Raw genomic sequence first — 69799 nt, 5'->3', positions numbered from 1 at the left:
ACTTTCCTCTTGCAGTCCGTGCAATCACAAGGGGCCATTTGTGTTTGAACTCCTACTTCATTTCATTTTGTGTCATTCTGCAGAAAAAATTTGGTCTAAAAATGTGTGTTTGAACGCCTCTTTCATTTCATTTTGTGTCATTCTGTAGAACAGAACATTTGATGATAGGTTTTTGTTTTTTATAACTTTTTGTGTGAAAATTTTTTTTCTGAAAAAATTGCAAATTGCGTTTTAAACCAACATGTGTAGTTTTAAAAGTTAAATGTCCAGACGATTAAATTTGGGTCGGCGAACGCGAAATTCGTTTCAAGACTATGAAATTTTGTAGTGAACACGTTTTAATTCCGAGAATTCCGATGATTCCGACTGACATGCCATTTGATTTCAAACGACTACAATTTCCGATTCGTCTTTCTTTTGCTATGACTATTAATAAATCACACTTTTGCTCGTTTACGTGTGCGCGCCAGTCTGCTAGCCATTTTTCTTAGGCCACGAGATGAAATGATAAGTGTTCCGTTGCTCTTGTTGGGCACTTGGAGCGGCTTGGTATGGCAATATCATCAGCAAATGTCGAAGTTGTTGTTTCGCTGTTTGCCGGTAGAGCTGCTGTGAAGATGATGTACTGTGTCGGTCTAAGCACGCTGCCTTGGGGTACAGAAAACCTTTGCATCGTACTGCGAAACTTCTTTGCTGTAGGTATCACGCCAATATTCCATGGATGGCCTGTGGAAGTAATATTTTGATTTTGTGGATTGAGCCATCTAACCAAACGCGGTCGAAAGCCTGGGCGACATCTTTCAAATGCATTTCGTATCTCAGTAGTTATTCGGTTTACTGGTTCAATGGTTCCAAGTTTTTCGCTGAATCCAAATTGATGCATCGGGATGGCACCGTTGATGTGCAGGCAGTTTTTTGATTCGATTCAGGACCAGCTTTTCAAATATCTTTGTTAGGCAAGGCAGTAGACTGGAGGGTCTATATGATGATGGCTTTGACTTGTCTTTTCCGACATTATGGATCATTGTGATGACTTTCTTTGAGATTTGGTCTTTAATGATCCTTGTGACTTCTCCTGATTGGAATATGGTGGGAGCACAAAACTATTTGTTGCTGGGTTTGAAGACTTTTTTAGATGGACTGAAAATGTTTTAGGATTCTCTTTGTTGCTACGAGCCCCCTCTCCTGTTTGTGTATGCAAAGGCAATTCAGTCTCGATTGGTGGTCATACTCCTAAATTAAGCTTTCCACAGTGGGAATCGTTTGCTAGTTGGGGAGAGTTGCTCCATATAGGATATTTGAGCTCGAATTTTTTCATCTTGTGGGGCTCTGAGTAGTAGGTGGTTGGCTATTTTTAGCCGCTCTTACGAGACAGGTGATCTGTGTGCTTGCCTTCTCGCAAAAGCCTTCTTTTATCGCGTTGCAGCACTTTAATGTTCCTAGAAATACGACTGTTGTTGGAAAGTTTATTGGCTGCTAATATTGGTGTTGAGCCTTTTGCCGCCAGTGAAATTGAGGATACTAATGCTTCGACTGACCTATCAATGTCATCTTTACAATAAATGTTTGGGCTATCAATATGAGAACTTATGTACTTCCTGTATTTAAGCCAATCTGTTTTGCTAGATGTTAGAAAATGTGGGCATTCCCAAAGCTGTGGAAGGTCGTAAAGGTGAATTAGAATAGGCGAGTGAACCGATGATAAATCTGTTAAGTGATTTATATGAATCTTAACTTGAAGCACTCATCCTGTAACTGCGAAATCAATCAAGTCAGGTTGCTTATTTGGATCTGTGGGCGAATATGTAGGCTTGCCCGTAGAGATAAAGTTAAGCTTGTTTCGTGGCGTTATTATAGCGTTATATAGTTGTCTTCCTTTCGGGTTGGTAAGTCGAGATCCCCAATGGGTGTGATTGGCATTGTAGTCACCAGCTGCTATAAATAAGTCACCTAGTAGGTCGAAGAACTTTACAAATTCTGTTTTGGAAATGCAGAAGTGCGATGCTTGATCAGAACGCCAGTACCTCCATGTGCCTTACCATCGGGATGATTTGTCGGATAGAAGTTAAAGCCATCGAGGTGAAAATAGTTTTTATTTGTTAGGTGAGTCTCTGATCTGAGCATGGCATCAAAGTCGTGTTCAGCGAGGATCTGTAAGATATCACATTTGTGCTGCGAAATGTCATTTGCATTCCAGAAACATATATTTAGAAAATCCATTTAAACAGATTTCGGTTTGAGTAGGACCTCCAAGAGGAGATTTTGATTGCGCATAAGCTCCTGCATCGTTTGTTGTATTGCTACCATTGTGTTTGTTATAGTTACCAGCATTGATTCAATTCCACTAGGCAATTGGGATGGATTTGCAGGGGTATGTTGGGCAGTAATTTCTGGGATCAGATTTGATGCCTGATGCTGCATTATTCCTGCAGTGGTTGGTTGAAGCCTAGAGACTGAGGCGCTGGTTCGATTCCTTTGATAACCACTTGTAATCCTTTGCTACTTTTAAGTTGGAAGGTGTAGTAATTCATTTTTATACCCGTACTCAAAAAAGAGTTAAGGGGTATACTAGATTTGTGGTAAAAGTGGATGTGTGTAAAGCAGAGAAGGAAACGTTTCCGACCCCATAAAGTATATATATTCTTGATCAGCATCAATAGCCGAGACGATATAGCCATGTCTCTCTGTCCGTCTGTCTGTCTGTCTTGTTGAGCGCCTAGATCTCAGAGACTATAAGAGCTAGGGCAACCAAATTTGGTTTCCAGGCTCATGTGATATCACACTGCTACATCGCGCCCCCTTCCGCTTCCACAAAGGACGAAAATCTGTGGCAGGCACATTTTTAAAGATACGATAAAACTAAAAACGCAGTAACGTAGAGAATGCCCATATCTACCAGATTGCCGAATCTGAATTAGATCGTATCATAATTATAGCCAGAATGAAGAAATGAATTTACTGTTGGTTCTTCCGCCCCCTCCTGCTAGCTATCTCTTTCTCGCTCGCACACTCTGCCGCGTTCAGTGCGCGAGCAACCCCTAGCGAAGGAGATGTATAATCTAAATGGAACATGTACAATCTACACGTTAGATTTAGAATATACATTGTAGATGTAGATAGCAGATGCAGCAAAAAAAATGTAAAATGTAAAATTTGTTTATTCTGAAAAATCATATGCTCAAAAATGTATATACTGACTGAGTACGGGTATAAGTAGAGTCGCGTCCCCGTCGCGTATTTTCGTTTCATTCATTTTACCCCTTTTTATGGACGTGACATTGAATGTGTTTGCGCCAATTTTATCAGTTATTTTTTGACCAGTTCAGCACAATTGGGTGTTTGGGCGATCTCATCTTCATTTGGGACACTTAGTATCGCAAATATATTGTTTTCTAGTGCCACTGTGCCGTGTTCTCGGTTATTTTTGTTATTTTGGCTGCATTATTATTCTTCGTAGGTTATGGGCTCAATTTTCGTTTGATTTGCACATAGCGGTCGAGCCCAGTCTGAATTAACGCTCCCTTATCGTTTTTCGAACCTATCGGTTGGGCTTGTCGCAAAGGGTCGACAGTACCGGGCGCTGAGCAATTGCAGTGGTTGTTGTTGTGATTGCAGACACAGCTTTGAGCGAGGGCATTGTACTAGTTGTTGTCGATATTAACAAATCGTAGGTTATTTCGAGTCGGGGGATGGGCACTGAGCACTCCATGACCCACTTTGCAATACAGGGGAGAGAGAGCGTGCTCTCTCCTCGTTCACTTGCAGTGATGCAGTTTTTGTTGGTACTGCTATCGTTGGCGTACGCGTTGCGAGAGCCGATGCTCGTCTTGTTGCTGTTGACGGGCTTGGCTCATTTTGACTTTTGTTACAGTGCTTGTGCTTTTTACAGAGCTTGTGCTCTTATACGTTGACATTTGTTTTTTTTTCTATTATTTCTATTATTCTTTATATTATATTATTTATATTGGATATTGTTTGTAGATAGAACGATAGAGAGATAGAGAGAGAGAGAGAGTGCGAGAGAATAGCATAGATGCTGAAGCTGCAGTAGCATAACGAAAAAGGCGATGTAAAGAGGCGAAAGAACGGCCGTTGCCGTGTGTAAGCATAAGCGGTTAACAATATGTATGCCAAAATTTGACCAAGAAATTTATTTTCTGTTTTTTCAAGTGGACACCTCCCAATTCTGTTCTTTGTTATCCAATAAAATTATACAATTTTTTAAAATTTTTATTTTAATGTTTTGGGGTTGCTAGCACGAAAAGAAAATAAAAATTTTTGGGTAAATATACATTAAAAAAAATTTAATTCGTCGGTTTTTTCAAATAATATTGAAGCTTAGAAAATAGTTCAAATTGATAATAAGGTATTTTTATTTTTTTTTTGAGGTTGATATATTTAGTTAACTAGTTCGCAAAAATTTGTGCAGGTTTTTTACTGCCAATAACTGATTAATGACGATATGAGTGTTATCAATATATATGCAATAGATTTCACCAATTATCCAACTCATTCAGCAAAAAATTTTTTTTTAATTTTCTTAATTAAAACTTTTTGGTAAATTTGGTAGCAACCTATAAAAATAAAAAAAATAAAATAAAAACATGTAAGCTACTATTAAATCCAAGGTAACAAGACTAGGGGGTGTCCCGTTTTAATTTCGAAAAAAAAGTTTTTTGGCCCAGCCTAGTGGACAGTGCAAATAATGAACAATAATTAGATTTATATTAGGCTGCACCACTATGATTGAGCTGATGATGTTTGTAGAATATATAGGGGAATATAAGGCTGGGAACGCTACAATAGAACTAAAAACGCAGAATCGTAGAGAATGACCACATCTACCAGATTGCCGAATCTAAATCACACCGGATCATTATTATAGCCAGAATAAAGAAATTAATTTTGAATTGCTTGCCCCACCTCCTCCAGCACGAGACCACGCTTCTCATTCTCTTTCTCGCTCGCTCACACTCTGCCCTGAGCATGCCATGGCCTGTGTATGTAGAATCTACATTTTAGATATGTTCTTACCATTGCCACTGTCTTCTGCCAGCCCCACTTTACAATCACTGAAGATCAGTTCATGAACTTATTCAATACTCTAGGGGCGCAAGCACATAGAAGCCAAGAAGACGCATCTAACAAATAAAGCAAGTAACCTCCGCTGGCTAATAAATACTCGCTCTCCCCTTAGCTTGGACTATACAGTCCTCCTGTAAAACTCCTTGCTGAAGCCAATCTGGACCTATGGCTCCGAGTTATGGGGCAACGCAAGCAGAAGCAACATCGACAATATCCAGTGAGCACAATCCAGAATCCTCGGGCACCATGGTAACACCGGTACGAAAATATCCACAGAGACTTGAACATGAAACTCGTAAAAGAGGAGATACTGGAACAAAAATCAAAACATCAAGCAAAGCTCTTCCCATCCAAATCCCCTTGCAAGATTTCTGCTCGGAGTTTGCAGTCACAGCCGATTACAGCGAAACGATCAGCCAGCCCAGCGACAAACATTCTTATAGGGCCGTTTAACACTTATACAAATAATTAACTAATTGTAAAAGAAATTCAAATAAGATATGATTACCTTTTTTTAGCCCCCCATACTTACAAGTGAATATACAAAAATAAAATTTTTTTAATAAAAAAAAAACGTAACATTTGTCCTTTTGCTAATGCGGGATCCTAAAACTTTCCGTTTTCAAAAGAAAATAAAAATTTTTTTGCGAAAGTGAAAACCGAGCCTGCCTGTGCATCTAGCTATTTTCGCTATTTGCATAGCTCACTGTACATAAAAATTGCTTTCGCATATGCATTCGCACGGCAGCGGCCCGTTTCGTTCCCGCACTTTTTTTGCGCTCTAGTTAACGTTCGTGCTCAGCTTAGCAAAAGCCCCGAGCTGCTCTTACGCTCTATTTCTATCACACTTGCAATTTGGCCCGTCAGCCCTGCAGTTAGTCTAGAGCTGATCGTCATAACCATCAATGGTTAAATCATTCTTGCAATTTGTTATACAAATTTCATTGAACCTGCCCGACTTTTTATAAAATTTCAACAAATTGTAAAATAAATTCAAATAAGATATGATTACCTTTTTTTAGCTCAACCCCCCCATTGAACGGCTGGATGAGTGTGTAGAATCCTATGGAGCGAGCCCCGAGCAGCCATGTCCAGATTACTAACCAACACGACGGAAGAATGGTTAAGAACGTTCCAGATGCAAAGGAAGCCCTGGAACGAATTCCGGAAGGAGTTCTTAAATTTCTTTTTGCCCCCTAGGTATTTTCAGCGACTAGAAGATACGATCCGAAGCCGGTACCAACGACCCAATGAGGCATTTCAGGATTACCTGATCGACCTCCGACTCATGATGCAACGAGCCTAATATACTCCGGACAGAAAGCTAGACATGATATACGAAAACCTTATGCCCGTATATCAACTGTTCACCCGGAGACACGAGTTCGAGACATTGACATTGATACTGGCATATGAGACGACTCGGAACCGCGGACAAACCCACCCAACTAGCAACCACACGGATACCAAACCCAGAGTGCCACCGTACCTAGGGCAACTAGGACAATGCTTACGACACGATTCGACCATGCCAGACCCAGCAATGCCCACGTTACAACGCATTCAAACATCGACCAAGCCAGACTTCAAAGCACAGACACCACAAGGATGACATCAGGATTGGATCATGCCAGACCCAGTAACGGAATTTCGACGTAGACGACTGCGACACCGCTGGATGCACCCAGGGCCAGTCCGGCTGCTGACAACTCAACGCCACGAGCACACAGGATCAACGGGACTACGGCGAAGAGAACTGCGACACCGCTGGGCACTTCCAGGGCCATCCACCCGACAATAATCTGTGAGAGGTATTCCGGAGGCTGCGAGAAGCGAATCTGAGACTGAACCAGAACAAATGAATGTTCTTCCAAAAGAGCATTGTCTATCTGGGACATGTCATTTGCGAACAAGGAACCCCAAACGACCCAGAGAAGAGTGTGGCAGTCCGGAAGTTAACACCCCCGGGGTACAATTAAAAAGCTGAGACGCTGTATGGAAATTTCGCTACGATCGTGCAACTAATGACCAGCCTCCTTAGACAAACCGTGGATCTGGGAAGAGAAGCAATAGAAAGCATTTGAAGACCTGAAAGAGAAATTGACACAAGCAACCGTCTTAGCATGCCCAGACTTCACAGAAAGGTTTACGCTACAATTCGACACCAGTTCCTACGGTTTAGGTACGGTCTTAACACCGGACTATCAGAAAGTTAAGGTGCTACTTAGTAGTCGTAGTTATTTATTTTTGTATACACAAATAACATTATATAAAAGCTTGGTTCATACCGTCGCTTTTCTATCCTAATATATATAAATATGTCGGATAATAATAATATTCCCAGTGTAGTTTGGTCTGTCGGGTGCCTACAAATCCCCTTTGTGATTGTTCTCAGTGTATTATCACTTTTTCCTTTTTACTTCGCTCTTTGTCGTATGTTTCATCTCCTTGCCCGAGTTGCAGTTATTTCTATGTCGGGCCAGGTGTTCATTAGCGAGTTTATTCTGAGAAACTCGCTCGGAGAGGATAAAAGGAACGAGAGAAAGGGAGCGCACATCGAGCGTGTTCCACTGCGGTGGTGAGTATGAGGGAGGCAGATATAGAGACCAAAGAGAAATTGCGTTACGAGTAATAATTGTTTCGGAGCTCTGGTTTGCAATACCGAGAAAGTAGTTGCGTTGGAGAGTTTGCCCACACCACGAGCCAAGCGGAGCAATTCTCTGTTGACGTAGAACCCTTGTTAAAATGGCAGAACCAACCCAGGAAAATATTAATCCAACAAATATATATTACAATAATAGTTAAATAATAAAAATAGGACAAGACAAATGTGTTACATTTGATCGTGTTTTAAAAATCTTCGCTAATTACACTAATCGACATAACTGAACTTTTTTTCCGCTTCGAACCAAACAGACTTTATCTGATAGACTTTACATTTTTTTAATGAATTATGGTTTTTTTCAGAGGTAGCGCTTTTTTCATATGATGTGATTTTCGGAGGTTCGGTCAACCAATTTTAGATCCGCCATCTCTCCATAGATTTTAATGAGGAATACCTTAGACGACGACGCTGCATTTCTTAGCTTTTCAGAAAGGCAAAGTTTTTTTTACAGCCAAATGAAGGATACTTAAGTTATGTGAAAAAGAGAAGCGCTACCTCTGAAAACAGGTTTTAAAAAATTAACAGTTTTCAAAAATTCTTCAAAAAAAGTTCTGCCATAGAAATAAAAAATGATCACTAAGCATGTTTAAAGCCCCAAATCTATCAAAAAAAGTTGGTTTGGTTCGACAAGGCGAAATGGTGTTATTTTTCTCCTATATATCATAACCCTTTTGATGCAGTGTCCCAATCGGTCCATCCCATATAACCATTAAACGCTGCACGAACTTTCTCTTCAAGAGTCTGTAAAAGCCATTCGCAGTTTTATAGTCCAGAGTCTATAAACGCGCCAATCGCTTGACCTATCCATGTTGGTGTTCCGGTCCTGAATGTTCCTTTTAAAGATTCTGAGTAGTTTCACACTAGTGGCATTCCATTGTGAGTGAGTTGAATTGCACTCAAAAGTAACTTCTGCTCAAATGCGCGTAACTCATTGACGTCTACTTCGAGCCTCTCTCTACACTGTGTGCTCTGTACCGATTCCTGCATTGATCTCTGGCAAGGCGTCCACAGGTAATCACTATATTAGCAGTAGTCCGTCTCTCTGGTAATTTTTTGGGTCTTGTCGAGACTCCCGAGTGTCCAAACGCGGATGGTTTTCATTGTTTCTCATTCTCAGCCTGAGTTTTGTCACCATGAGACCTCTCGCCTAAAGCAACTAGAACCATATGATTTTGTGTGGCCACATTTACCCAATGTGGCTCTACTTCCGCCTTGAGTAGCTGTTGCTGGAAGTGTTTGTGGAGCGGTTTTCTGCTTTGGCTTATTTTCCTTGCTCAACGGAAAAGTTCAACTTATGATTCTCCCTCTTAAGAGCAGGCTATTGCTATCTGTTATCTGTTTAACACACGCCAGTCAGTGACTCTGAGGAACTGTGTAGAACCCAATAGTTGGGTTGGAATCTCCCTTAGCTTTGGCCATTTTACAGTGTATTCATCCTCGGTTTAAAATTATTAGCCACAACGTCCTCTAGAATGGAGACTTCGAATATCCACACGGCAAGATTACTATATTATCGGATATGATTTCGTCTCTGACCGGGTCACGTACGGTCTTCTGCTCGAGGGTTAATCCGCCAAGCTAGAAGCCCATATCTCGGTAAGGCACTGGAGGTTGCCATGCATCTGGAGTCACGCCGTTAAACTTAGTGCCATTCATTTCATAGGCACGGTAAGTGGGAACATCTATGTCCTCTAAAATTGTAGGAGTGTAGACTGTTTGCGCGGCTTTCTAATTTTATTTTCCTTAATTCATTGTGCTTTCTCCAAGTCAGTCGCTTATCGAGGTATTTGCCAAGACTAGTAAGATATTTCGTTAATGTCGGGCAGCTTCATATGTTCAGTTTGAAGTTATCTGCTTGCCTTTTGCTTAGTTATTTTGATGTGCCAATCTGGTGCTACAAAATAGTTTTCAAGTTTCACAGTAAGTTTTAGACAGCATTTGGATCGACTCAGATAGCTGGGTTTTCAGCAAAATTGCCATTGTTAGCAAAGCATCACAGAAAGACCACCACTCTACCAAATGTCTTGCCTACCGCACAAAAAACTTGCTTAGCACGTCTCTTATTTTAGATATAATCATTCTACAAACAATATTAACTGAAGAGTTAAAGTTATCTTTTACAAGTCAAAGGACTAGCTTAAAGTATATTTAACTATAAATTACGTTTTTACAAGTCGCTATAATACAGAAATTATCTAAAATTTTCTAGGTCCTTCTGCTACAGCGACAGGTAAAACATTTCCAAGACTTGTTGCGGTTTTTGATGGTTTCAAAACCATATGGTTTGATCCGTTTTTTATTGTTTCTTCTTCGGCAGACTTGTTGAAATACCAATTCTTTTTATTTGCCAAAAATAATAGCATTAACGCTGGCAAATGCAGTAGCGAAAACCTAAAAAGGCTTCTCGAGCTTTTGCTATCTGATTTTTGATTAAATTTATACGCTGTAAGAAAAATATGGAAAATAGATTAGTTTATGCGTATATTAATTATATAATCAATATATATATTATATTATTTTTATAAATATAGAACGGCTACACAGTGGTCGATTCTGCCAATCTGGCAGGCAACAATTAATAACTCAAAAAATAAATGAGTAAAATTTTTAAAAATATTTTTTGTATTTTGGAATATAAATCAGCGGAGTATTTAAATAAGATTCAACATTTTAATTTTTCATTTAATACCTGCAGAATCGACCACTGTGGGCTGTCAGGCGAACATGCTCGACGGAAAATAACCATTTCTATTGCAATCATGCCATACCCTGCGCGAGAGTAATCCGGTAGCAGGTTCCATGAAAGAGCATTTAAATGACGGAACTGCCACGCAAATTCCAGCCAGTTCCATTGCGCCTGAATCAAGATTGCCAGCGCAACCGGTCCAGCCCATTAAAGGTTGAAGTGCGCCAACGACTGATCCTATTCATGTGTTGACTATACTTATTCGCTTCATTGGTGTTTATATTGATGTGCAAAGAAATCGACGAGCATGTTCGACTGTGGATGGCCGCCTTTGAGCAAATTTTGCATGGAGATTTTATTAAGGACTGGGTATTACTGGAATCGTAAACTTTATCATTCATATGTATATGTATGCTATTTAACATCTTGTTTGACAAACGTTATTCACCCTCATAGCTTTTTTACAAATGCTAGACACGACAGAATACATACGTATGTATTTCGTTGATATAATTATGTACTATAATCTTTGGCTCCAAAAGTAGCATTAAATTTGTACACAATTACTTAAATGCTTTTACTTACCCAAATATGCGAAATACGCGTTTAAAGGAATTGTTTCCAAAGCAAACCAATAGTTTGTAACGTCTAGAACCGGCGCCATTAATGAAAGTCCGACAATGACTAGTGAATATCGCAGCGCTGTACGACGACAAAGACTCGGATTAGTAACCGCCATCATGCGATACCCTGCTCGAGAGTAATCCGGTCGCAGGTTCCATGAAAGAGCATTAAAATGAGGGAACTGCCACGCAAATAGTATTCCAGCCAGTATCATTGCGCCTGAATCAAGATTGCCAGCGCAACCGGACCAGCCCATTAAAGGTGGAATTGCGCCGACGACTGATCCTACCCATGTGTTGACTATACTTATTCGCTTCATTGGTGTATATATTGATGTGTAAAGAAAAAGATTTCCAGCTCCTAATGCCGCTGTTAGTCCATTAACACCAAAATACAACATGCATAGTCCAGTTGACGCGGACACAACGGCGAAAGAGACTGCTTTAAGTGGGGTAACTTGGCCTGTAACGAGCACACGGCTTTTGGTCCTCGACATTTGGGAATCGAAAGGAACTTCATGATATTGATTTATTGCATTAGCTGCAGCTGAAATCAGTCCTGTTCCCAATGTGCACATAGCAAATGAACTAAGATCGAACGCAGCTGGTGCCATCGCATATCCACCCATTGTGGTAACAACAACAAGAGCTGGAATATATAAATAAATATATAAACAAGTAGATCATTTAATTTTCCATTTCACGGGGAAACCTACATGTAAGCCGAAATTTTGAAAGTTTTTTGTATTGACTGATTGTTTTCCCAGTGTTAGTGCATGGACTCGGCAACCATGAAGTATAATTCTCGGGTAATATTATATTTGACTCTGGGACTATCACATTTGCATTACCAACAGGCACACAAATATCTTTCAACTGAGATACTGGTAATATTGAATTTCCACAAGACAAAACATTTCCTTTCGCTGTTATTAATCTATCATGAGATGATGTAGTTTTGGTTGTATACTGCAAATTCAAAGAGTTTTAATATGTTAAAAATTACATAACACACACAATAAGCTTACTAGAGACGATTGTAAATTAACAGGAACTACAACCTGGGTTATTAGCCTCCATTCACGTTTGACTAATACCCGTATCATTATTAGTTTTTTAAACAGAAATACCAAGATAATGGTAATACATATTTCAAACAAATCTTTAATATACAATTAATGTTTTATTTAAAGTGTTTTTTTTACTTTAAAATCACATTTGTTGAAAAATATGTGACCATTTACCAAAATAAAAAAAATACTAAAGTAATTCCTAGAACTCAACTCAGTACCACTAACCATACAGTATATAGATGTGCAAGTTCATACAACGAAAGGGGCGCAGCTGAGTTTGCAGCGTACGTTCCCAGGTCTTCGGCTCTGGGGCCGATCGCGTTCGGCTCTGGGAATGACCGCGTTCGGCTCATGACGTGACACGAGCCAACGGACAGCAAGCATGTATGTGTTTTTGGGTAATATTTTGTATATTTTTGGGTAAATATACATTAAACGAGAAGGAACGTGTGAGTCGGGGTTGCTCGCGCACTGAGCGCGGCAGAGTGTGCGAGGGAGAAGGAAAATGAGTTGCGTTGTTGTTATACCCGTACTCAAAAAAGAGTTAAGGGGTATATTAGATTTGTGGTAAAAGTGGATATGTGTAACGCAGAGAAGGAAACGTTTCCGACCCCATAAAGTATATATATTCTTGATCAGCATCAATAGCCGAGTCGATATAGCCATGTCCGTCTGTCCGTCCGTCCGTCTGTCCGTCTTGATGAGCGCCTAGATCTCAGAGACTATAAGAGCTAGAGCAACCAAATTTTGTTTCCAGACTCATGTAATATCACACTGCTACAAGTGTATTTTAAAATTTCGCCCCGCCCCCTTCCGCCACCATAAAAGACGAAAATCTGTGGCAGGCACAATTTTAAAGATACTATAAAACTAAAAACGCAGTATCGTAGAAAATGACCATATCTACCAGATTGCCGAATCTGAATCAGATCGGATCATAATTATAGCCAGAATGAAGAAATGAATTTTCTGTTGTTTCCCCCCACCCCATCCAACAAACGAGAAGGAACGTGTGAGTCGCTTCTGCCACAGATTTTCGTTCTTTGTGGGGGCGGAAGGGGGCGGGGCGAAATTTTGAAATACACTTGTAGCAGTGGGATATCACATGAGTCTGGAAACCAAATTTGGTTGCCCTAGCTCTTATAGTCTCTGAGATCTAGGCGCTCATCGAGACAGACAGACAGACAGACAGACAGACGGACAGACAGACAGACATAGCTATATCGACTCGGCTATTGATGCTGATCAAGAATATATATATACTTTATGGGGTCGGAAACGTTTCCTTCTATGCGTTGCACACATCCACTTTTACCACAAATCTAATATACCCCTTAACTCTTTTTTGAGTACGGGTATAAAAACGAGAAGGAACGTGTGAGTCGCTTCTGGGGATTCGACTCTACTTATACCCGTACTCAGTCAGTATAAGCATAAGATTTTTTAGAATTTTAGAATTAAAAAAAATTTTACATATTACATTTCTTTGCTACATCTACAATGTATATTTTACATCTAACATGTAGATTATAGATGTACCATTTATATTCTACATCTCCTCTGCCCATTCCTCAGTTATATTGCGGCAGGTCAGCTCAGGTTGCTACATCAGGCCTCAAAACAAAACGAAAAACCAATTCAAGCGGCAAAAAATTGTAGAGCCCACTCACAAGCACAGTATGTGTGAATACATGACACACACACATTTACGCAACCTGGAAACGAAACTCAAAACAAAGTCAAAACGGTTTCGGAAAATAAGAATTCATAAATATTTGGTCGTGTCTGCGTACACACATACATTTGCAATTCTCGGCTTGCTTTCGCATCTCGTCATGAATCGAACATGTCGCAGGCCCACGACCCGAACGTCTTAGCACCAAAGCCGAATGGTCCATGTCTTCGGCTAGGGTGCTGGGACAGAAACCTCAGCTGCGCCCCTTTCGTTTTATGAACTGGCACATCTATATACTGTATGGTTAGTGGTAAGGCCATAATAAGCGATGAATTTCCCTTGAAAAGTAAGGCCTTAATAAGCGATGAATTTCCCTTAAAAAGTAAGGCCCTAATAAGTGATGTATTTAAGTAAAAAATTTTGATATTTTGAGGAAAAAGGCATGGGTAAATTCTGTTTTAAAATATTAAATTTCTTTTATTTATTGTATTCTTGTAAAAATGCATACATACTCACATTTTTGTGCTGTGTGTTCGTTTTTCCACAGAACCTTTTTAGTTTTTTTGATTTGCTCATGTTCGTAAGGCCGTCGTGGTCATTCCGGGCACTTCTACTGAATCGCCTTTAAAATAGGATGGGTTAATTAAAATATTTTTCAATTTGTTAACAATGCTCTCAGTAGCAGCAGTGCATTTGCGACAAAAACAAAACACCCGCCAAGATATGTACCTGTTCGACTCAAGACTCGCAAGAACCACTCAAGAACCACTCGAGTGGTCGCGTGAATCGCGACGTCGACGTCATATTCTACTCGTCTGTCGCAGCGACAGAGAAAAAATCCTGAATGACGCGTAGGTGACATTTTTCATCGCTCACTTCTGGTACTGCAGGGAATATACCCTTCACTTTATAAGTGTAAGTTACTTTTGCAAGACGCTTACCATCCCAATATTAAAAAACTCTTATATTGTATATACATATACATATATAAAAATACATAATATATTCAATACATGACTTCACATTGGAATAATGGTCATAAGGGTATTCAGCGTGCGACGTATTCAACGCCGGTAAATAATTTCGTTTCTCAACTCATAAAAAGGTTTCCGTCTCGAAAATCGTCCGCTTAGCACAAGTACGCACACATATTTTTAGATTCGTACGCTCTCAAATTTGTGCGAGCGAGATGGCGCGAATTTCGTCGCTTGCCGAAAAATTGGCTTGCATATGGCAATTGAAATGTATGAGCGTTACGCATCTTATACTTATATTGTCTTTGGTCAGACGGACAGGCAGACATGGCTCTATCGACTCGGCTATTGATGCTGATCAAGAATATATATACTTTATGTGGTCGGAAACGTTTCCTTCTCTGCCTTAGACACATCCAATTTTACCACAAATCTAATATACCCCTTATTTCTTTTTTGAGTACGGGTATAAAAATTTAATTCGTCGGGTTTTTCAAATAATATTAAAACTTAGAAACTAGTTCATATTCATAATAAGGTATTTTTTGTTTTTTGCTAGTTACTGTTAAAAAATTAACGATTGGTGAAAATCAAGAAGTTCAGCTGAGGTTGATATATTTAGTTAACTAGTTCGCAAAAACTTGTGCAGGTTTCTTACTGCCAATAACTGATTAATGACGATATGAATGTTATCAATATATATGCAATAGATTTCACCAATTATCCAACTCATTCAGCAAAAAAATTCGGTAGCAACCTCTAAAAAATAAAATAAAATCATGTAAATTACTATTAAATCCAAGGTAACAAAACTAGGGGGTGTCCCGTTTTAATTTCGAAAAATAAGTTTTTTGGCCCAGCCTAATGTATATGTTTATATATTTACAAACATCTATAAATGTAAATGCAGTTTTCAGAAAAATATAAGTTAATTTATTGACAAAGTTGATATTACGGCAGCAACGAAGTCGAACAAAAAAACCTGTCTAAAATAGGGATATGTAAATGTGCAATATCAAATAAATCAAACAATTAATATATTTTATTTTTATATATTGTATTTATTTCCCACCCCCACTTTGCCATTTCCTCATTCATGTTGCGGCAGATCAGCTCAGGTCGCTACATCAGCCCTCAAAACAAACCGACAAACGAATTTAGTTCGGGTCGTGGACCTGAGACGTTCGGCATTTTTTCGACATGTTCAATTCATGACGAGATACGAAAGCAAGCCGAGAATTGCAAATGTATCTGTGTACATAGGCACGACAAAATATTTATCAAGTCTTATTTTCCGAAACCGTTTTGAGTTTGTGTTGAGTTTCGTTTCCAGGCGATTCGTAAATGTGTGTGTGCCATGTATTCACACATACTGTGCCTGTGTGTGGTCTCTACAATTTTTGGCCGCTTGAACTGAATTTCTGTTTTCCGTTATGTTTTGAAGGGCTGATGTTGCGTCAGGCGCCTGGGCTATTTCTTCCATTTTCCCTTAGGCTAGCCTTTGCCTCTGCTTTCGGCTTTGTCAAAGCCCGCGTCGAGTCGAGCGACAGAATACACCAGCAAAATATGAACTCTACCGACGGGAATTGGTCCATGTCCGGATTAGCAGTTGCCTAGGGACCCCTAAACGAAAAATATGTTGAAAAAACAAAACTCCAAATAATGGATAAAAATATAATAGCCACTGATAAACATACAAATTAATCAAACAAATATAAAATTTATAAGTTTTTATTTTAAATGAAAAAAGAAGGGAGCTGGCGAGAAAAAATGGAGGGCCCCAGATTGATGGTTTCCCAGGACCCGGTTGAAGATTGATCCCCTGGTCCTGAATAGGTCGATTTTGGTTTTAAACTTTAAAATTTACAGTTGTTATTTGTTTGTACTGTGTGTATTTACAGTGGCGAAAAGTGGTGGAAAAATTAAAAAATATTTTATGAACGCTTTGAATAAAATAAATGTACACATCTACTAGAACATTTTCCAGAGATATAGCGAATCTAATTTTCAAGATAATTTTAGTTTAGGAGATATGAGCAGAGATAACATCCTTTATTTTCAAATATTTTATTTATTTCCCACCCCCACCCACTCTGCCCACTCCTCATTTGTGTTGCGGCAGGTCAGCTCTGATCGCAACATCAGCCCTCAAAACAAAACGAAAAACCGAAATTCAGTTCAAGCGGCAAAAAATTGTAGAGACCACACACAAGCACAGTATGTGTGAATACATGGCACACACACATTAACGAATCCCCTGGAAACGAAACTCAACACAAACTCAAAACGTTTTCGGAAAATAAGACTTGATAAATATTTTGTCGTGCCTGTGTACACAGATACATTTGCAATTCTCGGCTTGCTTTCGTATCTCGTCATGAATCGAAAATGTCGGAAAAATGCCGAACGTCTCAGGTCCACACCCGAAAGTCTCAGGTCCGCGACCCGAACGTCTCAGTTCCAGCAGCCGAAAACCTGGGGACCTGGGACAGAAAACTCAGCTGCGACACGTTCGGTGTATGAACTGGCACATCTATATACTGTACGGTTAGTGGTTCGGTGTATGAACTCGCACATCTATATACTGTATGGTTAGTGGCAGAATCCACAAACTTTTATCGATAGTTGCCTATCGGGACACTGTTTGGAGTGGGAGAACAGCTCAGGAATATATGTTCAACCATTATTCCTGAAGTGAAAACTAAGAGTTGCCCTTTTTGGTTTTTTGGAGCAATATATGCCGCCAAAAAACATAATTACTGCATCGTCAGAGATAATTTTTTTGTCTTTATCAATTTTGAATTTGAATTTTCTCAATTGGCATTGTTTACATTGTTTACAGCTGATTCCTCAGCCTATTTTGGAAATTTTCAACACACTCACTGAATAACGAGCAAATTCCTGGCAGGAATTTTCTGCAGTGCTGGAGAAAGACCTTTAAACAATGGAAATTTTCGTTGATGTGTTTGAAGTGTAGTGGAATACAAACTTGTATTTGTTCAAGACATTAATGGCCATATGACATGAGAATTTGGTAACTGACTAGCTGGAAAAAGAGCGATAGCCTTATGTGAATGCCTGCAGTCAGAGCGCTTGAAGTATATGTTTCAAACTGACTTCCAAGTTGAGCTTGGAGCAGCGTTGCGACAGAATTAATCGATTGTTTTTTTTTTTTGCGAATACAATTGTGCTTGCTTGGTGGCTGTGTTTTTCTGGAAAACATAAACATAAAGTATCAAGTCGTGATTCAGTTGTTCGACTGAAAGCCATTAGATATGTCTAGAGACTTCTACAAACAATAATGTTGCATTTTGTCTCCCATGCTATCCCTCTCTACAAAATTTTCTAATAGCCTTTTTCTACTGGGCGCGTCTGCTATCGATATTGGAATAGACGCAATGAAGACGTGCGTCTTGAATTTTGATTTGGGTGGTTCATGACAAGGGAAGAAAAACAAATTTTGGAAAGTCAACAGAAATATGCAAGACGACAAGAAAATGGACAAAGGAGAATTGATTCTCATATTTATTTATTATTTTCAGACATTTCTTTGTAGAGTTTTTGGGAGTTCTTCTTCAAATTATGAAAACCATCGATGTACGTCTCCAGCAGTGTCTTAATGGCATCAGGGGGTCACAAATATGTCGTATGATAATAACACAATCAGTTTCAATTATTTTATTTAATGATTTTATGCATATTTTCACCTTTTTGCACAACCATAAATTTTTAGCGCCAAATTAAATTTTTTATCTACAAGTTTTTGTTGTTATTAGTGGTGATAGGTTCGCTGATAGGCAGAAAAGTGCAAAAATGTGCTGTTAAACGCACATGAAACAGAGACTGACGCAACTTTTTGCTACCACTTAGCCTATGCTTAACCTATGTAAGAAAAACTGCGTCTCCGGCAAGACACAAAGAAGCATGACGCAGCCCCAATGTAAACAGCCTATAAGTTTAATTTTATAACACTTTAACCATTTGGAGGTCATGCGATATGACTAAAAATATCGCGATATGATATCACAAGCGTGACTATCGCATAAACGTCAATCTGGTATTTTTTAAAACAGAAAATTGTCATGTCAACCCTGTTCATACTCCATTGCTAATGGCAACAATCATTCCAAACAAATTGATTGACGTAAAAATTTAGAATAGTTTTGTATTCATGTTCGTAGTTTGTACGAGCTTCGGATGTGCTAAATTTTTTGGCCAGCACTCACTGGTCATATACTAAATTTAAAAAGCAATATTTTGCGGAACAACACGGTCAATTCAATCGCAGAATGTTCAAAAATACTTTTCAATCTGGATTTTTATCAATTCTCTACAGCATTGGATCCAAGCCTCTTCAGCTTTGGGACAAGAAAGTTCGCAATGGACATATAAAACGTATAACTGACAATGACATACAGAGTCTGGTTCTGGAAATAGTTGGTACCAACGTAAGCACTACATTTATAACATGTCCAGCGGATCCAAAGAAGACGCTCGGTATAAAATTGCCATTTCTTGTAATGATTATTAAGAATATGAAGAAATACTTTACATTCGAAGTGCAGGTAATATATTTGATGCGATGCAGCTGTTTGTATGGTATTCTTTACATAGAATTTGTAGGTTCTGGATGATAAAAATGTTCGCCGCAGGTTTCGAGCCAGCAACTATCAATCAACTACTCGCGTCAAGCCATTTATTTGCACGATGCCCATGCGACTGGATGAGGGATGGAATCAAATTCAATTTAACCTGTCTGACTTTACACGGCGCGCCTATGGCACAAACTACGTGGAAACTCTACGCGTCCAAATCCACGCAAACTGCCGTATACGACGCGTGTATTTTTCTGATCGTCTTTATTCAGAAGACGAATTGCCGCCAGAATTTAAGTTGTTCCTACCAATTCAAAAACCAGTACAAAAGTCCAACGCTATTTGCGGCTAGGTTCTTTCCGACGATGAAATTGCATCCATAATCAACTACATATAACACCAAATATCCAATGTTTATAAGAGCCCCATTTGCAAAATGTAATTTCACTCATATATACATTTTAATGAACAAAATAGGCAAATATATTCAAATATTGAAAAATAAATTTAGATACATCAACTTATTAATGGACCTTTGTAAGTATTTCTGCTCCTGCCTCTGTAATAAGTATGGTGTGTTCAAATTGTGCGCTTCGTGCACCATCCAGGCTGATTGCAGTCCATCCATCTTCCAACAAAGCTATGTCCGATTCACCAAGAGTTAGAATTGGTTCAATGGTAAACGTCATACCAGGGCGCATTTTACCTCCAATGTTATTATCTAAAAATGAATGTTTTTATATTACCGTACAATTAAGAATTTAAAATGTTGCATACGGTAATGATAAATTTCTGGAGGTCCGTGGAAATAACTACCAATCCCATGTCCAATAAAAGCAACTATTGATTCAAGTTTTTTTTCTTTACAATATTGTTGTATAAACTTCCCGATTTTATTAAAAGCGACGTCTGGACCACAAAGGGAAATGCCCATATCTAAGCAGGTCCTTGTGGCCTCAACAAGGTAGCGGCCATGTTCATCTACATTGCCAACTAGGAAGGTTTCTGAACAGTCCCCATGGTAACCATTGAGGTAAACGGTAACATCAATATTTATTATATCGCCATCAATTAACTGTCGGTCATCTGGGATTCCATGGCATGCCACATTATTGATCGACGTGCAGATGGACTTTGGAAACCCTGCATACCTAAGGGGCGATGGGTATGCATTTGCTTCAAGAATAAGTTCATGTGCATGTGCGTCTATTTCATCTGTTGACTTCCCAATAATTGTTAAAGCGCCGCATTCCTGTAATATGTTAGCCGCCAGTTGTCCGCTGAGACGCATTCCTTGTATTTGATCGATATTTTTAATTTCTGGGGTCCCTATTGTGTTGCCGGGTGGCATGTTGTTGTAGTAGTACTGTGGCTTTAGTATCCGTTGAGGAACAATCCTCTCCTTGGAAACCTGTCCCGGCGCATATATCCTTTCATACTTTCCTGCATCGCTGTAAAGGTTTATTATATAAACTCGTCAATTAAAGCCATTAAGTATGTGAGCACAACAATCCTATAACATACCCCTTCCAATTGTTGGTAATAAAGTTCCTTTTTAAAGACTGTTGTGATAATAACACTTTTAAAAGTATGCGCATTTTAAGTCTAATTTGGCTATGCTATTATAAAACTAATTAAATGCTGTGTAAACAAGTCACGAGTATTTTCAGATCATTGGTCGCAACAGTGACAGACTACTGTTATCCTACCTACTACTTCACCAAGTTACATATATTTCTACCTAAGATGAAGTCCACTGCTGCTATAGCTTAGTTCTAAGTTACGCGCAATTTAAAAGTTCGCGATAACACCCTAATAACAATAATAATTTTGTTACATTTCAAACGGTATCAAAAAATTCCACATCTTTGGAAGGCATTGTTCGTATGACCATTTTCCACTGATGCGCTTTTATAATCATAGTCGGAATGGACGCAATGACGCAAAATATGAGTTTACGCTGGCAGGCGCAGGCTATTGCGTCATGACAAATCTGATCTGTGTGTTTAATGACGAGGAAAGCAATAGGTTTTTTTAAATCAAAAACATTATGGAGACTACTCATGTTTATTTATTACTAGCGAACCCGGCGAACTTCGTCTCGCCCCAATTCAACACCGTCAGATAAACTTCAAAGGGATAATAAAACACAGATAGTTTAAATTTCAATATGATTATTAAAATGGAATCGAAAACAGCTCTTCAACCTTGTTATATACTACATTTTTTTGTTTGTTTATTAGGCGCAATAACAAATAGAGCAGATGATGCCACGTTCAACTGGCCATTAGAAAAAAATGGATTTTCCAAGCTTAGACCACAAACAATCAAGGATTGGCCCTGTGATTTATTAATCGTTTAAACTCAATGGGCATATCCGCTTGGATCATTGGAATCCTCGGAATAAGGACTAACTCATTTTTAAACTTTCCTTTGAGAATCGTCTCGTGAATCACATTACTCATCAGTATTCTTATCACCAAGCGCGTTCCATTGCATAGATTTGGTGGGTTTAGATTTCGAAGCATGATGAAAACCGAACCCGCCTTCCGCCTTCCATTGTGCATTCGTTCCAGACGATTTTTGACTGTACTAAAACTTTTGCCATTGCAGAGTGTTTTGCAATGTTACAGTAGTTTTCCAGTAGTTGTCAAGTAGTTGTCCAGTAGTTTGAAGATTTAATTGCAATTTGAACGCTTAATAAGCAGCACGGAATCTTTCTAACAACGTAGCCGCTATTCCAGAAGAAGCAACTGCTACCGCACTTTCTGAACGAACAGTGGCCAAAATCAATGACATGGGGAATTTCTTTCCAGTTCCACCAAGGACATCCAGAAAAAATCAGCCACCATTTCCATCATCAATTGCATTAATTTATGATACATTTATTTTCTGTTTCTTCTGTTTTGGGTTGAAACGATATGTGTAATAATTCATCGAACTAACCTTCTTGTTTGTTTCCTCACCTAAATATTAATAAAATAAAATTAGTGTTTTCGAAAAAAAGTAGGTTCGTATTCCTTGAAGAGGTAGACAGAATTTGACCACTAAGTCCCGAAGTCACTATTGGAATTCTATTTTATTTATACTTACCATTTAATGGATTATAAATCTTGATTTTAAAGTCTTCTTACCAAAATGAATCGTGTGTTTCATATATTTTTTGTAGTTCTCCAGTATTGCGTCGGGTAAGCACAATATCGCGTTTTTCCAAGCTTTCACCAACAATTAGTAATGCAACTTCATCTATTATTGGAGCTTTAAATGTGCGTTAATGTGGTCCAACTGGTCGTTTATCCGCTCTGATCACGACTTTGTAGTCATCGTTTGGCATGCGCTCTAACGAAGCCTTGAACAGACTGACTAATGCATGATTTCCTTGAAGCAGTTGCTGTAGATGTTTAAGAATTCCTCTTTTCATTGCTGTGTGGAGCTCTTGACGCCGAGCAAGTTACTCCTCCGTATTTCGCATGCAGTATATTTGTAAGAATTTATATTGTGCATAGTCAAGAGCTTGTAATGATCCATTTCGATGATTCTGTGAGTCATAGTGGAAATAGAAATATTGGAAATTGAAATTTTACTCAACATAAATTAACTTAAATGTTGGATTAAATCCGTGTTCCATCGCCCTAACTAAAGTCATTTAAAAACAGCAATTGTTTCGCCCCAAAGCAAGGAATGCAATGGCTCTGGTGGCGGAACCAATAATGGCAATTTCACTTTGCCATTAAGGCAGCATAATCCAGGCGTTTCTTCAGTGAACTTTAATGCCCCAAAATGCACGCAAACTACTTCCATTGTACCAATGAAAACAAAAGGATGCGAGCTGTAGTCAATTGTGCAATCGTATAGAAACGCTGCTCGATTCAAATCAACACTTGAAGTATTTCTTCTTGCAGTTCGATTTGTGCGATTAGCTCTACGATTTCTTCACGGACTGCCTATCTTTGCTCTTGCGTTTGAGAAGCACGAAGAACGGACATATATCGTGCCGCACCAACGCGGCGCAATGGTCGTTCTTCACCAGTTAATTGATTCGCACTGTTCCGTAGCCTTATTGGATTACGGCTCCGTTGGGAAAGATTTGATGTTCTTCGTCGCGGCATCTATATTAATCTGTATACCCATATTAATGATGATAATACTCACACAAAACACACAAACCAAAATTTTATGTAACACTTTCCAAATATTTTTTGATTTAAGCATAGTATCCAGCACCGCGTAATCGAAAAATTCCTGTCAAACTCCATATAAAAAAACCAGCAACACGAGCGGAATCCATAGATTTGTATCGATAGTTGCCTATCGGGACCGTATGTGGAATGAGAGAACAGCTGACACCCAGCTCAGGGATATAGTTATTCCTAAAGTGAATGGTGCAAGATGTAGGCAAAAATTGTCCGCAAAACTAAAAAGAGAGATGAAAATTATTCTGTTTTGTTTTGCAACAATATATGCCGCCACCAACACAATCACTTAATCATCAGAGTGCTTTTTTTTTCTTTTTTAATACTAGCAGAATTTTACAGTTGGCACTGTTTACAAAACACAGCGGATTCATCAACCCTGTTTAGCTATCTTCCACACCCTCGCGGAATAACAAGCAAATTCATGGTAGGAATTTTCCGTGGTGCTGGAGACAGGCCTTTATGTAAAACATTCCATACAGAAAATCAAGCAAACGTTTGACAGCCATGGAAAGGCTTACTCCTATACAATAATACTAACGCTTCCCGCCGCAATTTCTCGAGTCGCGGTCCTTTTTATACCCGTACTCAGAAAGAGTTAAGTGGTATATTAGAGAAGTCGATATAGCTCTCTCGCTCGCATTAGGACACGGTCGATTCGGGCGCCTGCCCTTTGATTTAGTCTTGATCTTGCAATCATATTCTGCTATTCAATCCGACACCGTCTTTTACCACCCCCGCGTCTACAGTCTGACCCCGTCTTGAATCCAGCTAACTCTCCAACCGACTCATCGTGCTCTCGTCATCAACCTAACATAAACCTATCGCTATCCCTTCGACTCTGTATCGCCTTATATACTGTCTACAACAATAAACTATATATATACTGAACAATCGTCGTCTCTTTAATAATCTCGCAAAACAACGCTACTGAAGAAGCTCAGTAGCCTAACACTGTTTGTCATGGTCTAGGATAGAGATAGCTTGAGATAGCTCTTGCTAATAGATGGTCTACTAGCAGTAGACTATCTATAGTAGATTTCCCTTTTCTGAAACCAGTTTGACTGTTTTGGATTAGTTTGTTCGTTTAATACGAACCACCATAGTTGTTTTGCTATTATTTTGTCCAGTATTTTTGATAGGCATGAGTTAAGGAAGATAGGTAGGTATGACTTCAGCATGGTTTTATCTGTGTTTGGTTTTATAATTGGTATGACAAAACTTTTTAGTAGGCTTGTGGGATGTAGCTGTTTAGTATTGTGGTTTGAAGGTTTATAATTCGGTTTTTTGATTTTATATCCAGGTTTTTTATCATAGCGTAGTTAACTCTGTCCAGTACAGGTGTATTTCCTTTTAGTGTGTTTAGTGCAGCAGTGATTTCTATTGGTGTTATTGGTTGTTCTATGTCTATTGCTCTTTTGCCGGGAATATGAGATGTTGTCAGTATTATTCAGTGATGTTTGCTTTTGGTTAATGAAGGTAATGGAGAAGTTGGTGTTGGCTGAAGCTTCTGAAAAACTTTTGCAAAATAACTCTGCGATTTCTAATTTGTGTGTGGTATTTTGATTTGTGATTGGGTTGAATATGCAGTGTATATGTTTTTGGGTGTTGAGTCCGTAGAAGCGTCGTTCAGTGCGCGAGTGTACATGTAGAATCTACATGTTAGATGTAGAATATACATTGTAGATGCAGATAAAAGATGTAGCAAAAAATGTAAAATGTAAAGTGTTTTAAAATTCTACAAAAATCATAAGCTCAAAATTGTATATACTGACGTACGCGTATAAAAGTAAAGTCGCGTCCACAGAAGCGACTCACGTTCCTTCTCGTTTCCAATGTTTTTAATAGTTATTTTGCTATTCTGGACGGAGACAAACTAAAAGAATCAAAAACCATGAAATCTGTCCAGCCGCGATTTTCCGAGCCACGGTCGCCTTTTCCACAGTTTTTCCAAGCTATTCTGTTAATCTGGATGGAGACAAATTCAACAAATCAAATACCATGAAAATCGGTCCAGCTGTTTTCGGGTTATAAGCGGTCTATTGGACACGACTTTGTTTTATATATATAGATTTTTAGTTATCTTGGTACAGGGTGTTATTCCTTAGCAGAACTGCAATATGTCTTTATTGCCTCAGGGGTTCATAACAATGTCTTTTATAATGATATAATTGGATTAAAGTATTTATTTTATATATTATAAATATATATTTTACGCTCCAATATTCGATTTTTTATCTGAAATTTGGTTGTTGTTATTAGTGATGAGATTTGCGTTGATAGGCAGAATAGTGGAGAATTGTGCTGTAAAGAGGAAAAATAATGGGATATTCCGAAAAGACGCTCGTGCATTCGAAAAAGACACAACCTTATGCCATCTTTATGCTTTGATTTATGCTTAACTAGTTTAAAAAATATTGCATCTCCGGAAAGACGCAAAGATGTATGACACAGGCCGAATTGAAACGAAATCAAAAATATTGATGACAATGATTGGCGAACGGTAGCCCCTAAAGACGAAAAGTAACCGTTTTGGTTGAAAACGTAAAACGCAAAAGTAAGTCAAAACGTACTTAAAAAAGATTTAAGGGGTATATTAGATTTGTGGTAAAAGTGGATGAGAGAAGGAAACGTTTCAGACCCCATAAAGTATATATATTTTAGATCAGCATGAAAAGACGAGTCGATAGAGCCATGTCTGTCTGTCCGTCTGTTCGTCTGATCGTCCATCCGTCCGTCTTGTTTGTCGGCTGGATCTCAGAGACTATAAGAGCTAGGGCAAATAAATTTGGTTTCCCGCACATGTGATATCACACTGCTACAAGTGTATTTCAAAATTTCGCCCCGCCCTCACAAAGAACGAAAATCTGTGGCAGGCACATTTTTAAAGATACGATAAAACTAAAACCGCAGTATCGTAGAGAATAAAACATATCTACCAGATTGCCGAATCTGAATAAGATCGGATCATAATTATAGCCAGAATGAAGAAATTAATTTTCAGTTCGCCCTCTCCCACCAGAGACCCACTACTCATTCTCTTTCTCGCTCGCGCTCTCTGCCTCTTTCAGTGCTCGAGCAACCCCTAGCGGAGGAGATGTAGAATATAAATGGTACATGTAGAATCTACAAGCTAAATGTAGAATATACATAGTAGATGTAGATAACATGTGTAGCAAAAATATGTAATTTTTTTTTTTATTCTAGATTTCTTAAAAATTATAAGCTCAAAAATGTAAATATAAGTACAGTCGCATCCCAGAAGCGATTCACACGTTCCTTCTCGTTTTTTATGAAAGTATAGTTTTATTCTTTAAGTATGTCATATACTTTGTTAGCGCGGCAGCGCTATTTTGGCTGTTTTTATACCCGGTGCTCGAAGAGTTTAGGCATATATTAGTTTTGAGGTTTTAGTGAATTGCGTAATAACTAGTAAACGTCTCCGACTCCATAAAGCATATATATTCCTGATAAGCATCAATAGCCGGCTTAATATAGCCAGGTCTGTCTGTCCGTCCGTATGTCCCTCTTGTTTGACGCTTAGTTCTCTGTGACCAGAGCAAACCAGGTTTTGTGTGCAGACCAGAGCTCGCAAATAACTGTTGACCGTTTTTCCCTTTGCGGTCTGCGCACGAACATTACCGAAAAACCTAGGCACGCTTGCTCTCTCTCTGAGCAGAGCCCTACGTTTCTCTTCGTTTTGCCCGCAAGCGGGCTTATGCAAAAGAGAGAGGGAACGAAAGAAGCGATAGAAGCTTGGGCTGCTGCTGAGCCGAGTATGAGCGATAGATAGAGTGAGTGCGACAGAACAACATAGATGCTGCAGCTATAGTAGCGAAACGAAGAAGACGATATATGCAGTGGTCAGTGCAAATAGCAAACAAAGGTAGAATTACGTTATTTTGTACCACTGGCTATTATTTGAGGAATTTGTAGGATTCGTTTGGGAATTTCCGGCTGGCAAACCAAATAGTAAGTAAAGTCCATTAAGGATAGCTGATAATTTTTTTTTAATAAATTTTTTAATTTTGTTTGAATGCCAAACATTTGAAGTCATATTTTTTAGGGTAAAAAAAAAGTTTTATTTATTAACTACTTGCGCCGCCGACCCGACATACTCCCCCCGGTTGAAGCCTTATTTTCAACAGCATCTTTAAGGGGAAGCAGACACAGCTTGTTAACGGCTCGCTTGGTGATTTCAGATGCATTCTTCAGAACAGCGACTCGGGCGACGCCATCTCTTCCGGGTAATAGCTCGACCAACCTAGCTAGTGGCCACTTCATGGGAGGCAGATTCTCAACCTTAACAAGGACCACATCTGCGACTGCCAAACTAGGCTTCGGCGTGCGCCACTTTGAGCGCTGTTGCAGTGAAATGATGTATTCTTCCTTCCATCGGGACCAGAAGATCTGCTGCAAATATGAAACGCGCTGCCATCCGTTCAGGCGATCGAAATTTAGCTGAGTTACGTCAGGCTCGGCGAACGAAGCAAGAGGTCCGCCATTCAAGAAATAAGCTGGAGTTAAAACGTCCAGATCGGCAGGATTCTCTGAAATGGATACTAAGGGTCTTGAATTAATAACTGCCGTGATGTGGCATAACAGCGTACGCAGTTCCTCAAATTCAAGCACCGAAGTGGCTATAGCACGATAGAAGTGATACTCTGCCGTTTTCACTGCAGCTTCCCACAGGCCTCCAAAGTGAGGGGAGCGTGGTGGTAAAAAGTGCCATTGACTGGCCTCAACCTAACAAAGCCCCAGGACCGCCTTCTGATCCAACAGATCTTTCCTGGCGCCGACAAAATTGGTTGCGTTATCTGACCAAATTTGACGCGGCCTTCGTCTTGTGCATATGAACCGCTTTAGGCCGTGCAGAAAAGAGACTGTAGACAAATCCTTGATCAGCTCCAAATGAACAGCCTTAGTCGCGAAGAAAATGAAGGCGCAGACGTAGCATTTGATTGGAGCCTTGTTGCGTGCCTCTGGCTTGTAGAAAAAAGGGCCACAAAAGTCTACGCCTGTGATCTCAAAAGCAAGAGAACCGTCTAGCCGCTCCTTCGGAATATCCGCCATGATATGCTCCAGTACTCTAGGCTTCGTTCGAAAGCATCTTACGCACTTGTTTACTGCATTGGTTACCGTTTTCCTCCCACCAATAGGCCAATATTGGGATCGGATTAATCCAAGCAGAGCTCGAGGTCCAGAGTGCAGATTCCGTTCGTGAAAGTGAGAAATGATTGTAAAAGTAAGCGAATGACTGCTGGCAGGATGATGGGATGACGGCCATAAAAATCCAACGACGAGTTCTTCAGCCGGGCATCAACTCTGAGAAGTTCGAAATGATCAATGAAAGGATTCAACGATACGAGGGAACTTCATGTCATCCCCATAGTTCCGTACGCTGGACTAGCCGCACCAATAACTGAGTTCCATGTTCAATGTCAGAAACAGTGAGTCCGGGGTGCCGAATCCGGTTGAGTTCGCATACTTGGACTCAGATACGATGTCTACGTAGGGCGATTTTACCAGAGCCTTCCGACGAAGCTCCAGGGTTGGCTTAATTCGTTCGTTTTCTTTCGTAGTGACCAGACGTGTTTTTGTTTTGCGCTCCGCATTTTCCTTTTGTTTAACTTAAACAGCCGGTGTTTTTTTTATCTATAATTTTAGCTCTCTAACTAACTTACATTAAAATCATATTTTTACCGCGGGTGCATGCCTGATAATTGTGTAAAACACAACTTATTTAATAAATTTTGTGCGTCGGTTAGTCGTGTGTTTGTGTTGTTGCTTCTCATTACATTTAGCTGCGCTTTGTCGTAGTTATTGCCGTCTATCACTCTCTCTATCACCTAACTCTCAATAACTGTTCTTTCGCTCTCGCTCTTGTAACTTTTTGTGCAGTAACGCTCTCACTTATAAGCTGTTGCTGCAACCACTCTCCTCTCTCATCTTTTACCGATTTCGCTTTAAGCATTGCTCTAAGCATTTGCTCTGCACAGTGGCCTGATTGCTATTTGTTTTGAACTTTTTTTTCCCGAAATAAAAAAAAATAAAAGACATAAATATGGAATTTTCTGTCGTCTGTGCCAAAAAAACCTGCAAGAAGCAGATCACCCATGACCAGCCCAATATCCCCTCTGGCTTTGCGAAAGCGTAGTGCGCGCAAAATGTGTAGGGATCTCGGGCCGTGTAGGAGACGCCATTTCCCAAAACAACGGCCTACATTATAGTTGTGACGAATGCCGTGCTGTGGAAAACGACATGCGTTCGTTCATGAGGCAGACGCGGAGTGGCTTCAAAGAGCTGGCCTCCACGCGCCGCCGAAGATAACACAGTCGGCGTAAACCTCAATACCGAAAACCTAAATACTCGCGCATCAAATTTGAAAACATTTGTCGATTTCTTACCGAATGCAAGGAATAAAAAAGGTTGCACTTCGCACAATCAATACCCTGTTGAACAATTATTTTACTGTGAAGTCAATTATCTGTTTATTTACATATTTATATTTATATATTGTTTATTCTATGTTAAAAGTATATTAGCATATAAAGGCTATACAAAATAACAGTTATGGGGCAAGCTTCTTCAAAAAGTGTCATAATACTAAGGTAAGGGGTATGTGAACTGAAAATACAGCATCGACGCAAAATGTGCATAGAAAAACCTATAACCAACCTGTTGAGCTATTAAGCGTTTCTAATAGGCCTAATTTTAAGAAAAGAGCCGAGAAGTTTAATTACATAACTATTTATAAATATGTAGTATCGGCAGTACGCGTATTTAATATAATTGCTAAAGGTATAGAGACCGACGGTTCTGAAGATCAATAACAGATTGATCGCAGGGCAAAATGGGTCGACACCCCTATGCCTAACGAGGGCGTGCGAGCATTATGGCAAAGTTCGGCGCGACTTCTGAGCCGAGTAGAACAAGAGAGCTGCTTAAACGCAACAGGTGCAGCAGCAACACGAAAGCAGCGGGAGACATAGCTGCAGGAAAAGCTGCTGCTGTGAGTAGGCATATGCGGTTTGCTGCTTGACCCGACATACTCCCCCCGGTTGAAGCCTTATTTTCAACAGCATCTTTAAGGGGAAGCAGACACAGCTTGTTAACGGCTCGCTTGGTGATTTCAGATGCATTCTTCAGAACAGCGACTCGGGCGACGCCATCTCTTCCGGGTAATAGCTCGACCAACCTAGCTAGTGGCCACTTCATGGGAGGCAGATTCTCAACCTTAACAAGGACCACATCTGCGACTGCCAAACTAGGCTTCGGCGTGCGCCACTTTGAGCGCTGTTGCAGTGAAATGATGTATTCTTCCTTCCATCGGGACCAGAAGATCTGCTGCAAATATGAAACGCGCTGCCATCCGTTCAGGCGATCGAAATTTAGCTGAGTTACGTCAGGCTCGGCGAACGAAGCAAGAGGTCCGCCATTCAAGAAATAAGCTGGAGTTAAAACGTCCAGATCGGCAGGATTCTCTGAAATGGATACTAAGGGTCTTGAATTAATAACTGCCGTGATGTGGCATAACAGCGTACGCAGTTCCTCAAATTCAAGCACCGAAGTGGCTATAGCACGATAGAAGTGATACTCTGCCGTTTTCACTGCAGCTTCCCACAGGCCTCCAAAGTGAGGGGAGCGTGGTGGTAAAAAGTGCCATTGACTGGCCTCAACCTAACAAAGCCCCAGGACCGCCTTCTGATGGTCGTCGCTGAGAAATAGGCGCTTTAGATCCAACAGATCTTTCCTGGCGCCGACAAAATTGGTTGCGTTATCTGACCAAATTTGACGCGGCCTTCGTCTTGTGCATATGAACCGCTTTAGGCCGTGCAGAAAAGAGACTGTAGACAAATCCTTGATCAGCTCCAAATGAACAGCCTTAGTCGCGAAGAAAATGAAGGCGCAGACGTAGCATTTGATTGGAGCCTTGTTGCGTGCCTCTGGCTTGTAGAAAAAAGGGCCACAAAAGTCTACGCCTGTGATCTCAAAAGCAAGAGAACCGTCTAGCCGCTCCTTCGGAATATCCGCCATGATATGCTCCAGTACTCTAGGCTTCGTTCGAAAGCATCTTACGCACTTGTTTACTGCATTGGTTACCGTTTTCCTCCCACCAATAGGCCAATATTGGGATCGGATTAATCCAAGCAGAGCTCGAGGTCCAGAGTGCAGATTCCGTTCGTGAAAGTGAGAAATGATTGTAAAAGTAAGCGAATGACTGCTGGCAGGATGATGGGATGACGGCCATAAAAATCCAACGACGAGTTCTTCAGCCGGGCATCAACTCTGAGAAGTTCGAAATGATCAATGAAAGGATTCAACGATACGAGGGAACTTCATGTCATCCCATAGTTCCGTACGCTGGACTAGCCGCACCAATAACTGAGTTCCATGTTCAATGTCAGAAACAGTGAGTCCGGGGTGCCGAATCCGGTTGAGTTCGCATACTTGGACTCAGATACGATGTCTACGTAGGGCGATTTTACCAGAGCCTTCCGACGAAGCTCCAGGGTTGGCTTAATTCGTTCGTTTTCTTTCGTAGTGACCAGACGTGTTTTTGTTTTGCGCTCCGCATTTTCCTTTTGTTTAACTTAAACAGCCGGTGTTTTTTTTATCTATAATTTTAGCTCTCTAACTAACTTACATTAAAATCATATTTTTACCGCGGGTGCATGCCTGATAATTGTGTAAAACACAACTTATTTAATAAATTTTGTGCGTCGGTTAGTCGTGTGTTTGTGTTGTTGCTTTTCGTAAGTACGCCCTCTCATTACATTTAGCTGCGCTTTGTCGTAGTTATTGCCGTCTATCACTCTCTCTATCACCTAACTCTCAATAACTGTTCTTTCGCTCTCGCTCTTGTTACTTTTTGTGCAGTAACGCTCTCACTTATAAGCTGTTGCTGCAACCACTCTCCTCTCTCATCTTTTACCGATTTCGCTTTAAGCATTGCTCTAAGCATTTGCTCTGCACAGTGGCCTGATTGCTATTTGTTTTGAACTTTTTTTTCCCGAAATAAAAAAAAATAAAAGACATAAATATGGAATTTTCTGTCGTCTGTGCCAAAAAAACCTGCAAGAAGCAGATCACCCATGACCAGCCCAATATCCCCTGCTGGCTTTGCGAAAGCGTAGTGCGCGCAAAATGTGTAGGGATCTCGGGCCGTGTAGGAGACGCCATTTCCCAAAACAACGGCCTACATTATAGTTGTGACGAATGCCGTGCTGTGGAAAACGACATGCGTTCGTTCATGAGGCAGACGCGGAGTGGCTTCAAAGAGCTGATCGTAGGCTTTAAACAGCAATATGATTGGCTGTTGGCCATGAACACTCAGTTCAGCAGTTTACAGCTGCTGGCTGAGTCTCCGAGGCGCAAGAGGTCTACTCCACGGGACTTGCAAGAGCCGACTGCCTCATGTCCGCCGGCATCTGAAAAACTTACTCCGACCACTCCCTTAGTGCAGCAGTTGATTACGTTTGCTACTCCAAGGGCAACGATCGCTGCTGGTGATGCAGATTCGGGAGCCGAACGCGTCACTTCGGAGAGTATGCACTTAGAAATGTCTGTAGAGTCCGTGTCCATCGAGTTCGCACCCAACCCCTTAACTATCCCCTCAGTTTCGCTCCCACCAGCTAATAGATGTCCAGGACCACCGGATACTGCCATCGCAGGTACTAGGCCTGTGGTGCCAAAACCACTGGTGGGAGTCCCACCAAAACGACAAGTTTTTGTATCGCGGCTAGCCCCCGACCTCACATCCAATGATGTGACCGCTTTTATACAAAGCAAAATAAAAGCCGTCGGCTTAAAGGTGGAAAAATTTAACTTTTCTTACGCCAGGGATATATCTTCCTTCAAGATAAGCGTCTCCCCAACTCAATTTGAAACCATTTGTTCCGCCAAATTTTGGCCGGAGCATTTGGTGGTTAAAGAGTTTAAGGCTAAGAAAAAGAATAGGCCCCCCATTACTCTTCCTAGCATTCAGACCAGTGCTCCATCTCCATCCTCATCTTCCACCTCTACTTCCACCCATCCAAAAAACTAACTTCCTCTCTTGTAGTTACCTACCAGAATGCTAGAGGCTTGCGTAGTAAGCTCAGCACTCTTTTCCTTGAGAGTCTCGCATTCTCATCCCACGTTATTGTGTTCACCGAGACCTGGTTAAAGCCGGACATCCTTAGTTCCGAAGTTTTGGCAGGTCGGTACACAATTTTTAGAAATGACCGTTCGTCTCGACGTGGAGTGGGGTCCTTATTGTAGTGGACTCAAACTTCACGTCGGAACATTTCATGGTTCGGGTTCAACAAGACCTGTCTCTTTCTCTTTCTCACTATGTAATAGCTCGGTCAAATTTCTCCGTTCTATAAAAACTACCTATCTCGATGCAGGATACGATTTTCACAGGACCCTAAACAGTTTTACAGCTTCGTAAATAGTAAGCGTAGAACGTCCGCACATCCATCCTCGTTATCTTTTTTCAGTATGTCAGCAAACAATGATGAGGCAATTGCCGATCTTTTTGCCATTTTTTTTTCAAACAACCTATTCTCATGAAAGCTACTCTGGTCAGCCGTATTTATACAGTTTACCAAGTTCGAATGGCATCTTCAGCCCCTTGTTAAATGAAAGCTCACTGCTTCATGATCTTCGACTAGTTAAGCCGGTGTTTTCACCAGGTCCCGACGGAGTTCCCGGCTGTGTACTTACGTACTGTGCCGACGCTCTGTGTGAACCCTTGCTTAAACTATTCACTCTATCCATTAACTCATCATGCTTTCCCCCCTCCCCACATCTGGAAGGAATCTTTTATTATTCCGCTCCATAAGAAAGGTAGCAAGTCTAATGCAAATAATTATAGAGGTATATCTAAGTTATCCGCTATTCCTAAAATGTTTGAAAAAATTTTAACTCCGCACTTGCAAAATCTCTACAAATCACTTATATCTCCGTCTCAGCACAGATTTATAAGGCGACGATCAACAACTTATTAGAGATTACCCCTTCTATCATTAAAGGCTTCCAAGGTAACTTGCAGACGGATGTCATTTACACTGATTTTAGTAAAGCATTCGATTCTGTAAACCATTCCCTTTTAGCACAAAAACTTGACCTTTTAGGGTTTCCGCCTAATCTTTTGAGATGGATTTCTAGCTACCTTCGTTCTAGGACTCAAAGAGTCCTCTTCAAAAACTCCTTCTCTTCACCAAATAAGGTTACTTCTGGAGTACCACAGGGCAGCCATCTAGGCCCCCTACTATTCACACTCTTTTTTAATGACCTGCCTTCAGTATTAACAAACTCTCGAGTACTCATGTATGAGGATGATGTTAAACTCTGCGTTCAGTATAAAGACATTTCGCTTGCAATCCGATCTCAATAGCTTTCAGTCATAGTGTTGTGCAAACATGTTACACCTTAATGCTTCGAAATGCAAAATAATGACATTTCATCACTCCAGCTCCTTTTTGGCTCCTTATAGTAGTTAGTCGTACAAAAATGCTTGGGGTCATTTTTATGCACAACCTGATCAAGGGTGACGTAGATATCCTTGAGCCGCATAAGCTCTACGATTCCTATTAGATCTACTAGAAACTTTATTTCATTGTTCGTTCCGCTTTGTAGATCAAATTATTCCTTGCACGAACCATTCACGAACCTCTATCATATAATGTCCACCACTAATTCCCTTTCTCTTCTTAAATCAATAATACTAACATACCTTTCCCGTAATTAGTACAATTTCTTAGCTATCTTTGCTCTTTGAGTTGTGTTTAGCTCTAATTTTCCTCGAATTTTAGTCTAACACCCTTCTTTCCTACATGCTCGCGATCGATTCGGTAACACGCGTCGCGCGTCATGCAGGGCCCTGACAGTTTTACCCGTCACAAGCAAAAGTGAAAAAGTGAACGCGAAACCGAAATCAAATAAGTGAAAATAATAAATAGAACTAATTGCCCTCCATAATCATTACTTCTACAGCACCATAGCACAACACCCCACTTTCGCCTTCCCCTCACTTCGGTCGCAACGGCCAGCCCCGTACTTAAAGTTCCGGTAAATCTAAAAAAATACACACACAGAAAAGAGGTTTTGTTTCAATACATGAATCTAAAATAAAACTAAATAATAGCTAAAGAATCTAAATTAAACGAGAAGGATCGTGTTAGTCGCTTCTGGGAACGCGACTCTACTTATACCCGTACTCAGTCAGTATATACATTTTTGAGATTATGATTTTTTTTAATTAAAAAACAAAAATTTACATATTTCCTTTTTTTGCTACATCTGTTATCTACATATACTATGTATATTCTACATCTAACATGTAGGATATACATGTACAATTTAGATTCTACATCATCTCCGCTAGAGGGCGCTCGTGCACTGAACGCGGCAGAGTGTGCGGTCTCCGGCTGAAGTAGGCGGGGGAACCAACAGAAAATTAATTTTTTCATTCTGGCTATAATTATGATCCGATCTGATTCAGAATCGGCAATCTGCCTGCTACAGGTTTTCGTCCTTTGTGGTGGCGGAAGGGGGCGGGGCGAAATACACTTGTAGCAGTGTGATATCACATGAGTCTGGAAACATGGCTATATCGACTCGGCTATTGATGCTGATCAAGAATATATATACTTTACGGGGTCGGAAACGTTTCCTTCTCTGCGTTGCACACATCCACAAATACAATATACCTCTTTACTCTTTTTTGAGTACGTGTATAAAAATGTCTGAATGGACATACGGCCAAGGTCTTACTGTGCAACGCAATAAAAATTATATTTTTTAAATTTAATTTAAAAAAATCACAATGTCCGACCATTTGTAGGCTATTGGCCTTTACACTAAGTCAGTCATTCGTTCTGTGACTAAACATTTACCCTTTTCGCTTGAGCTGGTGAAAAGACAAATGAAATTTTCTTTAAAATTTCGTTTTGTTAGGCCTTATATTGAGCTTTGATTGCTTCGAGTGCATATTGTAGAAATTATGTGCACATCTTAGCTAATTTGTTTTCAAATCGGTCTTCAACATCGTAAAGCTTTTAAGAGTACAGAGTAAATGATCAAAAATTTGACTCGGAATACGGGTTTTGCCATATCTTACAAAATGAATGTCATAATTGAGTACTTTGGAAGTTAAAAGTTTGGGAAAGCTTTTGGGATTCTTATCATGGATTGTACAAATAATTTCATCGAGATAATCGTAATCAGTGCCTTCAATGCTCAGAAGAAGATAAGATAGCTCGAAATAGATAAAACACACATTTTTAACTGAGCTTGTTAGTCATATACTTTTCATTCGTCTGTAAAGAGTCATTGCATATTTAGTTTTTCCGTTTAAAGCCAATTAAAAATATTATTTTGAAAATGAAATTTAAAAATAATTATGTTATAATCTTTACATTTTATTATTTTTTTTTAATAAATGTAACCACTCACGGAGATACTGATAACAACACATTATCCAGAGAAACAACAATTACAAAGGTATAGGTAATTATAATAAATTTGTTATTTTATCCAGAACCTTACTTTATTTAAATGGTTTTAACGGAACATTTAAGTGTCGTTTTGTTTTGTTAATTTTTAAAATTAAAGTTTACGAGGAGTTCGTTTAAAACACGAACAATGCGTTTAAATACGTCTAGAGCAGTTAAAGCAAGGAATGAATACTGTTTTTGGGTACCTTTATAAGCTCAATCGATTCATCGTTAATACAACAGCTATTATATTGAGCGCATCATTATTAAAAAATGTTTTTTTACAGTTTTAAAAATCAGTACGAGTATAAGTGGAAATATATAAAAATTTAATGTTAATACCTAAAATTCGGTAAAAATATTAATGCAGAAGTGAAAAAGAGTATGTTAGATTACATTTTGTAAGACCAAAGATATTTTAACTTGGAATACTTTTGGCATGGCTGAGAAGGAAGTATTATTAATGTATAGACGGAGCCGAGCGAGCAGTGGACGAACATACAGTGGAGCTCTGATACAAACTTATTATTAAATGCGAGTTAACTAACTTCCTTTCCGTTTATACTCTGAACTTATTTACTTCATGTATCATGTAACTGCCAAAAAAAGATAGGATCGCAAGATTTTAGATGGGACTGGCTTTATAGATTCGTTCTCTCTCTCTTTTCCAAATATCAATTCTGACCAAGATGCATTTAAATCTGTTTATCACATTGATAAATAAAATTTAAAATTTATCTATTTTCATTTCAGAACTTTGCACCTTTAAAAAAAAGCGATCTGTGTACAAAATGCACATGCGACTTAGCGAACAATTTAATCGATTGCACGAGAAACTTGAACAGTTTGCTTTCTAAGGAAGAATGGGATGTCTTAATGGACGGAGACTTTGTTCTTGAAACTATCAAGCTAGATCACAACAATATTAGTAAAATTCCAATTTTGCAAACATATGCTGTAAAAAATTTGTACTTAGGAAATAACCAGATAGATTCAATAGCTATCGGTGCCTTTCAAAATTTATCTGAAATGACCAGTCTAGATTTATCACATAACAAATTAACTTCAAAAGTTTTGCTACCAGATGTTTTTAGAGGACCCTATACCGTAACGGACTTTAAGGCGTTATATAATTTGAAATCGCTAAATTTGGGACATAATGACCTGCATTTTTTGGACGCAGATTTATTTGAGCATGTTCCAAACCTAGAAGAGCTTATTTTGTGCTCAAATAATTTTCAAATAATAAACGGAGTTTCAGAAGTGGCAATTTCAGGCTTGGCATCATTAAAGGTATGTAAATGCCATTTAAAATGATTTAGATGTATTTGATTTATTTATTAAGTTATTAGTTAATAATAAACAAGGTACAAGGTAACGTGACGTAGAGAGCCCTGACTTGTTGAGCCGCAACTTTACGATTCCTATTAGATCTACTAGAAAATTTATTCCTTTGTTCCTTCCTCTTTGTTGATCAAATAATTCCTTGAATGAACCGTTTAGGGTCTTATGCTCGGATTATAATTCGCTCTACCTTAAATTATCCACCACATATTCCTTTCCTCTTCTTAAATCAATAATACTTACATACATTTCTCGTAATTAGTACTATTTCTTAGCTATCGTTGCATGTTTAGCTATGTCTAAAGCTTAAGCTAACATGATTATGAGTAGGACAAAAAATTCTTGATTTTTAAATTACAGCTAAAGCGTCGTAGAACCTCGCTACGGTTGAAAATTCTGAGCGGCTTCGAAGACGATTGTAGGGCCGAAATAGAGAATAATTGTTTATATGAAACCGGGTCGCTTGTTCTCTTTTTTAGTGACCAGGTGTGTTTTTGTTTAGCGCTTCTCATCTTTTGTTTGTTTTCGATGTTTTGACACAATAATCTTTTAATATATTTCCAATATTAACTTAAAATCATAAAATCAACAGCGATTGCATTCCTTTTAATTTGTATTAAAAATATAAATGAATTATTTACTTTTGGGGTCGGTTTATCAAACCTGCCCGATGGCTTGGGCTGTTCGTTAGCGACGAGCCGAGAGGGCTCGAGACAACGCGGTACAATGCGGCCTTCGGCAATTTCAGCCTTTCAAATTAATAATTGAATAAGAGCTCAATACATTTTGTCACACTGAAACAGTTTTCAACTTGGAATGCTCTATCTCCTAAACTAAAGTTATCTTTAAAACTAAATTGGTGAAAGCTCTGGAAAATTCTTTATAAGATGAATATATTCATATAATCCAAAGCGCTCATAAAATTGTTGGACTTGTGCCACCTTTTATTGGCTGAGTCACTAATGTGCTGAGCTAAAACCTTTGACGAAGCCGGTTATATTTCCAAGGCTAAAAGAGAATTGAAGTACAAGCCCCGTGCGTCCGTATCATGAAGCCTTAAACTAAAAGTGAATGGACATTTATTCTTCTTGCAACATCTTGGAATTGTATAGTCTTTGCTATAACCCAAACCTTAGTACCAGTTATTCCTCTCTCGCTCGCGAAATTTATGTGCGTTCTCTCTTATGAGCTGTTATTGCAACCGCTATCCTTTCTCCTCTCAGTTTTTACTAATTTCGCTTCAAACCTTTGTTTGGCACATTGGACTAATGCCCATTTGTTTTTAAAATTTTAACCAAACAAAAATTAAACTTTATATGGAATACGCTGTGGTCTGCAGTAAAAAATGTACACAAAGCAGCTTACCTCCGAGCTATTAATGTAAAGGCCTCATTATAGTGGCGATGAATGCCACGCTATTGAAAACGACATGTGGTCGTTGGTGAGACAAACGCGGAGTGGGTAAGCGTGGGCTTCAAAACGCAATACGATTGACTATAGTCCAACGACACTCAGTTCAGCAGTTTGCAGTCTACTCCGCCCATTCCGATCACACCAATAACGTACCGGACAACCGGAGTTGGCCATCGCCATGCCTGTGGTGCCAAACCCATTCGTGGGAGTCCCACCAAAGCGGCAAGTTTTTGTCTCACAGCTTAGACCTCGCAACTAATGATTTAACTGCTGCTGCACAGAGCTAAATAAAAGGCGTTGGCTCAAAGGTATAGACGTTTAATTTCTCTTATGCCAGGGTGATAACTTCCTTTAAGGTATGGGTCTGCTCGACTTCCCTAACAGAATCAGACCAATGCTCCATCCTCATCTGCCCGCTCTACTTCTACACATCTTTTAAAAAAGTACCCATATTATAGTAGCTTATCAGAGCGCTAAAAGCTTACGCAGTACTCTTTTATCTCTTTTTACCGGTTGTGCCAATGAGTTTGAGAATAAATTAAATAAATTGTCAAAAACTTTGAAGAAATACATCAGAACGCGTTGTAACTCCAAAAATAAAACTATGTGGAATAATCGACATGCAACATGAAATTCAGAGCTTACTTCTGCAAAATAATGGACTTAAAAGAGTGTCGGAAACTGATTTGCATGTGATTAGCTCACTTCTAGATTTTATGATGCCTTTTAAAGATTGCTTAAAGCAGCTTAGTGCTGATAAAGAGCCCACTTTACATATTTACGTTTTCTGGTATGAAAAACTAAAGATACATTGCCAATTTGATGATATCGATTCAGATGTGACCAAAGCGTTGCTAGCCCGAGGCCTTCCGCTCACTATACCTGAAGACTCCTACCATCCTACATTCAACGAGAAGGAACGTGCGAATCGCTTCTGGGGACGCGACTCTACTTATACCCGTACTCAGTCAATATATATATTTTTGAGCATATAATTTTTTAGAATTTTAGAATTAAAAAAAAAAAATTTTACACTTTACATTTTTTTTGCTACATCTGTTATCTACATCTACATTTATTATGTATATTCTACATCTAACAAGTAGATTAAACATGTACCATTTAGATTCTACATCTCCTCCGCTAGGGGTTGCTCGCGCACTGAACGCGACAGAGTGTGCGAGCGAGAAGGAAAATGACTTGCGTTGTCGTTGTCAGGAGGGGGCAGGGGAAGCGACTGAAAATTAATTTCTTCATTCTGGCTATAATTATGATCTGATCTGATTCAAAATCGGCAGTCTGGTAGATATGGTCATTCTCTACGATACTGCGTTTTTAATTTTAGCGTATCTTTAAAAATGTGCCTGCCACAGATTTTCGTCCTTTGTGTGGGCGGAAGGGGGCGGGGCGAAATTTTGAAATACACTTGTAGCAGTGTGATATCACATGAGTGCGGAAACCAAATTTGGTTGCCCTATCTCTTATAGTCTCTGAGATCTAGGCGCTCAACAAGACGGACAGACAGACAGACAGACGGACAGACGGACAGACAGACATGGCTATATCGACTCGGCTATTGATGCTGATCAAGAATATATATACTTTATGGGGTCGGAAACGTTTCCTTCTCTGCGTTACACACATCCACTTTTACCACAAATCTAATATACCCCTTAACTCTTTTTTGAGTACGGGTATAAAAAGTCGGTCGATATTGGACCTATTGTATAGGATCAAACGGATAATTTTTTGAACATGTCCGATGCTTTCGTAAAGCCGAGTTTAAAAAGCTTAATAGCCCCATTAGGGATTTTGATTGGTCCGCTCTGTTCTTGTGCACTGACGTTATTTAAGACACACAATTTTTTTGTGGACACAATTTTTGATACGTGTGTCCGCCTTTTTTGCCCAATTAGATGTGGGAAACCCCTTAGTTCCCCAAAGAGTTTTCCAGTATAAAACTCTTAAAATAAAAACTATCAAAATCTTCAAGAAGTATGTTCTTATTCTTCTCTCTCTCTCGCTGTGTATTAGGTTAGGTTAGGTTAACCCAGACGGCCCTCACGGGGCCACGCATAGGCCAATATGGCCCTTAGCCGGCTGTGTATTAGCTCGGTCGAATTTCTCCGTTATTAACGCTCAATACTGGCAATCTACGTTACCCATGACGAATTGTGCATTTAAATCATACCAAGCATTTTTCTGCGGCTAACTAAGGCTAGAAGGTTCATGGGGGGGGGTAAGTATGGTATGGTGGTAAGATGGCAGTCTCACACTTGCATCCCAGTTAAGGCCTCGCAGAGCAAAAAGTAAAAGGTTTTACTGGACTAATTCTTTATGGTCTTGGTGTATTTTGTACTTAGGGAAAATAAATTCTGTCTGCAAGTTACATTGGAAGCCTTTAATGATAAAAGAGGTGACGTCTAATAAATTTGTGGTTGTTGATCGTCGTCTTTATAAATCTGAGCTGATCTGGATACATAAGTGATTTGCAGAGATACGGCAAGTGCGTAGTTAAACTTGCCTCAAACACTTTAGGAATAACCTGTAATATTCTTTGCGTCAGTCTTGCTACCTTTGTTATGGATAGGATGATACAAGATTCGGTCTAGATTGGGGGAAGCATTAAGAATTAATGGATAGGGTGAATAGTACCTGAGTACACAGACGAGAACTCCGTCAGGACCTGGGTTGTTTGGAAAAATTGGGCAAAAATATCGGCAATTATATGATCACGATTTAAGAAATGATAACGAGAATGGATGTGCGGACGTTCTACGCTTACTGTTTACGAAGCTATCCTGCATCGAGATATGAGCGTGTGAGGACCTATCTCAGGCTGAGATATGCATCTCAGAGACTATAAAAGCTAGAGGAACCAAATTTTATTTCCAGACTCATGTGATATCACACTGCTACAAGTGTATTTCAAAATTTCGCCCCGCCTCCTTCCGCCTCCACAAAGGACGAAAATCTGTGGCAGGCACAATTTTAAAGATACGATAAAACTAAAAACGCAGAGAATGACCATATCTATCAGGTGGCCGAATCTGAATCGGACCAGATCATTATTATAGCCAGAATGAAGAAATTGATTTTTAGTTGTTTCCTCTCGGAAACCTACTCGGTTATGTTGACCGACTGACCACGACGTGTATTGTAGTTCTTGACTCCCGATGGACGGCCGATCGACTGCCTCGTCTCTACGCCAGGCAGTACCTTTTATGGATCGGCCGGCCATCGATTTTCCCACCAATGCCATACAGATATCTTATTTCTATTTCGGAAAGTTGGAAGGTTCTTACATATACATATATTGCCGAGTGGATTTCCCGGTTGCAGAGGGTTACCTATCCCAACCTCCCACCAAGTGTCCAATGTCCCAGGTAAGGTGATCGGTGTGCACCGGTCCCGAGGGAAAGGAATTTCGTTAAAACTTCGTGAATATATTTTTAGGAATATTTATTTATTTAATATTATTTTAGGTACTAATTGCGTAAGCCCCCTTGTGCCGGTCTCCTGTCTTTTAGCACGTGCTGAGTTTTCGTATTTGCTGGGTGTTGATCTAGTCATTTGAGAGCTTTGGTTACTTAGGTTTTGCAGCGATGGGGGTTGGTTATCTTTCTGTCCATCGACCTGTGCTGCGTCTTCGAATTCGTTTGTGTGGATATCTTCACCTGGAAGTAGCGTTGGTTGCATCGACTGCTTGTGACGAACATTGGGATTCATGGTTCTTTGCAAGCGTTAAGAACGGAGCGAGCTATTACATAGCACGTAAGATAAAAAGAACAAACTTCATGAAATGTTGTATTTTTCCCAGATTAAAAAAGATTAAAAAAGTGTGCCAAGTACATTGTTAAAAATGTTTGTGCCTTTCAAAACATCATTAGACAAGTACAGAGCGGACCAATCAAAATCCCTAATAAGGCTGTTGAGCTTCATAACTCGGCTTTGCGAAAGCAGAGGACACGTTTAAATAACCTTCCTGTTAGACCTAATACAGTATATTCAATATCGAACGATGGTATGTATAATGCTAGGTAAACGTCACCAGGTTTATATTGTGAGCGGATGGCCTCGTGTTAGCAACGCTATTGTCGGATTCGAGACAAAGCCAAGATCATGCAAAACGTATATTTTACGCACAGGAATTCCAGGTTCTGTTGAAAATGGACTATGAAATGTTCCTATATGAAGTTTGAGTCCACTGCAATGAGAACCACTTCGAGACGAGCGGTCACTTCTTAAGATTGGGTATCGACCTGCCAACACTTCGGAACTAAGAATGTCCAGCTTTAATCAGGAACACAATAACGTAGGACGAAAATGTGAGACTCTCTTGAAAGAAATTTTTGAGGTTACTACGCAAGGCTCTAGCATTCTAGTAGGTAACTAAAAGACAGTAAGTTAGTTTAAAAAAAAAAACGAGAAGGAACATGTGAGTCGCTTCTGGGGACGCCACTCTACTTATACCCGTATTCAGTCAGTATATATATTTTTCAGCTTATGATTTTTTAGAATTTTAGAATTAAAAAAAAAAGTTTACACTTTACATTTTTTTGCTACATATGTTATCTACATCTGATCTACAATGTATATTCTACATCTAACAGGTAGATTGTACATGTACCATTTAGATTCTACATCTCCTCTGCTAGGGGTTCCTCGCGCACTGAAGAGTGTGCGAGCGAGAAGAGAATGAGTAGCGTGGTCGCTACTGGCAGGATGGGGCGAGGAAACAACTAAAAATCAATTTCTTCATTCTGGCTATAAAATTGATCTGGTCTGATTCAGATTCGGCAAAATGGTCATTCTCTGCGTTTTCAGTTTTATCGTATCTTTAAAATTGTGCCTGCCACAGATTTTCGTCCGTTGTGGAGGCGGGGCGAAATTTGGAAATACACTTGTAGCAGTGTGATATCACATGAGTCTTTTTTAGACTCTGAGATCCAGGCTCTCATCGAGACGGACAGACGGACATGGCTATATCGACTCGGGTATTGATGCTGATCAAGAATATATATACTTTATGGGGTCGGAAACGTTTCCTTCTCTGCGTTGCACACATCCACTTTTACCACAAATCTAATATACCCCTTAACTCTTTTTTGAGTACGGGTATAAAAAGTCGGTCGATATTGGACCTATTGTATAGGATCAAACGGATAATTTTTTGAACATGTCCGATGCTTTCGTAAAGCCGAGTTTAAAAAGCTTAATAGCCCCATTAGGGATTTTGATTGGTCCGCTCTGTTCTTGTGCACTGACGTTATGAAAGACACACAATTTTTTTGTGGACACAATTTTTGATACGTGTGTCCGCCTTTTTTGCCCAATTAGATGTGGGAAACCCCTTAGTTCCCCAAAGAGTTTTCCAGTATAAAACTCTTAAAATAAAAACTATCAAAATCTTCAAGAAGTATGTTCTTATTCTTCTCTCTCTCTCGCTGTGTATTAGGTTAGGTTAGGTTAACCCAGACGGCCCTCACGGGGCCACGCATAGGCCAATATGGCCCTTAGCCGGCTGTGTATTAGCTCGGTCGAATTTCTCCGTTATTAACGCTCAATACTGGCAATCTACGTTACCCATGACGAATTGTGCATTTAAATCATACCAAGCATTTTTCTGCGGCTAACTAAGGCTAAGTATGGGTAAGTATGGTATGGTGGTAAGATGGCAGTCTCACACTTGCATCCCAGTTAAGGCCTCGCAGAGCAAAAAGTAAAAGGTTTTACTGGACTAATTCTTTATGGTCTTGGTGTATTTTGTACTTAGGGAAAATAAATTCTGTCTGCAAGTTACATTGGAAGCCTTTAATGATAAAAGAGGTGACGTCTAATAAATTTGTGGTTGTTGATCGTCGTCTTTATAAATCTGAGCTGATCTGGATACATAAGTGATTTGCAGAGATACGGCAAGTGCGTAGTTAAACTTGCCTCAAACACTTTAGGAATAACCTGTAATATTCTTTGCGTCAGTCTTGCTACCTTTGTTATGGATAGGATGATACAAGATTCGGTCTAGATTGGGGGAAGCATTAAGAATTAATGGATAGGGTGAATAGTACCTGAGTACACAGACGAGAACTCCGTCAGGACCTGGGTTGTTTGGAAAAATTGGGCAAAAATATCGGCAATTATATGATCACGATTTAAGAAATGATAGCGAGAATGGATGTGCGGACGTTCTACGCTTACTGTTTACGAAGCTATCCTGCATCGAGATATGAGCGTGTGAGGACCTATCTCAGGCTGAGATATGCATCTCAGAGACTATAAAAGCTAGAGGAACCAAATTTTATTTCCAGACTCATGTGATATCACACTGCTACAAGTGTATTTCAAAATTTCGCCCCGCCTCCTTCCGCCTCCACAAAGGACGAAAATCTGTGGCAGGCACAATTTTAAAGATACGATAAAACTAAAAACGCAGAGAATGACCATATCTATCAGGTGGCCGAATCTGAATCGGACCAGATCATTATTATAGCCAGAATGAAGAAATTGATTTTTAGTTGTTTCCTCTCGGAAACCTACTCGGTTATGTTGACCGACTGACCACGACGTGTATTGTAGTTCTTGACTCCCGATGGACGGCCGATCGACTGCCTCGTCTCTACGCCAGGCAGTACCTTTTATGGATCGGCCGGCCATCGATTTTCCCACCAATGCCATACAGATATCTTATTTCTATTTCGGAAAGTTGGAAGGTTCTTACATATACATATATTGCCGAGTGGATTTCCCGGTTGCAGAGGGTTACCTATCCCAACCTCCCACCAAGTGTCCAATGTCCCAGGTAAGGTGATCGGTGTGCACCGGTCCCGAGGGAAAGGAATTTCGTTAAAACTTCGTGAATATATTTTTAGGAATATTTATTTATTTAATATTATTTTAGGTACTAATTGCGTAAGCCCCCTTGTGCCGGTCTCCTGTCTTTTAGCACGTGCTGAGTTTTCGTATTTGCTGGGTGTTGATCTAGTCATTTGAGAGCTTTGGTTACTTAGGTTTTGCAGCGATGGGGGTTGGTTATCTTTCTGTCCATCGACCTGTGCTGCGTCTTCGAATTCGTTTGTGTGGATATCTTCACCTGGAAGTAGCGTTGGTTGCATCGACTGCTTGTGACGAACATTGGGATTCATGGTTCTTTGCAAGCGTTAAGAAAGGAGCGAGCTATTACATAGCACGTAAGATAAAAAGAACAAACTTCATGAAATGTTGTATTTTTCCCAGATTAAAAAAGATTAAAAAAGTGTGCCAAGTACATTGTTAAAAATGTTTGTGCCTTTCAAAACATCATTAGACAAGTACAGAGCGGACCAATCAAAATCCCTAATAAGGCTGTTGAGCTTCATAACTCGGCTTTGCGAAAGCAGAGGACACGTTTAAATAACCTTCCTGTTAGACCTAATACAGTATATTCAATATCGAACGATGGTATGTATAATGCTAGGTAAACGTCACCAGGTTTATATTGTGAGCGGATGGCCTCGTGTTAGCAACGCTATTGTCGGATTCGAGACAAAGCCAAGATCATGCAAAACGTATATTTTACGCACAGGAATTCCAGGTTCTGTTGAAAATGGACTATGAAATGTTCCTATATGAAGTTTGAGTCCACTGCAATGAGAACCACTTCGAGACGAGCGGTCACTTCTTAAGATTGGGTATCGACCTGCCAACACTTCGGAACTAAGAATGTCCAGCTTTAATCAGGAACACAATAACGTAGGACGAAAATGTGAGACTCTCTTGAAAGAAATTTTTGAGGTTACTACGCAAGGCTCTAGCATTCTAGTAGGTAACTAAAAGACAGTAAGTTAGTTTAAAAAAAAAAACGAGAAGGAACGTGTGAGTCGCTTCTGGGGACGCGACTCTACTTATACCCGTATTCAGTCAGTAAATATATTTTTCAGCTTATGATTTTTTAGAATTTTAGAATTAAAAAAAAAAGTTTACACTTTACATTTTTTTGCTACATATGTTATCTACATCTGATCTACAATGTATATTCTACATCTAACAGGTAGATTGTACATGTACCATTTAGATTCTACATCTCCTCTGCTAGGGGTTCCTCGCGCACTGAAGAGTGTGCGAGCGAGAAAGAGAATGAGTAGCGTGGTCGCTACTGGCAGGATGGGGCGAGGGAAACAACTAAAAATCAATTTCTTCATTCTGGCTATAAAATTGATCTGGTCTGATTCAGATTCGGCAAAATGGTCATTCTCTGCGTTTTCAGTTTTATCGTATCTTTAAAATTGTGCCTGCCACAGATTTTCGTCCGTTGTGGAGGCGGGGCGAAATTTTGAAATACACTTGTAGCAGTGTGATATCACATGAGTCTTTTTTAGACTCTGAGATCCAGGCTCTCATCGAGACGGACAGACGGACATGGCTATATCGACTCGGGTATTGATGCTGATCAAGAATATATATACTTTATGGGGTCGGAAACGTTTCCTTCTCTGCGTTGCACACATCCACTTTTACCACAAATCTAATATACCCCTTAACTCTTTTTTGAGTACGGGTATAAAAACAACCCAAAAACTATAACTGTCTATGAAACGGTCCAGTTTTTTATTGAATATTGATAAAAGATACCAAAAACAAAATGTAACGTAACACAGTTTACTTTTTATTCTACCTGAAAGATGCAGTATGTCAATAAAAGTTGAAAACATTTTTGCACACGGAAATAATTTTCAACTTTGATTGCTCATATATTCTAAATTTTTTTTAACTTTCATTTTTTAAAGCTTTGGAAAATTCTCTATCGGATTCGTGGATTGGATTTATCCAAAGCGTTAAAAAATTAATTGTGTTTTGCCACCTCTGCGGCTGAGGCCCCACTGTGGAGCGTACCGCGTACTGAGTACCGTGTAAGTGTGTCGGAGATTGATTTTGATCATCTTCTCCAGTATCTTCCTTCTCCTCTTCTTTTGCCACCTCTTGGGAAAACCGGTAGCGTGACATGACCTTCTCGCTTCAATATCCAGAAATGATTAGCTACGCAGTTATTTTCTCATTGCACTATTGCATTTTCAGGACATCACTCCCACATGCAAGAATATGCAAGCTTTCATTAGGGTCTTGACTGTATTTCATGCATGTCTCCTTTCGGATCTGACTCCCTGCATACATCTCCTTCTCTTTCATACCTACGCCATGCTACATCAAACAAAAACTGCCAGCCCACAAAAAGCGAAGAAACAAGCAAACCGTACCGTGGTCAAAGTGACAACGATTACGGGCCGAACCTTTAAAATTCGTTTTTATTTCAATTTAAAAATCAATACCAGACAAGTTTATATACAACAATAACTTTCGAATATGTAATTGAATTGTAATTGAATCTTTGTTTTTTTTTTCTACAGATATTGGATATTTCATACATGCAGTTAAAAATTTTGCCACAAACAATTCTACATGGGCCACGAGATCTTGAAACTTTTATAGCAGCTGGAAATCTTTTCAGTAAATTGCCAAAAGCTTTAACATATGCAAAGAATTTGGCCAGTCTTGTTTTGAATGAAAACCCAATTGAAGATCTTCAAGGCGATAAGTAAGCTATGATCAACAGATCTCTCTACCTTAAAGCATAACCATAATAATTTTATGAAATTTAATATAAACTAACATTTTAGCATTTTTCCTATGATGACTAACTTAAAATATCTCAGTATGTCTTATATGCCAAAGCTGCGGCATGTCGGAGTTGGAGCTATGAGTGAATTGCAGAGTAAGTGTAAAAATCTAAGCTGAAATCTAAGAACCACATTCTTTGAACATCAATGTGCAATCTTCTAGGTTTGATCTTCCAAATTAAAAGAAAGAGCGGGAACATTGTTAGCCGATACTCAATAAATAAATAAATAAACTTTTTATTTAGTTTAGTGGCTTTTTATACCCGTACTCAAAAAAGAGTTAAGGGGTATATTAGATTTGTGGTAAAAGTGGATGTGTGTAACGCAGAGAAGGAAACGTTTCCGACCCCATAAAGTATATATATTCTTGATCAGCATCAATAGCCGAGTCGTTATAGCCATGTCTGTCTGTCCGTCCGTCCGACCGTCCGTCCGTCCATCTTGTTGAGCGCCTAGATCTCAGAGACTATAAAAGCTAGGGCAACCAAATTTGGTTTCCAGACTCATGTGATATCCCACTGCTACAAGTGTATTTCAAAATTTCGCCCGTCCCCACAAAAAACGAAAATCTGTGGCAGGCACATTTTTAAAGATACGATAAAACTAAAAACGCAGTATCGCAGAAAATTCCCATATCTACCAGACTGCCGAATCTGAATCAAATAATATAGCCAGAATGAAGAAATTAATTTTCCGTTGCTAGACCCGCTCTCTTGCTGAAGATAGTGGGAGATTCTCTCATTCTCTTTCTCGCTCGCACACTCTGGCTCGTTTTTTACGCGAGTCTACATGTTAAATGTAGATTATACATTGTAGATGTAGATAACAGATATAGCAAAAAAAATTTAAAATGTAAAATGTTTTTTAATTCTAAAATTATAAAAAATTATAAGCTAAAAAATTTATATACTGACTGAATACGGGTATAAGTAGAGTCGCGTCCACAGAAGCGACTCAAACGTTCCTTCTCTTTTTCCTTTGGTTTCATTGAAATATGATTAGGTAGAAGCGACAAATGTCTAAGTTGTGTGGACCTGCACTTGTTAAAAAATAAAGGTCAACATTTGACCTGAACTGGTAACCATACCTCAGATTTGGCACAACGAAAAAAAGAAACTGTCAACAACATTTAATGCCAAAGGAACACGTTCAGGTAGCGAAAATTCAACTCCTTTTCGTTTGCTTTGTTCCACATCGGCAGTTGGACCCGCAACCTTCCAAAAAGTATTTTTTGTTTATTTTTTCATTTTTTTAGGTTTTGCTAACGAATTATAGCTCCACCATAGATTTTAACTAACAATACCTTAAACGACGTCTCAATTTTATTCCGACTTTTCCTGAGTTTTTAAAGTCAAAATTTCAGGGGAAAATACCGCGAAAAAAAGATGAAATTTGAATTTGAAAGCTTAATATCTTCCAGGCTGCTGCTACAAAGTGTGTGGGTCGGATTTATAGCTGCATTTGTCAGCAGAAATGCTTTCAGAACTGCAAAATGCCATGCAAACAGGATTTAAGATACTTAAGTAATTTGAAAAATAGAAACAAAAAACATGCAAAATACCATATTTTAACAAATTCTTAAAAAAAACTAAACCATAAAAAAAACCATAATTCTTTAAAAATTTGTAAATCCCGAAATCTATCAGAAAATGTAATTTTGGGCCACAGCGGAAATGTCGTATCGACTAGTCTTATTCAGGCACTCCGGTTTCACTTTCGCCAAAACTTAGCGATTTATTCTTGAAAACGCAAACATTGGTAAGATACTAAAGTTATGTGAAAAAGTACTACCTATAGAAAACATAATAATGAATATAATTTTTTTTTCTTACCGTTTTCTTTATTCGGGAACAAAACAAAGCGGAAAAGTTTATCTTTTTAATCGTTTTAGCTGCAGCACAACCAAATTAATATTGAAGTTTGTAAATAAAACGTATTTGTTTCTATTTTAATTACATATTTTCAGATCTTACAGAACTAATATTGTCTGATAACAAGTTTCTAGTCGAAATCGATGAGCTCGCCCTAGCAAAAAACCTGTCTGATGGACAATACATGAACTATCCTCCATTGGAAAAAGTAACATAAAAAATCCAAATCCAACATACATATGTATAAATGTTTTTTATATTTATCTTTAAATGAAAACAGATTTACTTAAATAATTGCAACCTGACAGCAATACCAAGGTCATTACTTGTACGTTGGGATAAACTTGGAGTACTTGATCTTCGATTTAATCCATGGAACTGCGATGAGTCGAATGATTATTTAATTAACATCCTTCTACCACAAATAAACAAAACAACCCCAATTCTGGCAAAAAATGTAGAGTGTAGTTCACCCCCTGTATTACAAAATGTGGCTGTTTTAAAGGTAGCGACGGATCGTTTAATTGACAATAACAGCAGCAGTAGTATTTTCTGGATTGGGCTCCTAGTTTTTATATTTATTGGCTTTCCGATTACATTAGGAATTATTGTATTATATAGACGTGGCTGCTTTTATTTAAATAAAAATGACAGTGTTACCAGTCATGCTCTATATAATAGAGCAAAGTTCAATGACGATTTCCAAATTTAAACATGTTGTAATATATGTATTGTTATATTTATCATACCCAACAAAGAAAATAAAATTATATATTTGTACCCAAAACACAGTTTTCCCTATCCACCCTTTTCATTTTATTTATAATTGCGGATGTCGTGTCTCGAGCCCGATATTAGCAAGTGATTCCAAAATGTCGTAGTTAGGGGTGCTGCTGCAGCTTAAAGCTTAAAACTGAGTGCAATAGCTACAAGATGTTGTTAAGTCGTTGGTATTGAACAGATGGAGCCGTGTACCGCAGTGAAGAAAAAACGAGAAGGAACGTGTAAGGCCTCGTCCCACCACCGAAAATTAATGAGATTTTTCGCATCAAGTCGCGGGTGCATGCACATACACATGAGTCTGTTGTAGATCCTGTGATCATAGTTAAATTTGAAAGCAGTCGTGACAAAATCATGTTGTTAAAACGGGCTGAAGAACATCGACGAAAGACTAAACAACCACTTTTTCTGGAGTTACTTGGCATCCAGTCGAAGACCCCTATCTACTTCAATAATAACTCAGTAAATGCAGCTACACCAGCTCAAGGAGGCCATGAAGATGAAGAATTTCAATAAAAATAAACCGCAAAAAATTATGAAATTTGAAGTTGAAAGCTTAATATCTTCCAGGCGTTAAGCTGCAGATACAAAGTGTCTGGGTCGGACTTATAGCTGCACTTGTCAGCTTTTCAGAACTGCAAAGTTCTATAGAACCAGATACTAATGTGAAAAAGTTATGTGAAAAATAGAAGCACTACCTCTGAAAAAAACCATAAAAAAAAAAATTCTTAAAAAAAAAATTAAACAATAAAAAAAAATCCATAATGCGTTATATTCAGAGCGAGGACGGTTCTGGCGGGGCAACAGCTCTGTGGGCATTCCAGCCACACCACTGTTAGCGATCCAGCTACGCAAGCTGTTGCCCACGCTCTCGCTCTCACGCTTAAGAGCGTTTTTCCCCCCGGTGACGCGCTCTCGCGCGCTCTGACTTACCACACTTACGCTCCCGCCCACGCTCACGCACCCGCTGCCGACATCCGCCGGCAGCTGACTTCGACTAGTATTAATGCGCTTCTTCACCCACAAGCAAACGGCTGGCTTTTTCACGGGATCCCTTAATATATATATATATAGTGAATAAACCCCCAGGAATATACTGAAGAAATTGGAACTGCCTAACGTCTTTATTTTGGGATTCAGAACTGTGGGACTTCGAGACGCCTCTTCGCTTAATCACGTTAAAAATTTTTAAACACCCAAATCTATAAGAAAAGTCATTTTGGGCCACTGCCTAAATGTCGTGTTGACTAGTGTTATCATCATCGATAACATCATCTTAATGCAACACCGTGCATGCCCTCTTCAACAAAACATTGGAATCATCGAAAAGCAACACTGGGCATGCCGTCCACAACAAAACATCGATATCACCATACCAACTGAAGTATCTGTTCATTGCAGATTCATCGTCGTGCGACCACTGAATTCGCTTTAGCGATTAAATACCAAAAAAAAAAAATTAATAAAAATCGTTGGACAAAATGACATGTACCTTCCGCCAGAATGTTCTGAGAAATGTTCAACCATATTCCGTGTTCCTTCCACAATTATCTAAATCGATGCTGCGCGTCTTAATTCAAGTATCCGTACATTACATAGAGACCAAGAAATCCTGTTGCGAAGTGCTGTCCCTTGCAAAAAGCAAACTGACAAATGCCGGCCATGAAGTTCCCCAAGACTTTTGCGAGCTCTTCACTATAGTATTTTTGATAATGCAAATATTTTTGCGTTATCCAAAAGGAGTGGTAAAGGTTCACGAGTTACGAAAATGCCTGTTTGATTTAAGGTATAAAAACGCATATGTACATATGAACACTACTAATAACATTCGCAAATAAGAAATTAATAGTTTTTAGATACAAAATTTATTAATCTGGGTTTTGGTTGTTTATTGTGAGTATGTATGCATAATGTACTTAAGTACACAATTGTGTTATATACTATATGTACATATGTATGTACATATATGTATTTATTTCCGCACAGTGCATAATTAAAGGGTACGCCCACCATACTCTCAAAGTTTCTTTGAGCATACATTTTTTATAGAGGGACTTGATACATATGTACATATGTATGTCAATGCAGTTAATGCATTAACTACCATGGTAGAAAGTAGTTATCGTCCAAGGCAAAGTCGTAGATATGTAGATAGCATGAGAGACACCCCGAAATTACTTTTCGTAGCCTAGATCTAGATATAGATACTAGATATAAATAAATATCTAGATACTTTGTAGTTTCAGCTTATCGTCCGTGAAATATTAAACTTTAAAATGCAAAAATTATTACTTTTGAGATTTGTTTTCCCCAAAATTTAAGCTTTTAAATCAATATACTTATAATAATAATTACACTACTCGACAAGGGTTTTCCTCAAGGAATAAAACCCACTTTTTCTGAAAGATTTGGGGCTTACAAATATTATTTTTTTCTATGGCAGAACTTTTTTATGAAACATTTTTGAAAACGTACTTTTTTTTAAGCTATTTTCAGAGGTAGCGCTTTTTTCTACTTTTCCTGAGTTTTTAAAGTCAAAATTTCGTAAAAAATACCGTACAAAAATCATTTTTACATTTCAATGCGTTATATTTCCCAGACGGTAAGCTGAAATCACAAGACGTTTGGGCTGAACTTTTAGCTGTTTTAATTATCTTTTCAAAATAGCAAAGTTCATTACAAAACAAGAAGGAACGTGTGAGTCGCTTCTGGGGACACGACTCTACTTATACCCGTACTCAGTCAGTATATACATTTTTGAGCTTAAGATTTTTTAGAATTTTAAAATAAAAAAAAAAATTTTACATTTTACATTTTTTTGCTACATCTGTTATCTACATCTACAATGTATATTATACATTTAACATGTAGATTATACATGTACCATTTAGATTCTACATCTCCTCGGCTAGGGGTTGCTCGCGCACTGAACGCGGCAGAGTGTGCGAGCGAGAAAGAGAATGAGTAGCTCTCTGGCTGAAGTAGACGGGGAAAGCAACTGAAAATTAATTTCTTCATTCTGGCTATACTTATGATCCGATCTGGCAATCTGGTAGATATGATATTTTCTACGATACTGCGTTTTTAGTTTTATCGTATCTTTAAAATTGTGCCTGCCACAGATTTTCGTCCTTTGTGGCGGCCGAAAGGGGCGGGGCGAAATTTTGAAATACACTTGTAGCAGTGTGATATCACATGAGTCTGGAAACCAAATTTGGTTGCCCTAGCTTTTATTAGTCTCTGAGATCCAGGCGCTCAACAAGACGGACGGACGGTCGGACGGACGGACGGTCGGACAGACAGACATGGCTATAACGACTCGGCTATTGATGCTGATCAAGAATATATATACTTTATGGGGTCGGAAACGTTTCCTTCTCTGCGTTACACACATCCACTTTTACCACAAATCTAATATACCCCTTAACTCTTTTTTGAGTACGAGTATAAAAAGAAGCGCCACCTCTGAAAAAAGGTTTATAAAAAATACCAGACTTCAAAAAATCTTCTGCCATAGAAAAAAAACATTATTCTTTAAAAAATTTTAAAGTCCCATATCTTTCAGAAAAAGTCGGATTGGATCCTTGAGGAAAAAAAAGTTTGATTTTGTCGAGTAGTGTTATCTTTACAATCAGTTCAACTAGGGCAATTTGTTTCAAACCGTCTAGACATTGAAGCACCGTGTACTCGTGCTGACAAGATTTTGAAAGCTTTCTTTCAAATGCAGTATATTTCATAAAAATATTTTTGCTCGTTCAGAGTGATTAAATTAGTAAGCTGAAAACGAAGGCCCCACTGTGCGACTTCCCGAAAGGAAGGAGGTATCACCAGAACTGAAAACCATGATACATGATGAAGCGTGCTGGTGAACGCCCATTGCTTTTAAGCTGTGACGAAAACTTAATTAGCTTGGAAGTTACGTTCTTTTTTGTAGTAAAGGTCTCGCAAGACCTTGTTAATGAAATGGGAACTGACTGATTAAATAAATTTTTTACAGATTTTCAGAAGAATGCGTTGAAGATATTTGCACAGTTATTTTACATCATCGAGAAATACTAAGTAAAAATTACTCGAATACCAAGTTAGATCGTGTTAAAATTTTAAATGTGAAGTGGAGAATCAACATTACTTTGACTTTAAAGTATGTACATCATTAATTTTTGATATTCAAATAAATTTTCAATATTCCTTTATATTTTTAGTACTATCCAAGATAAGACAACCGTTGTACTGCACTTCAAGCTCCTGAGTGGAGAATTTCGAACTCTGGAATTGCCACTATCTACATTTCATCGATTGCGTTACAGTATTACTCTATTACTTAATGAGCTACAGTCTTTGCAAAGTCGATCAGTTTTAAAATAATAAAAAAGTAAATATGTATATTAGGCTGGGCCAAAATTTTATCAAACAAAATTTTAATTATCTTGCCTAAAAATGTAAAATTCGTTAGCATCCTCTATACAATTTTTTAAACAAAAATAAAAACTTTAATATTATTATCTAACCCAAGATAAAATTAAGGGGTGTCCTGCTTAAATATCAGAAAAACATTTGTTTGGGCTCAACCTAATGTTTTAAGTCAAAAAATATACTTTTTATTTCAAAGCACTCCGACATTCGCAAAAGTGTGATTTATATATTCCTGTACTATTAAGCGCAAAATTGATCCATACCTTAGTGCCATCTCATACAGAATAAAATCTCGCCCCAATTTAACACCGTCAGATAAACTTCAGAGTGATAATAAAACACAGATAGTTAAAATTAACTATGATTATTTAAATGGAATCGAAATCACACGAGCGGAGTCCACAGATTTATATCGATAGTTGCCTATCGGGACCGTATGTGGACTGAGAGAACAGCTGACACCCAGCTTAGGAATATATGTTCAACAATTACACTACTCAACAAAATTGAAAATTTTCTTTGCGCTATGGACCAAAATGACTTTTTTTTATAGCTTTCGGAATTTAAAAATGTGTGTAGTACTTTATTTTTTTTTATGGTTTAAATTTTTTTTTAAGAATTTTTAAAATCTGGTATTTTTTGTTATGGTTATGTGAACAATGAACAATGCGTCTATCTAAAACTAAAAATGCATGCCAAGAAATATTTTTTTTCGACTTTTCCTGAGTTTTTAAAGTCAAAATTTCGGGGAAAAATACCGCAAAAAATTATGAAATTTGAAGTTGAAAGCTTAATATCTTCCAGGCGTTAAGCTGCTGATACAATGTGTCTGGGTCGGACTAGCTGCATTTGTCAGCTTTTCAGAACGGCAAAGTTCTAGTAGTAGTAGTAGTTCTTTATTTTAATTTGTATTAAGGATAAATATAAATAATTAAATTAAATTTTCGAATTATTCTGTTGGCGTGGCTGGGATGCCGTTCGCCCTATTAATATTGTTACTTAATTTTATTTACGATATTTTCGCCTACTCTAAAATCGCTCTCTCAATACATTCTCGCTGTAAAGCAACATTTCCTTAACGAAATGTGCCAGTTCGTGCCAGCCCGTTCCGTTGAGCAGGGCAGTCAAGCCCAGGACTGTTAGAGTTGGACTACCGCAGTGTTTTACCCTGATCTCCTTTAGGATGGGACATATCGCCAGAAAGTGCATCGTATCCTCCGGTGCGTGCATATTGCGCTTCGTGCACTCTGCTGCAGAGAGACTTCTGTATGGGGACGCGTTAGGTGGTAGAGTTTCTGTGCGTGCTCTGAAGATGAGTGATATCAGGTGTGCATCTATGCTATCTGTGAAATAGTTGCAGTCTACCAAATTATGGGCAAGGCTACTGTATAGAGGCCTTGATACGCTTTCACTAGCTCGTTGTGCCCACGCTTGCCTATCCGCCTCGTCTGTGGCTCTGATGATCTGGTCATGCCATGTTCTCCAGAATGCAGGGTTTTAAGAATCTATGGAAATTCCCCGGGCGTTTGCTATCGCTTCCCAGCTCGCGATGAAATCGGTTTTGTTGTTTGTCACATACTTAAGTACCTTGTTTGGGAGCCAATCGTCAGGCATATCCATCACTTTGTTTGCATAGCTGAAATGTTTTTGCAGCGTATATATAAATACTGCCGAGAGACCTGTTTCCAGATGGATTGCGTACGTCGGCGTGTTTTGTGGGAGTCTAAAGGTTTTTTTAATATGAAATCGCAGGAGTTTTTCTGCTGCTTCATAGCGCTCGTGTCCCCAAACATTATAGTTTGTGCTGTTGCCATGTATATTTTATATTTTGTGCTCGGAGGAACTTTTATTTTGCCAAGCAGCTGTTTCCGTGAGCAATTTAAATCAACCTTTGCATCCGCTAGCTTGTTTTGCACATGCTTCTCAAAGCTCATATTTTGAGTTAGTGTGACTCCAAGGTACTTAAACTCACGGACCGTTTCCAGTATCTCTCCATTGAGGGTCCACGTTTCGTGCTGTGCCCTGCGGCCTCTGCCATCTTTTATCACCATGAATTTTGTTTTTTCGGCGTTGATTCTTAGGCCCCAAGTTGGGCAATAATTTTGCATGGTGTCGATCATTTCTTGCAGCATGGTGTGCGATTCTGCCAAGATTACCATGTCGTCTGCGTACATAAGTACCTTGACGTTCTCCGTTCCTATATGTACTCCTCCGGTCAGGACCGACGATATGTCGTCCACGTACAGGGAAAATAGCAGTGGGCTTAAGAGACATCCTTGCTTTACTCCCAGGTTGCATGAGAACCATTCTGACAGATTATTGCCGTTCCAGACCGCGGCCGTGTTATCGCTGTAGAGGCATTTTAGTATGTTCAAAATGTTTTTTGATACTCCGGACAAGCTAAGTTTTAAAAATAAGCTATGTCGGTCGATGGTGTCGAAAGCCGCTTTAAATTCTATGAAGCAAGTGTACATCTTCTGTTTTCGCCTCCTGTACTCTTTTGCTATAGCCACCAGCACGAAAATGCTGTCCACTGTGCTGTAACCTCTTCTAAACCCAGCTTGGTATTCGCTGAGCACACCATTCTTTTCTACCCAGTCATTAAGACGCGAAAGCACTATTGATGCGAAGACCTTCATAGTCGAAGTAAGGAAGGATATCCCCCTATAGTTCGCTGCATCAGTGACATTGCCTTTTTTGTGTATCGGGTAAATAATGCTTTGCCGAAAGCTTTCTGGCACATTCTCTGCATTCCAAATTGTGTTGAATGCCTTCGTAAGACAACGAATACAATTTTCTGGTGCGTTTTTTAGGAATTCTGCTGGTATCCGGTCGATCCCGGGGGCTTTACAGTTTTTGCTCTTGTTCACTGCTGCCTAGACTTCCCACTGCGATATTTCCTGGTCTAGCTCTCTATTTACGGTGTATGGCAAAGCAAAATAGTGCTGTATCGCTTCGCTGTCCTGTAGGAGTAGATTTTTAAAATGCTGCGTTAAGCTGTCCGGTTCAACTCTGATTTGCATGCTCCTGTTGATCCCATTCAACCTCCTGACAAACTCCCAGAAACCCTTGCTATCTTTAATATTATTTACTTCAAGCTCCATATTCCTATAGTGGTCGTTCTTTTTATACCCGTACTCAAAAAAGAGTTAAGGGGTATATTAGATTTGTGGTAAAAGTGGATGTGTGCAACGCAGAGAAGGAAACGTTTCCGACCCCATAAAGTATATATATTCTTGATCAGCATTAATAGCCGAGTCGATATAGCTATGTCCGTCTTTCCGTCCGTCTGTCCGTCTCAATGAGCGCCTAGATTTCAGAGACTATAAGAGCTAGGGTATTGATAAGTATTTATAAATTTAAAAAATTGACTAAAGATAGGCTTATTTGCTAAACCTGCGATGTTGTATGACAATATATTAATGTGTATGCTGTTTTTGATTCCCTGGCTTTGGTGAGAAGTCGCGTGTGAGTAATGTCGGTTTCATCCAATGCAGCGCCATGGAGTTCCTTTAGAATCGAGTTAGCTGGCTTTCCTTTGCAAGTGAGCTCGTGGGCGTTGTTAAATGACACCCATTTGCCCTCTACACAGATCTGGTCATTTTTGACGAAGGCCTTATGGTTCTTGTTTATGGAAACCAGCTACTTTTTCAACTGCATTAGGGCCAGCTTGTTTTCTTGCTGCTGTTGGTTAAGGTCCCTGTCAATATAGACTGAACTACCCGCTAGCTTTTTCCTCATTTATCGCCGAAGCATTCTCCATTTCCACCAGCACTCCCATATTATTGTTTCGTTTGTAGAGCACTCGGGTTTCTCGTACTGATGCGTTCGAGATCGCCATTTTACCCCGTAGCTATTTTTCCACTCCCTCCTTTGTGGCATCTTCTTTCTCTAGGCCTTTGATAACACTACACGACAAAATCGAACTTTTTTTCCTCAAGGATCCAAACCGACTTTATTAAAATCTATGGAGAGACTTTGGAGCTAAAATTCGTTAACCAAACCTAAAAAATGAAAAAAAATGAAAAAAAAACCTTCTGGAAGGTTGCAAGCTCAACTGCCCATTGGGAATTGGGATCGCGATCAGGTACCAAATGTACAACCCTTGTTCGTTTGCTTTGTTCCCAATTGGCAGTTGGGCCCGCAACCATCGAAAAGGTATTTTTTGTTCATTTTTTTCATTTTTTAGGTTTGGTTAACGAATTTTAGCTCCAAAGTCTCTCCATAGATTTTAATGAGCGATGCCTTAAACGACGCCAAATTAATGAACATATACACAAAAAAATAGAGGACACAGGATATAATTTTTTTTCGACTTTTCCTGAGTTTTTAAAGTCAAAATTTTGTAAAAAATACCGCACAAAAATCATCATTTTTGCATTTCAATGCTTTATATTTCCCAGACGGTAAGCTGTAATCACAAAGTGTTTAAGCTTAACTTCTAGCGGTTTTAATTATATTTTCAAAATAGCAAAGTTCTTTAAGGTCTCATTCTGCGCTTTAAGAGTTTCGATCTGGTCGGACACTGAGTCTAATTGGGACTTTAACGTCCCTATATCCTCCTTTGTTGCCAATTTGTCGAACCGTTGGCCCATTTGGTTGATGGCCTGCATCACGTCTCCCAGCGATATATCGCACTCCTCTTCCGCTTTTCCTGCTGTCCTGCTCCATTAAGGGGCGTACCTGGGGGCATACTATGAAGTGCGGTACTTATTTGCGTCTGCTTTGCACCTGGAGGAGTCCTGTTTAGTGACATTTTTGTGGTTCTACTCTTTTTTGTATGTTAAGCTTTTATACAATTTATTATTTTGTTGATGTCTGAAAGTATGCTGTGGATAGTTTGTCTTACGTTACAGCATGCAGGTTCCGATCCGTGTTATGTTACAGCTTTGACAAGCTTTCAGCGCTTGTTGCAGTTGCGTTGCGTATCTGGTCCACTCACGTCGCTGCAGCAGCTGATCAGTCCCACCTCTGGCTTTGTTTTTGTTGCTGACTTGTGTTTTCTCCCGCGTCAATTTTCACTCAAGAGGCACTTTTACCCACTGTCCACAAGAATTTCCAGTTTTCAACGTTTGCAACCTGTGTTTTTATTTGCTGATATACGTCCGTGGCCCTTCCGTATCGGTCTGGTATCAAATGCCTGTTTAGTGAGCCTCTTTCTTTATCTGTTGTGCATCAGCTGGCGTTTCGTGTTGTTGCAGGTGTCTCACAATCTGATCATGGGCCGGAGCATGTCACGAAGCACGTCTGAACGGTAGGCGGTACGAGTTACCAAAGTAAGTGCAAAGTTCTATGCAACCAGATATAAGATACTTAAGTTATGTGAAAAATAAAAGCACTATCTCTGAAAAGAAAACATTAAAAAAATACCAGATTTTAAAAAATTCTTTAAAAAAAACTAAACCATAAAAAAAACCATAATTCGTTACAAAAATGGAAGCCCCGAAATCTATAAGAAAAAGTCATTTTGGGCCACAGCCTAAATGTCGTGTTGACTAGTGTTACTCCTGAAGTGAATGGTGCAAGATGTAGGCAAAAACTGTCCGCAAAACTAAAAAGTGAAATAAAAATTATTCTTTTTTGTTTTGCAACAATATATGCCGCTACCATCACAATCACTTTATCATCAGAGTACATTTTTTCCATTTTTTAATTTTAGCAGAATTTTACAGTTGGCACTGTTTACAAAACACAGCTGATTCATCAACCCTCTTTTAGCTATATTCCACACCCTCACGGAATAACAAGCAAATTCATGGCAGGAATTTTCCGTGGTGCTGGAGACAGGCCTTAACACGTGAACCGGCCACGTACAACTGGCCATGAGAAAAATATGGACTTTCTAAGTTTATACTACAAACAGTCAAGGATTGGCCGTGTGATCTATTAATCGTCATGGCGAAGGCAAGACGAGCCGGGAACTGAATTCGTTTAAACTCAGTGGGCATATCCGTTAGGATCATTGGAATCCTTGGAATAAGGACTACCTGATCTTTAAATATTCATTTGAGAATCGTCGCGTGAATCACATTACTCATCAGTTTTCTTATCACCAAGTGCGATCCATTGCATAGTTTTGGTGGGTTTAGATTTTAATAATTCAGTGTACCAATGATTTGATTCTGAATTTTAACGTTTAAGTCATTCACATCTGTATTCTTAAGCATAGTATCCAGCACTGCGGAATCGAAAAATTCCTGTCAAACTTCATATAAAAAAAACTGTGACAGGAATGTTTCGTTTACGTATTCCTGGAGTGTGTATCCAGCAACACGAGCGGAATCCACAAATTTATATCGATAGTTGCCTACCGGGACCGTGTGTGGACTGAGAGAACAGCTGATACCCAGCTCAGAAATATTTACTTTACAATTCTTCCTGAAGTGAATGGTGCAAGATGTAGGCAAAAACTTTCCGCAAAACCAAAAAGAGAGATGAAAATTATTCTTTTTTCTTTTTCAACAATATATGCCGCCACCAACTTCACCAACAATCACTTCAACATCAGAGTGCTTTTTTTTCCTTTTTTAATTTTAGCAGAATTTTACAGTTGCCTCTGTTTACAAAACACAGCTGATTCATCAACCCTGTTTTAGCTACATATGTTCCACACCCTCACGGAATAACTACCAAATTCCTTGCCGCAATTTTCCGCGGTGCTGGAGACAGGCCTTTAGCCGAAAAAATCGCACGCTCGCTTAACCATTTCTTTTCTGGTTAGCAATGATCTTCGGGAATACTTTGCTGATATGCTCGTCTTTTGATGAGACGGAAATGAAATCAATCTGCTCGATTCGTCGACAGAAACACGGCCATTACCTATAGTCCGCAATTGCTTGGGGAAATTTTCAGCAGATGGGTCGTTCAACAATGTAACTCTCATGTTTGATACCAGTTAAAGTTTCTTCACATAGAACCATAGATTTAATGATTTGAGGTAAGCGTTTATTTTATCGGCAGCAGTCGATCTTGGAATGACTTCCATTGTTTGGCGAAAATCGCCGATAGTAAAATCATTGTCACCAACAATTCTCGACTCATTTCGCAGATCTTTGAAGGTTCGATCAAGAGCTCCATTTGCTCCATTGTGCATTCGTCCCAGATAAAGATGATTTTTGACGCTACTAAAACTTTTGCCATTGCAGTGTTTTGCAATGTTAAATGTCGGTTTCTCAGTAGTTTGAAGATTTAATGACAATTGTAACGCTGAATGAGCCATACGGCATCCTAACAACGTAGCCACTATTTCAGTAGAAGCAACTGCTACCGCAATTCCGGATCTATCACGAATAGTGCCCAAAAGCAGTGACATCAGGAATGGCTTTCTAGTTCCATTCCTAACCTGACAAGCCTGACGCCGATTAAGTTGCTCCTTCATATTTCCCATGAAGTATATTTGTAAGAATTAATGTTCAAGAGGTTGTAATGATCTAATTCAATGGTGAATCTGGCCTTGTATCTGTGAGTCGAGAGCAAAGTCAATATTATAGTAGAAAGTGAACATTTACTCTTCAACATAAATTACCTTGAATGTAGGATTAAACCGTGTTCCACACGGTTGACCTGCTCGATTGTTCCGCGCTTTTCTCGAAAGTCGAATTGGTGCGATGGTATTAAGATGCTAGTTGGAATATAAGGAAGAGGACCTTTTCAAATTGCTTTGAAAGACAAGTGAGCAAGTTTTGTCTTTTTCTGGCTTAAGAATCATCACTATCATAATCGACTTCTTCCATTTTTGGGGAAAGTACCCAAGTCTTGTGGCCGGAAGTCAATGGATTCTTGAGGAGCTTGCAAAGTTTCACGTGGGAGCAGGTGACAGGGTTAGGCTGGAACACATTTTTAGCTGCAAAAGCATCAGATCTTTCTTCGTCACTGCGGTACCAATAGTAGTACAGGCGAGTGGTCGGATGATAGATCCGAAAGTGATTCGGCTCTTAACATATCGCGTGGGATGTTCTTAGTCACTGCGAAGTCTATCAAATCCGGTATCTTACTAGGGTCTGATGGCCCACCCGGGGAAACATGCAGGATGCCACAGAAATTGAACGCGATTACTTATTTTTTTTGTTTTAATTTTCACAAACCAAGATTAATTTACCATAGGGTTCCTTTCACATTTTATTAATATCTTCTATATACATAAAAATCTCATGTCACGGTGTTTGTGGTTGAGATCCTCCCGAACGGCTGGACCGATTTTCAAGAAATTTTTGTGGTATATTATGTAGGTCTGCTCCGATAAACCTATTGGGCTTTGAGGTGGCTCAGAGGGGTCGCAGCTGAGGCCAGGTTGCCGATAGCGAACGGCCTACCCCGTAGTAGGACAGCTGTAAATAAGTGGGCATTCCAGAGAGAAGAAACTAAGTTGGCTCTGAGGGAGAGTACCGAAATAAACAGTCCCGGACAGCCAGAGGGTGTTCGCGAAGCAGCAATTGCCATTTTGCCTTTTCTTTCAAAAGCTCTTGAACGATTGCTCTCAACCCAACTTAGTAACTATATGGCAAGTAATAAACTGCTTAATGAAAAACAATCGGGGTTTAGGAAAAACAGGAGCTGTATCTCTGCAATCCTTAAAGTCCCTGAAGACATCCGTAAACAAATTAATGAAGGACAGGTGGCATTCTTGACATTATTAGACTATAGCAAAGCATTCGATACCGTCAATCACGAGGTTATGTGTACAAAACTACAAAGACTATATGGACTGGACAGCACTGCAACCGAACTAATTCATTCATACTTGACAAATCGATCACAATCTGTAGTCACGAAATTTGGGAACTCGTCATCTCTGTCCCCTACGAGAGGAGTTCCGCAAGGATCTATCCTTGGACCATTATTGTTTACTGTTTATGTAAATGACCTTCCCAATGTATTGTCTGAGTGTGAAGTCCATTTATATGCTGATGACGTCCAAATGTATGTATGCCGTCCCGTAAATAACATAAATGAGTGTGCAATAATAACCAACAGGGAACTAACAAACATAAGCAAACAATAACGGTCTAGGATTAAACCCAACTAAATCTAAATGCCTAGTAATCTCAAAGAAGAAAATCGAACTTACTAACCTACGCAAAATAAAAATAAATCACAATACCATTACATACACAACAACAGCAAATAATTTGGGAGTGGTTTTTAATAGCATGCTTACATGGAATGATCACATTATAAAGGTCGTAGGTAGAACCTATGGTTTGCTGAGAACTTTAAACATGACACAACGTTACCTTCCAGAAAATATTCGTCTCTTAGTTGCTAAAACACTATTGATACCAACACTTTTTTATGGCGTAGAGCTATTTGCAAACTGTGATAGTAGTTGTAAGCAAAAACTGAACGTCGTATTCAATAGTATAGCAAGATATGTGTTTAATATAAGAAAGAGGGAGCATATAACCACTCATGCAGTCAGAATTTTTGGTATGGGTTTAACGAAATGGATTGACTCGCGAGCATTAATATTTTTACATAAAATTATAACCAAGAAAGAACCACCATATCTATCAGACATACTAAGGATTACTGCATCACGAAGAACAAATAATATAGTATGTCTTAAGCACAGACTAGCTAGCTCTGAAAGACACTTTTTCATTTACACTGTTCGCCTATGGAACCAATTACCAAATAGCTTAAAAACAACTGTAGACGCATTAAAATTCAGGACAAATTTGACTATACATCTGAAAACTCTAAATTAAAAGAAAAGAATAACATACCTCAAAATAAAATTAAGAATCTATTATGCTTAGGAGATATTTAAATTTAAATTTAGAATTAAAAATGTGTATAAAATTAAGCAAAATTAGCTATAAGAAATATTCGATCTAATCCAATTTCATTTATTAATTAATCGTATTGGAATTTTTGTGACTAGTGCACTAATCATAAGGTACAACCTTTTAGCACTAGGAAAATCAAAATAAACAAACAAACAAACACTGACGATGCGCTTGTTGTACCGCCTCTCGTTAAGTAGCTCACACACTCCCATCCCCACACACTACCGACCCACGTCAGCCTGGCTGGGGGCCCTGTATAAAAACTAGCCCTGCTTTTAACGGAGAGCGTAGAGACTTGGCAGCCCCCTGTTCCAATGATGCCTTATCCGGATAACGTGAATCTCTGCTCGGACGGACCTAACCTTTCCTTGCAAATCGTGGGAACCTAATGGAAGAATGCAAAATACACAAAAACAAAAACGAGTCTGGCACTCCCCAACTGTCAAAATTGAGCAATCCCAAACAGGGAAATGCAGCTGCCCAAAGGCCTGGCCTAGTCCAATATACAACAGGAAAATCCTGCTCAGCGAAGAACGCTGGGGCTAACCCAGAGGGGCCCCATCCTTAATCCGGGGTGGGTGGTGAATCGGCTCCCAAGACCGATACCTTGGCAGTGTGGTTATGCAATCCTGCGGCTGCTCTGTCTGCTGGTGAAGTTGGCATCAGTTGCACTCTGCGATCTAATGACCGCAAGTTCTATGGCAGAACTTTTTTTTGAAGAATTTTTGAAGTCTGGTATTTTTTTTTAAGCTTTTTTCAGAGATAGCGCTTGTTTTTTTCACAAACCTCTAGTATCTTACGTCTGGTTGTAAAGAACTTTGCTATTTTGAAAAGATAATTAATACAGCTTACCGTCTGGAAAATATAAAGCATTGAAATGCAAACATGATGATTTTTTTGCGATATTTTTTACAAAATTTTGACTTTAAAAACTCAGGAAAATTCGAAAAAAATGATATCCTGTGTCTTCTATTTTAGTTGCATTAATTTGGCGTCGTTTAAGGTATCGCTCATTAAAATCTATGAAGAGACTTTGGAGCTAAAATTCGTTAACCAAACCTAAAAAATGAAAAAATTTAACAAAAAATACATTTTAGAAGGTTGCGGGCCCAACTGCCAATTGCGAACAAAGCAAACGACAAAGGAAAACGAATACCGCACAAAAATCATCATTTTTGCATTTCAATGCTTTTTATTTCCCAGACGGTAAACTGAAATCACAAAGTGTTTGGGCTTAACTTCTAGCTGTTTTAATTATCTTTTCAAAATAGCAAAGTTCTTTACAACCAGACGTAAGATACTAGAGCTATGTGAAAAAAACAAGCGCTACCTCTGAAAAAAGCTTTAAAAAAAAATACCAGTTTTCAAAAATTCTTAAAAAAAAAGTTCTGCCATAGAAAAAAAAAAAAATATCATCAAACCATTTCTAAGCCCCAAATCTTTAAAAAAAATTTCGTTTTGTTCCTTGAGGAAAAATCGTGTTGACTAGTGTTATCTTTCAAAATAGCAAAGTTCTTTACAACCAGACGTAAGATACTAGAGTTATGTGAAAAAAACAAGCGCTACCTCTGAAAAAAGCTAATAAAAAAAGACCTGTTTTAAAAATTATTTAAATAAAGTTCATCAAACCATTTCTAAGCCACAAATCTTTAAGAAAAAGTTGGTTTTGTTCCTTGAGAAACAATCGTGTCGGGTAGTGTTATCTGCCGATTCTGCCCTTCAGGTTGAATCTGCTCCGCCGGTTCTACCATCCCTTCTCTATCCTAACTGCTGTCGCCTCACTAAAATCTATTTTCGTTTCTCGAGTGATCGGCTATTTGATCACTAAATTTAACTTTAAAGTTAATCGAAACATTTCTTCCTTCAAAGTTCTCGTTCCTGACAAACATGTCAGTAGTGTGCTCGACCCCTCTTTCTGGCCTGAACATACTATCTGTCATATGTTTACCAATCGTCCCTCTACCCCTGAACGACGAGTGGGTGTCCTTCCAACTCCATCTCCGACTGCTTTAGCTTCTGTCCGTCCAACTCCATCTCCGGCATCTACCATCTACCCTCTACCATCCATCTACCCTCGGCCTCAAAAAAGTAATTTCTCCTCTTTCAGTAAGCTTAACAAGCTATATGCTGACATTGCATCTTTCGAAACTGATGTAATCGCTTTTTTCGAAACCTGGCTCAACTCCTCTATTTATGACTCCGAGATTCCCATTGACAAATTTAACATATATAGGTATGATCGTCCATTTCGACGTGGCGGTGTCCTGATTGCTGTTCGTTCGGACATAGCTTCCCAAATCTTTCACGTCGATGAGCATAATAACATTGAAATTATTGTTGTTAAGCACTGCTGGCCCTCTTCTAATCTCTTTATATCCTGCTCTTACATTCCGCCAACTTAATGACTCTGATCGTCTTATAGTCCTTGGAGACTTTAACCTACCTAATATCTCATGGTCTCCTTTTGTGGACTCTAACCTGATGTTCCCTTCTATTCAGCATGATTTTGTGGATTCATTGTCGGATAAATCGTTGGGTCAGGCCAATGCTATATCCAATAACTTGGGTAGGCTTCTTGATCTCGTGTTTTCTTCCGACATATCGAATACCATGGTCTGCAGAGGGTCTCCTCTATCTTTCCCAGAAGACCCTTATCATCCCAAACTTGAAATTTCCGTGCAGTTGCCCTCCTCTGATCCCATCAAATCTCCCGTTAAGCTACCGTCTATTTTTTGCTTCAATAAAGCAGATTTTACGTGCTTAAATCTTGCATTTTCTCAGATCGATTGGTCATTTCTCGACGACTTTCATGAAATTGAGCCGGCTACAAATGCTTTTTATTGTTCCTTGTTCAATGTCTTTAATACCTATGTACCTTTAATTTCACCTTCGCGTCATGTTAGTGGCCCTATTTGGTTCACCCCGCGTCTGATAAACCTTCGGAGTATTAAATCTCGCTTGTATAAAAGGTTCAAAAGAACTGGTTCGCAATCTGACTTCTCTAAGTATTCAATCGCTAAAAGAAAATTTCTTTTATTTAATAAAATATGTTATAATGACTACTTGTCCAAATGTAGACTTAACTTTAAGCGTAATCCATCCCTCTATTATGGCTTCTTCTGACATACTTTGTCCCAATCAATCTTATCCTTTCCACATGAATAGTTCTAACTGTATATATCCGCCCTTCATCGACTATAATGACCTCTTAATTAATTTAAAGTCATGTAAATTTTTCTTCTCTACTGGCCCAGATATGGTTCCTAGGGCTGTTCTTAACCTTTGTGCTGATTCTCTCTGTGTGCCTCTCCTTAAACTGTTTAGCCTATCTCTCGAGCTCGGCGATTTTCCCACCGTCTGGAAAGAGTCATATATTATTCCTATTCATAAAAAGGGGTCTAAATCGGATGATTCTAATTACCGTGGGATCTCCAATTTATCTGCTATTCCCAAACTCATCGAAAAAATAATTACTTCCCAGCTCCAA

General features: G+C 39.1%; 7 protein-coding genes across 12 annotated transcripts; 3 read left to right on the top strand and 4 right to left on the bottom strand.

The window, feature by feature from the left end:
* Positions 1-9465: 9465 nt before the first annotated feature.
* On the bottom strand, positions 9466-12282 carry LOC111080625 (protoheme IX farnesyltransferase, mitochondrial). 5 transcript variants are annotated; one of them, XM_022376353.2, is made up of 5 exons: positions 12088-12282; positions 11776-12028; positions 11022-11708; positions 10519-10765; positions 10100-10193 (listed from the first exon to the last, which is right to left on the bottom strand). In XM_022376353.2, exons 1-4 carry the CDS (start codon positions 12163-12165, stop codon positions 10704-10706), a joined length of 1080 nt encoding a protein of 359 aa, XP_022232045.1. In that variant the 5' UTR covers positions 12166-12282; the 3' UTR covers positions 10100-10193; positions 10519-10703. The 5 variants fall into 5 exon arrangements, with proteins under 5 accessions (XP_022232044.1, XP_022232043.1, XP_022232045.1 ...); XM_022376355.2 differs by having other exon boundaries at positions 10519-10811; positions 12088-12281; XM_022376352.2 differs by lacking the exon at positions 10519-10765 and having other exon boundaries at positions 9466-10193; positions 12121-12280.
* Positions 12283-18860: 6578 nt separating this feature from the next.
* On the top strand, positions 18861-19884 carry LOC111080628 (cilia- and flagella-associated protein 20). Its single transcript, XM_022376357.2, has 2 exons — positions 18861-19346; positions 19405-19884. Exons 1-2 carry the CDS (start codon positions 19071-19073, stop codon positions 19726-19728), a joined length of 600 nt encoding a protein of 199 aa, XP_022232049.1. The 5' UTR covers positions 18861-19070; the 3' UTR covers positions 19729-19884.
* Positions 19836-21223, bottom strand: LOC111080627 (methionine aminopeptidase 1D, mitochondrial). Its single transcript, XM_022376356.2, has 3 exons — positions 20901-21223; positions 20154-20827; positions 19836-20097 (listed from the first exon to the last, which is right to left on the bottom strand). The coding sequence occupies exons 1-3, from the start codon at positions 20972-20974 to the stop codon at positions 19901-19903; spliced, it is 945 nt and encodes a 314-aa protein (XP_022232048.2). The 5' UTR covers positions 20975-21223; the 3' UTR covers positions 19836-19900.
* Positions 21224-27661: 6438 nt separating this feature from the next.
* Positions 27662-28642, bottom strand: LOC121405351. The gene is made up of 2 exons (XM_041596020.1): positions 28321-28642; positions 27662-28263 (listed from the first exon to the last, which is right to left on the bottom strand). Exons 1-2 carry the CDS (start codon positions 28640-28642, stop codon positions 27662-27664), a joined length of 924 nt encoding a protein of 307 aa, XP_041451954.1.
* A 104-nt stretch (positions 28643-28746) lies between these two features.
* Positions 28747-31606, bottom strand: LOC121405350. Its single transcript, XM_041596019.1, has 3 exons — positions 31255-31606; positions 30768-31197; positions 28747-28894 (listed from the first exon to the last, which is right to left on the bottom strand). Exons 1-3 carry the CDS (start codon positions 31604-31606, stop codon positions 28747-28749), a joined length of 930 nt encoding a protein of 309 aa, XP_041451953.1.
* A 5311-nt stretch (positions 31607-36917) lies between these two features.
* On the top strand, positions 36918-52116 carry LOC111080264 (insulin-like growth factor-binding protein complex acid labile subunit). The gene is made up of 6 exons (XM_022375758.2): positions 36918-37060; positions 37807-38346; positions 49191-49378; positions 49461-49555; positions 51427-51539; positions 51612-52116. Exons 1-6 carry the CDS (start codon positions 36941-36943, stop codon positions 52041-52043), a joined length of 1488 nt encoding a protein of 495 aa, XP_022231450.2. The 5' UTR covers positions 36918-36940; the 3' UTR covers positions 52044-52116.
* Positions 52117-53499: 1383 nt separating this feature from the next.
* On the top strand, positions 53500-56543 carry LOC111080262. 2 transcript variants are annotated; one of them, XM_022375754.2, is made up of 3 exons: positions 53502-53897; positions 56109-56252; positions 56314-56543. In XM_022375754.2, exons 1-3 carry the CDS (start codon positions 53593-53595, stop codon positions 56474-56476), a joined length of 612 nt encoding a protein of 203 aa, XP_022231446.1. In that variant the 5' UTR covers positions 53502-53592; the 3' UTR covers positions 56477-56543. The 2 variants fall into 2 exon arrangements, with proteins under 2 accessions (XP_022231447.1, XP_022231446.1); XM_022375755.2 differs by lacking the exon at positions 56109-56252 and having other exon boundaries at positions 53500-53897.
* The last annotated feature ends 13256 nt before the right edge of the window (positions 56544-69799 follow it).

This window comes from Drosophila obscura, unplaced genomic scaffold, assembly GCF_018151105.1.
Source record: "Drosophila obscura isolate BZ-5 IFL unplaced genomic scaffold, ASM1815110v1 contig_9, whole genome shotgun sequence".
Lineage (NCBI taxonomy): Eukaryota > Metazoa > Arthropoda > Insecta > Diptera > Drosophilidae > Drosophila > Drosophila obscura.
The sequence above is the reverse complement of the archived record's forward strand: the minus strand, read 5'-3'. Positions and strand labels throughout refer to the sequence as shown.

What these genes read in the sequence shown, in the direction of transcription:
- LOC121405351 (XM_041596020.1), bottom strand. Translation starts at nt 28,642, where the DNA reads ATGGCGGATATTCCGAAGGAGCGGCTAGACGGTTCTCTTGCTTTTGAG. An exon ending in GAAGGCGGTCCTGGGGCTTT is followed by an intron (nt 28,264 to 28,320) that starts GTTAGGTTGAGG and finishes CTCACTTTGGAG; the next exon opens with GCCTGTGGGAAGCTGCAGTG.
- LOC111080264 (XM_022375758.2), top strand. Translation starts at nt 36,941, where the DNA reads ATGAAATTTAAAAATAATTATGTTATAATCTTTACATTTTATTATTTT. An exon ending in GAGAAACAACAATTACAAAG is followed by an intron (nt 37,061 to 37,806) that starts GTATAGGTAATT and finishes TTTTCATTTCAG; the next exon opens with AACTTTGCACCTTTAAAAAA. An exon ending in CAGGCTTGGCATCATTAAAG is followed by an intron (nt 38,347 to 49,190) that starts GTATGTAAATGC and finishes TTTTTTCTACAG; the next exon opens with ATATTGGATATTTCATACAT.
- LOC111080262 (XM_022375754.2), top strand. Translation starts at nt 53,593, where the DNA reads ATGACATGTACCTTCCGCCAGAATGTTCTGAGAAATGTTCAACCATAT. An exon ending in AAATGCCTGTTTGATTTAAG is followed by an intron (nt 53,898 to 56,108) that starts GTATAAAAACGC and finishes AATTTTTTACAG; the next exon opens with ATTTTCAGAAGAATGCGTTG. An exon ending in AACATTACTTTGACTTTAAA is followed by an intron (nt 56,253 to 56,313) that starts GTATGTACATCA and finishes TTATATTTTTAG; the next exon opens with TACTATCCAAGATAAGACAA.
- LOC111080627 (XM_022376356.2), bottom strand. Translation starts at nt 20,974, where the DNA reads ATGCGCATACTTTTAAAAGTGTTATTATCACAACAGTCTTTAAAAAGG. An exon ending in ATTACCAACAATTGGAAGGG is followed by an intron (nt 20,828 to 20,900) that starts GTATGTTATAGG and finishes AAACCTTTACAG; the next exon opens with CGATGCAGGAAAGTATGAAA. An exon ending in TCCAGAAATTTATCATTACC is followed by an intron (nt 20,098 to 20,153) that starts GTATGCAACATT and finishes ATTCATTTTTAG; the next exon opens with ATAATAACATTGGAGGTAAA.
- LOC121405350 (XM_041596019.1), bottom strand. Translation starts at nt 31,606, where the DNA reads ATGGCGGATATTCCGAAGGAGCGGCTAGACGGTTCTCTTGCTTTTGAG. An exon ending in GAAGGCGGTCCTGGGGCTTT is followed by an intron (nt 31,198 to 31,254) that starts GTTAGGTTGAGG and finishes CTCACTTTGGAG; the next exon opens with GCCTGTGGGAAGCTGCAGTG. An exon ending in ATGAAGTGGCCACTAGCTAG is followed by an intron (nt 28,895 to 30,767) that starts GTTGGTCGAGCT and finishes CGAACTTCTCAG; the next exon opens with AGTTGATGCCCGGCTGAAGA.
- LOC111080625 (XM_022376351.2), bottom strand. Translation starts at nt 12,165, where the DNA reads ATGATACGGGTATTAGTCAAACGTGAATGGAGGCTAATAACCCAGGTT. An exon ending in TTCAAAATTTCGGCTTACAT is followed by an intron (nt 11,709 to 11,775) that starts GTAGGTTTCCCC and finishes TATATATTCCAG; the next exon opens with CTCTTGTTGTTGTTACCACA. An exon ending in CGCGTATTTCGCATATTTGG is followed by an intron (nt 10,194 to 11,021) that starts GTAAGTAAAAGC and finishes TTTTTCTTACAG; the next exon opens with CGTATAAATTTAATCAAAAA.
- LOC111080628 (XM_022376357.2), top strand. Translation starts at nt 19,071, where the DNA reads ATGTTCAAAAATACTTTTCAATCTGGATTTTTATCAATTCTCTACAGC. An exon ending in ACTTTACATTCGAAGTGCAG is followed by an intron (nt 19,347 to 19,404) that starts GTAATATATTTG and finishes TAGAATTTGTAG; the next exon opens with GTTCTGGATGATAAAAATGT.